Source organism: Brachionichthys hirsutus, unplaced genomic scaffold, assembly GCF_040956055.1.
Source record: "Brachionichthys hirsutus isolate HB-005 unplaced genomic scaffold, CSIRO-AGI_Bhir_v1 contig_809, whole genome shotgun sequence".
Taxonomy (NCBI): domain Eukaryota; kingdom Metazoa; phylum Chordata; class Actinopteri; order Lophiiformes; family Brachionichthyidae; genus Brachionichthys; species Brachionichthys hirsutus.
The window spans coordinates 1-71,604 of NW_027180564.1; the positions used below are offsets into that span (position 1 = coordinate 1).

Genomic DNA, 71,604 nt, shown 5'->3' on the forward strand with positions numbered 1-71,604 from the left:
GGGAAGTTACGACGCAGCAGCGAGCGAGTCGGCGAAGTTTCCACCAACTCAGCCGTCACGGTCCGAATCTTCTTTTTTCTTTTTTTGTAAGTTGGACTTGAACTCATCACGGGCGGTGCAGACGGGACCCGTGCGTGCGAAGGAAGCGATCGTGGTGCGTTTTAGGGAGGGGGGGGGGCTCGGACCGGCCCGATGCTCCACAGAAGCTGAATATGGGTCAGACGAACGTGTCTGCCGAATCTCAGACTGCGAACGGTGAGTGTGTGCGCGTTAGCTCGGGCTCATTTTCGCTTCTCTTATAATTAAATTTTTTTACGGGAATATTTCCAATACTTCTACACAGTTGCGCACAAAGAAACCGCAAAAAAAGGGAGTTCAGTATGCTAATAGGAAGTTAGCTAACTAAAGTAAGAAATTGTGTGTCAAATGAATTACTTTGCGTCTGCCTGTGCGTAAATGCGCCGCTGCGTGCGTTGCGTTGCGGCAGGGCGTGTTGCGCAACCGTTGGCACAGTTTGATGCGACTCTCGCGGCTCCAGCGGAGCTGCAAGGAGAGCAGCTCTGACTTGAACCGGTTTGTTGAGCAGAAGACTCAATATAGACGATTATTTCTCTATAATGTCCCGCACATGTCAACAAGTCGGCCTGTTATTGTTATTATCATCTGTCGCTGCGGGCATCGCAGGAAATCCCGCTGACAGGTCGAGAAGCGCAAAGTTTAAGTTCCCAATATTAAGAAGTGTTAGCTGCTGCAGATATTAATTGCTTGTTAAAGTATTATAACTTTTTTTAATTTAAAATAACTGGTAAAATATTAAATATCTGTTGACACTTTACGCTCATGGTTTCAGTTTAGGTTTAGTTTTCATACTCGTCGCCTTGTCCCGTGTGTGGAGAGGCGACCGCGCGCATGACGTCACAGCAGGCGGAAGTCACTGTGGTTACAAAAAGTGGAGTTTTCTCATTGCAGGCTGCAGAAAGCCAAAGAACAGAGCTGCCATTGGAAGACATCCGTTCCTCAATGTCTTGCGTTTTCTCTTGGCTATTTAATTGTTAGGAAAGCTCAGTTCCTGGTCACATGACGTTGTCAGGATAGCTTTTACAATTGTTTACCTCCTGATATAAATAAAGATTTTGCCAGCTTGGGAATTATTGAAGTATTTTCTTTCGATCCGTTTCATTGTCTTCCTCAGCAAAAGCGAGCCGTCCGGTTGTCACATCAATGATTCCGCCCGCTGAGTGTCATGCATGCTCGTCACACACAAGTCGTATCACGTGCATGTAGAGGTTGTGTACACATTCACGTTATGACACAATCACAACTGGCTATGTATAGCAATCTGTGACTGAAGCTACAAGCTGAGAATGACGTGTGTTCATGGCTGCATTATAAGCACTGTTTCTCACTAATGAAGCTACATAGAGTGACATAAAGCCTTGAAGAGGTGAAATCCCAGCCTAAAATACATAAACTTCACCAGCCTCTGCATTCGTAGTTACAGTGTGGGAACATATTCAAGACATCCTTATTTAAAAAATAAATATTTGTCACCTTCTTTGGTTCCCTGTATTCATGAGCCTTAAAACAATTTCTGCACAGTACTGAGCGCATAAGAGGGAAGCGAGTCTGTCAGAGTTTTATTAGAAGAACATTAACATAAAAGTGATGCCCCGTGAGCTTTATGAGTCGCCGCTGCATCAAAACTCCGTAAAGTGACAAGTACACATTTCATTTCTCAGCTTAATCCGAGCTGCAAAGTCCACGAGTTGAACAACGCTTTGCTTCTGTGGACTACATTTGAAAATGACTTGCAAGAAATGAGCCAAGTGTTAAAGCTGCAGCAAATGCCCAGTGCCCCCCCCCACGCCCCCGGCCAGCACTGCCTTGTTTTCTTATTTTTTTCCCTCCCCAGTTTCTGCCCTCCTCCGCTTCATCCTCCTGTTCCTCCTCCTCTCCAATCTAGATCTGCCACATTTTCATTTGCTCTGCCTCACTTTCCATTTCTCCCCTTCTTCCCCAAACTCCTCTCCTCTTTTTACTCCTGCTTCTCCTTTCTCTGCTCCGGCATCCCTTTCCTCTGTTACACGGTGTCCGATTCTTCCCTCTCTGACGGCTCACAGTGAAGGAAGGAAGCCTCTCCCTTTCCCCTCCTCCTGAACACATGTTCCTGCTACAACTTCTGGAAAAGAAATCACCCAAAAAAAATCACACCAGCTGTGTGAGAGTACGAATCGGCTTGAACCTTCTGTGTTAAACCGAACCGAACACGTTCCACCCAGGCTGAAGAAAATGTGTCAATGTCAATAATAGTCAGTGTCAATAATCTGTGTAGAATTACAATTGCAATTCCCTGAAAGAGTCCCGTGTTGTATCAGTGGGCAGAATAATACAAGAAGCGTTCCCTCGGAGAGTACAAGTACTTGTCTTTCTCAGGTTACATTGTGTCTTTTGCTGCCAGTTCTGTCTTTTGGACGGTCTATTTGTGTTTAATGTCTTACGGGATGGAGTGGATTCCTGATGCCTCAGGGAATGGCGTTGCGTCACTCAGGGAAATGTGAGTCTGCTTTATGGCGGCACAAAAAAGGAATCACAATAATTGTGTTGTCGAATGTTGACTATTTGCGTTTCAGAAGCAAGTTGTGTTCTAAATTCTGATGTTTCTGTTGACCCTCCATCACCCTTGGCCTCCTCTTCCTCCTCCTCCTCCTCATGTCAGCTGTGTTGCTTTGTAGCATCACCTGATTTCCTGTTTTGCTCCTTCAGCGTAAACACATTGTGGTTTCTGGACTGGATTGACTGATTGCTTGGTTTTTGATGTACCGGTATTTGAATTTGAAGTAGTTGTTATAAAAGCTTTGCTTTGTGTGCTATAGTGGACGCAGTAGTAAAAGGAACAGAATTGGAGCCATAAATTCTCATTAATATTTTATTATACATTTATATATTTTGTTGAAAGACAAAAAAACCCAAAAAGGCCTGGTTTGAAAGAGCCTTGAAAATGGGATGTTGGACCAGTCGGTGTAAACACTTTCAAACCAGATTGATATAGAATCTGACGCCTGATCAGACTGCTAAACTGTATTTTACCACTGGCTGCCCCTCATCAGCCTTCCTCTGAGTCCAGGAACAGGGAACCTAGAAGTCCTAGAGGTCGAGATACTGTCAGTGAAATAAGACATGTGGCAAAAGGCTTGCCACAGTCCAGGGAACCGAACAAGTAAACCTTACAACGGTGCAACTAACCAGCCGCTCTTAGGTGTAGCGGGGCTGCGACGTTTCAAAGTCAGTTGGATCATGAAATGCAAACAAAGAATCAATTGCATATTCAGACATTCCAAAGCAAGTTTACGTCTGAGTATTCAGAACTGAGAAAACAAATTGCACTTTCTGCAAAAGATCGAGATTGTGACATTTCCTGTATTACTACATGACTTGTATTAATCTGCAGTCATAGTGTCACACCAGACTGTTCCGTCTCTCCCTTTCCGTTCCTGTTCTCTAAAAACCAAACAGTAGTCTTTCTTTGGCTGCTCTTTCTTTGCCTTTCAAGCTTTAGCTTCATCCACCGTCCCCATTAGTTTCCCATGAGAGGCTAAATAGGTGGTTTAATGGTGGTTATTATCACTGTCACTGATTTTGCCATTATTTGCTGCGCCAGGCAGCTGCTGAAATCCACCTACTCTAGCGATTTGATATCAATGCAGGAACAGGACGTGTGTGTGTGTGTGTGTGTGTGTGCGTGTGTGTGCCTGAAATAAGGAACTAGATTGGTGTCTTGGGTCTAAACTGCACTTTCCCGTCTTTCTCTTCCCTTCTTCTTTTATACTTTTATACTACTTCACTTCTTTTAATCAGACTTTTCATTAGACGATCCCCACCGCTGAGATGGAACAGGGTTTTTGTCTTTTCTCTCTTACTGGAACAATACATAGATCTGTGATCCCCATCAAGCAGCAGTCAGAGGCAGATTATGCACATTAGCTTCACCTCATGTCCAACATTAGGACAAATTGAGCACCAGACGGTCAGCAGCGGGATCTGCACTGTGTTTTCAGTCGAGCTGACGGTAGAGATAGGGATTTATTCCAGCAGATAAGCACAGTGAGAAAATATTGTTGTTTCCCTTTCTTTCCAAGCAGTGGTTTTCAGGCTAGTTTTCTAGTCCTGCCTTGATAATTATTCCTTCCTTCTTCATCCTGCCAATTTTGCTGAGATTTCAACTTTGGTCCGTGTGAAATCTGAGATATATGTGTATATTTTTTTGCTGACTACAGCCTGTTACTTCATAAGCTTCTTAGAATAGAGAAAAGGCTGCATTGTTTCCTTAAAAAAAGGAAACAATGCACACACACACACACAAATTGAATATTCTGAATGGTATTTATCTCATATAACACCGCATATTAACAGATATAATTCATCGTGTGTTTTCCAGTCGACGGGCCGGAGAAATCCTCGCTGGCCAGCTGTGATGTCGTTGTGGACGGCGCCGCCGACACACAGAATTCCCACGCATCGCGGCAGCAGCGAGGGAAGCTGTCATCGCTCGGAAAACTCTTCAAACCCTGGAAGTGGAGGAAGAAGAAGACCAGTGACAAGTTCCAGGATCTGTCCAAAGGTTTGTGTGTGTGTGTATGAACAAGTCATCATCAGTGTGTGTGTGTGTGTGTGTGTGTGTGTGTAAAGCCCACAGCTGCCTTTTAACTTTCTCTGTTTAAGGAACATACATGGCAAAGAAAAGCACATCTTCACATTATAAAAGCTGAAATCTAAACGGTCGTTTATTGGATCAACTAATTGAGTGACTGATCTTTCCAGCCGCGTGAGCCGCATCGCGCGTGACTCGGATGCGTAACTATCTCATTGCGAGCAAAGCAGATCGATTCCCTCTCGAGCTGTTTTTCTCTAAACCCACCAAACGTACCACAACACGATTTTGCAAAAAAGCGCATTGGAACTGTTTTGCCACGCTTTTGTGGATTCTTGTGCCATTGAATGAGTGTCGGTAGAACACCGCACAAAGGAAGAGCTAGTAAAGTCCCTCCCTTCAATCACTCAATGACCGCCGTGTTCATCTTTCAGTTTTGGAAAGAAAAATCTCCACCAGACAAACGAGGGAGGAGCTCATCAAGAAAGGAGTTCTTATCTCTGACCAAGGTTTGTCTAATGGTTTATCCATTTCAGAAACTGCTCCAGAATGACACTGTTAACGTAGATGGAGCTGCTTTTTTTCTGACCGCATTTATTACCTTCAGGTATTTAAGTTCAATGCTGTCTTAAATGGTTACATTTTGATGATTGAAATCTATCCTTTTTAGATGAAACGATAAGCAGTGAAAATCTGAATGGCCATGCCACCTCCAGTGTGACATCAGAGGAGGTCAAAGTTCATATTGAGTCTCCGGAACCTCTGTTGGAGGAACAGGCCACTGGGACCGTCGTTACTCAGACCAAAACAGGTAATTTGTGAGTCAGGTCAGGCACACGCTTCTTAAGCCTGAGGGAAAAAGGCTAAAGAGGAGAGAACCCCTCGTCTCCAGTCTTAGCATAATGATTGTATGTCAGTAGCATCCTTCTGGTATCTGAATGTATTCTTGAACCACAGTAGTAATGTTGTGTCAACAAAGACAGTGTTCAAGTTACTTTTTGTGAACTGCAATTCTGGATTTAATCTTAGAAAGTACAGTGGAACCTCGGTTCTCCAACAAAACAACGGAGTTGAAAATGCGTTGGAAGTCGAACAGATTTTTTGGAGTCCGAACACACGAGTGAAGCCGAGGCGAACGAAGGCGGAGTCTACCCGGGTATAGGTTCAGTTTGAGTCGACCTTCCAGAGGAGAAAGACTGTGCTAATATGCGTGTTTTCTTTAGCTTTGTTCTCTTTAGCTCTTAGTCATGGATCCAAAGAAAGGCAGTTGTGATACTATTGGGGGGGGGGAGTTGGGGATCTAGTCTGATGGACGGCTGCTTTACTTGAGCTGCAGGCTGCAGCCACCCATCGTCTTTTCTTCTGGCTGTGGCACCACAAACCACTGAGGGATCTCTGACCGGGTCAAATGTGTTCAAATAGATATTTCCATTATATCCGCCTGCGGCCGCCATTCACGGTCTGATATGAGCAATAGCCATCGCCGGATGGCCCCTCTCCCCCAGGAGACAGGCGCTCGTTCACACATCTGATGCTGCTTTAGTGCAATTATTTATTTATTTTTACCTCTGCCCAAGGGGTTATGCTTTCTGTTTTTTTTTTACCAAAAGCTACACAGTGGATTTAATTCCTATATGATATTCCTACACTATACTGTATGTGTCATATGTCAAGCCTTCTATATTACTCTTTCAGTCTCTCCTTCTTTGCTTGCCTGTTATAGATCTCTTTGCACAGATGTATGTTAACCTCTAAATGCCATACCTTTCTCTCCCGATTCCTCTCATTTGCTCAGAAAAGCGTGATAATAAATCCCCCATCCCGGAAAACCAGGCGCGACCTCGAGATATTCAAACAAAAAAAACGCAAAGTGCCACTTTGCCCGCCTCTTCCAAACCTGCAGGTGGCGCTGCAGCCGCAACCAGACACAGAGATGCTGTGTCTGGGGCTAAAAAGGCCGCTAAAACTACAGGCAAGGCAAGCTCGTCCCCTCAAGCTAAAGCTAACGCGCGGGGCAGTAACAGCACTAGTCGTGGAATCGGTAAGTTTAGCTAGTTGGTGCTGTAGCCAGTTTTGCTTTTAGATCATGCATGTCTGCATGAAATTGCCCTGATATCACTGAGGCGAGAAGAGACTAAATATGCATCAAAGTCATCTGTAAACCCTGTGTGTGTGTGTGTGTGCATGTGCATGTGCACGTGTACTTCAGTAGCATACGACTCAGAGTGGTGCATGTGATTGTCATGCAGTCTTTTCTAAAGTTTGTTTTTTTTACTTTCTGCTGAGTTACTGTGGTTTAAAGAAGTTCAAGAGAGCTTTTACCCAACAACGCTGCACAGACTCTGGTTAACTGGAGCCGAAATCACATCTTCGCCTGTTGGGTGCGACACCGGCTTCTCTTTATGCTGTGGCCAAAGAAAGTAAAAAACAAAATCACCAATGGCCACGTATAATAAAGTTGTTGAACTTCTTTTCATGCAGCCAATCACATTGCTTCGCCTCGGCATTTAGACAAACTTTGAACAGCGTCCCACATTTATCTTCAAGCTGAAGGCTTGAACATGAGCACACATCTCGTCAACGGGGAACACGGAACATCATTCTGCAGGAAAGATAAATAATGATCATCTGAGCTCGAGCACAGAGAAAGGAATGTAAACTGTGTTTGCAAATGTCAGTTTGGCCTCTTTTGATGCCGGTGTGCTGCTCAGTCTTTGATATTTCTTTGACTTTTCACATTTCTAACTGTGGCTTCATTTGGCTTGAAAAACCTTTTCTTTTGTGGCCTGCATCATGTCCTCATATTGTGGAGGAAATCTAGAGCATCGTTCTAATGGTCTTCCCTTCTTTGTTTTTTTTTTTGCTATTACCTCTGTGCAGCTAAATCCTCCCATCCAAAGAAGACGGGTGGCACGACAAAAGCCACTCCTGCCTCAGCTTCCAACCTTCGTTCTCGTGCGAATAAGGAGTCTGGAGGAGCAGCGCAGAATGGCGGAACCGATGCAAAAAATAATTGGAAATCAGACACCCGCCTTTCTTCCGCCATTTCTCAAAAGACCACTACCGAGGCTCCTAGCCGGCCTGTGGACTTAAAATCCTCGCCCCTTTCCTCAGATACCAAGTCTCCCTCATCAAAGCAGGTAAAGGAACCTGGTCTCATTCCTAAATCTGCTCCCAAGGCCTCTGCTGCAGGTGAGGAGACAGACGAAGATGTGGCTCCTGAACTCAAACTCCTGTCTTCACGTTGTAAGACGGCTGTAGAGGACACTTCTTTCACAGAAGGAGACAAGGACAGCAGCTCAGAGGGGGCGAAGCAGGAGAGAACAGAAGGGCCTGGAGCAGCAGGAGAAACAAAGACAGGAGAAAAGGAATGTGCTGTGGAAAACAGCCTGAGGTAAAAATCCACTCAAAGCATTAGACTTTATGTGTTTTACAAGCGCTTATGTTTTATTTAGGTGTCTACACAGTCACACTGGAGTCCCGCGGTGAGAACTGAAACGCTTAAATATAGCAGCGATCTGATTCATTTTGTTTGTGGGCAGTATTGAAAAATATTGGTGGAAACAGCTATATAAATCTGATTTAAAAAAAAGAAAATCACAAATTCTGTCTTTGCTCTCTTTAGGTCAACAGAGGTCGAGGCTGAAAAGTCGCACGGCCTCAGTGTGAACACACATCAGGTCGAGGTGACGGTGATCCCCGATAGGCCGAGAGACAGCCAGACGAGTGACTCTGACTCTGACGGCCCGATCCTCTACCGTGACGAGGAAGAAGAAGAGGAGGAAGATGAATACACAACCAGTATGCATTAGTTTTGTACGCATCACACAGTAAGCGGCAAAGGCCCAGCATGCCTCAGAACTCACACTGACATTTTAGATGAGGTCCTCATGACCACACATCATCAGTTGTGGCGTGATGATGATGATGATGATGATGGTGGTGGTGATTCGGGCGTTCCAGTTTGGCAAAGCTCTGTGTCCAGTGACAAAAAAAAAATGAAAGAGAGTCTCATCTGCATGAAGGATGCTTTAAGGCCCGGTGACGTCTCTGAATGGTCCTCATTGTTGGGTCTCCAGGCTCTTTGGCGATGAAGATCCGCCGACGAGATACCCTGAACATCAAACTGAGGAATCGACCCAGCAAAAAAGAGCTGGAGGAGAAAAACATTCTGCCAAGAAGCTCCGAGACGGAGAGACTCGAGCTCCGCCAGCAGATAGGCTCCAAACTGGTCAGGTACACACTCTATATATAAACAGTACACACACAGTCCTGCAAAAGATATACAGCAGAAATCTGCGAAGGAGGTTAGTTTGGACTCTTATATCAAAAGAGGCAGAAAGTATTCACGCATTTGAATAAGCCTCTAGTCATCTCTTTTTGCAGACTTTGCCGTGGTAACTGGCGATGTTTTTCTGCAGCAGTCCGCTTAATGTTGAGACAACTTCCTGTTTGCAGAAAGGTGAACAAAGTTTGCTCTTTTCAGGCGCTTGAGTCAAAGACCAACCACAGAGGAGCTCGAGCAGAGAAACATCCTGAAGCGTAAGTCTGGCATTTGTTTTATGACCGGACAATTGTATTCAATTTAAATTTTATTTATAATAATTTTGGTTAACTTCTTACAAGCTTGAAATGCACAGTGTGCATAGCATTGGTTTCACCGCTTCATTGGACACATGGTGGGGGATGTGTGTAGATGGCAGTAAAAAGTGCGTTTCACCGCGTAGGTTACAGCAGGCTGTAGGAGGCGAATCACGTCTTGAGTTCGAAGCAGAGACGGGAGCTTTTTACAGACACGGAAAGTGTGATATGACCCAGTTTGTTCTCTGCTTGCAGAAAAAAATGAAGCAGAGGAGCAAAAAGCGATGCAAGAGATTAAAAGGAGACTCTCCAGAAAGGTAGTGTAAACATCAACTCCTTAAACCCCCCCCCCCCACACACACACACACTCGTCATGTATTTGGAGGTGGAGTCATTTTAGGTGCTGAGAAACGACTTCGCACGGAGAGATTAGCACCATCTACTGGAACTAGATGGACTTTTCTGTCAGTTGACAGACATTTCTGTCTCTTTTTCTTTGTCCTTTGTGATTAAAAGCAGCATTTGTATCATAGAAATATTTTAACATGGTTGTTAAAGGCTGCAATAATAAGCACGCATACACTGCGGTAGACAGTGAATTAATATTCTAAATGTTTGATGTGTGTCTCTTAATCTCTAATCTTAGTCTCTGTCGTCTTTTGTCTCCCACTCTTGTCACGCGTGTGTCTGCGTAGCTGAGCGTGAGGCCGACGGTGGCAGAGCTCGTCGCTCGCAGGATCCTGCGTTTCAATGAGTATGTGGAGGTGACTGATGCCAAGGATTATGACAGACGGGCGGACAAACCCTGGACTCGGCTCACTCCCGCTGACAAGGTGAGCTCGGTTTAATTACCCTCGCCGAAGGGGAGGCGAGGGTATTGCAATTGGGTCTGTTTGTCTGTTTGTCTGTTTGTTTCAGCTTGTTGATTTAGAGTTAGGGTTAGGATTTATATATATATATATATATACATTATAAACATATTTATCAGTGGCAACAGGTGGGTACTCGAGCATTATGCCCACATTTCATTGTTAAGTACTTCATTTCCAACTCTTGGATTTAATCTGATCCTATAATGGCCTCCATGTAAATTTTGGCTTTCGGGATTGGCTCCCGTTCAGTCCGTTCAGTCATTTACAAGAACATATGTCAGGCACAGTGATCTGTGGCAATCTAATCCTTTTTCATACCCAGTTGTTTCATGAATGTTTGCAACTAAAATTCTGAATACAATAATAATGTGCTATTATTATTACGTTTGCGAATCAAGTTTCGTAAAGAGTACAAACAGCTATGAATTGTGGGTAGTTCCCTGAGGGGACATCTTTTATGGAAAGGACACTCAAAGAGCCCAATAAATCCAAATGAGAGGCCATGGACCGGACGTGATTAGACCGGGTGATGCATGAGTTTTACAGGGAGGTGTGTGTGTGTTTAACAGCCTTGTCCTGATTTTATCATGGTGTTAACGCGCGTGTGTGTGCGTGTGTGTGTGCGTGCACGCGAATTGCCCCTCAGGCTGCCATTCGTAAGGAGCTGAATGAGTTTAAGAGCCAAGAGATGGAGGTTCATGAAGACAGCAAACATTTCACCAGGTACTCCAGCGGTCCATCACCACCATTTACCACCAACGCTGACCTCCAGTTATTCCTCATTAGTAATAACTATAACTCAACTCAACTTTATCCGGCTGTTGATTAACTCACAATGATTATTCTGGTTCGCCCCAACGCATTTCATCCACATTTAAGAGGCAAATTGCACCATTATCCTTTGACGCTGGGTCAGGTTCACTCGCTTTATATTCCATTAAATCTGTGCAACATGGTTTCCATGGCTACATTCCTCATGTCATATCCTGAAATGCATTGACAGCTATTTTCTTTTTTAAATGTTGCTTGATCAATTCTGCTGCTTGCATTGCGATTGTATTTTCATGAACGACAGCGGATGCGTTTGTGTTTGCAGGTTCCACCGACCCTGAGCGATCCCAACCGCTGGTTTGGAGCCGGAACCACGAGGTCTCTGGTCTGCAGCTCGCAGCGCTCGCTCGCTCTCTCTCTCTCTACAATCCATAACCTCCACACACTTAGCTCTGAGGTCCTCACACACCTGATGTATATCTGACCATAGAGCCACTTACAGGTGTATGTCAAGAACGCGACCCAGTGAAACATTTGCACGTATCTGTAGTTAGAACAGTTGTGTGTACAGGGTTCTAACTAGAACCATTTATTTATTGCAGATAGCCAGAACCTGCTGTGAGGCTCCGGGAAAGACAAAAATGGACAGATTTACCCTTGTATTAGTGGCTCAGTCGTACTTTGTGTGCTTACCTATATATGCCTTCTGATGAATTGCCTTAGGGCTGTATAAACGGGGCATCCTCCTAGGACTGGAAACAGGGCTGGTGCTGCCGGAGCCGATGTCAGCACCCGTGTGATGTGTCAGAGCAGTCATTTTCTGCTCCGATCTGCCTGTAAGAGTTGAATATGAATTCCATTTGCTTTATTTTTTTAGAGAATATTTCAAGTATGTTGCCACTAGATGGCATCGTAGCATAAGAGATATAGAACGTGAGGTCAAATATTTGTATGCAGATTTAGATTAACCTGCAAGTGTTATATTAGCAACATCTGAAGCAGATTTTTGGTGCAGACCTTACGCTCTAATAACGATGCCCGCAGGCCTCCTGATGCTCTCGTACCTTCATGTTTCCCGTGTTCACTTATTAAGCACAAACCTCTGATCAGGAAGTGCTGGATTTGCCATTTGGAGAGCTTGACTTTGTTTTATTCATTTTAAGATTTTTTTTTCTTTTTTCTTTTGTATGGTGTCCTTATTTGAAAGTTTACAATCCTGGTTTCTCTTGACTTCCTTTAAAGGCCTTATAAAAGAGAACAGGCATTGGGAGTGTCCCCCCCCCGTTGAAGCAATTGAATGAGCTGTCAAAGAAGAATTCCACTACTTCTGACATGCATTTACAATTTAATCTCTAAGCCTGTGATAAAAATGCTGACAAGTACAGCAGTGGTTTTTTAGCCCTCTTTCTAACGTGCATCTTGAATTTAGATCTGCGATATTCAACAGTTTTATTGGTTTTTATCCCCAAACTGTACATTTGTCATTAAGTTGATTGTGGAAAGGACTTTTTCAACTTTTTAGGAAATGAAATAAGAAAATGGATTTGGAATGCTGAGTGGATAAAACAAGCACATCCATTATACGCTGTCTTAAACTGCATTTCATTGCTTTTTTTGTTTTGTGTTCTAAATGAACCTGCTTTCTATGAGCTGAATATGAAGCTACAGCCAGCAAATGATTTTCCTTATCCTGGCATGGAGACTAGGATCGTAGGAAGCAGTTAGCCTTGCTCTTTACGTTTCAGTTTTTGCACACTTTGAACAAATAGGACGTTTATGAAGAGGCACTGGGAGGCGTTTCTTAAACCATTTGACTGAGATAGGCTAACTATTACAACTTATTCATTGTCTTTATGTCAAACAAAGCCATGGCTTCGGGGTTAAATTGTTTCAACTTTTACAAGTCAGGATTGATTTCACGACAACCTGACTGCACTCAGGAGGATTTGCTTTCAATCAAATGTACTGATACAGTTGAATTAAATGGTTTGTTAGCATGCTGGCGAAGGTTCAGTCGTTTGAATCACTATTTCATTTAGCATTTTCTAAATGAAATAGTGATTCAGAGATTGTTTTTTTTTTTATGAAAACCAGAATGTTTGGCTAAATTACCAGAATCTTAAAGTTTCTCTAAAGATATTTTAGTTTCTTACTTATTGCAATAGACAAACATTATTTGTATTTTTTTCTTTCCTCTATTTTTGATTGATAAACTGGATGAGCCAAGCTTTCTGAAATCAAAAGGCTTTGTTTTTCTCGTGATTGAACTCCAGCCTTCACAGAACTTCTTGTTCTTTCAAAATGTAACTGAAAAGAGCCGATTTGTTCTTTCTGCCGCTGAAGTGGGCTGGAAGGGCTACAGGGCTCCCAACTAAAGGATGTATATTATTAGAGAAGAACCAACAGTATTCAAAGATGTTAATGTATGTTGTTATATATTCCTTATTTTGTACAGACTGTATATCAAGCATGTGCATACAATGAAATCGGTTATACTACAGTATGATTTACACCAGAACTTTCATGTGAAGTTTTAAGTTCTGATTTCAGTTCTTTTTTATTATTATCTTCAGATAATTATATTGTTATTAGCTGTTCACATCAATTCAAGTGTTGTTGTTTTTTAGAAATATCAAGCACACTACATTAAATAACTGTCATGTCAAGTCTACCTTGTTTCTAGGTGTGGGTGACATATTATTATATCGGCAGATATAAATTGCTATGTGATTATTTCATTTTCTGTTCCACTGCCACGTATGCAGATATACAGCAGCAGACATTTCAGGGATAGTGACTAAGTTTAAATTCATATTACTTTCTGGACCAAAAAACAACTTGAACCATTATCATTTAGAAAAAATAAATCAAATGTTAATTTTAACTCCATTAGTTTGGCACAGTATAAGTGTGTGTAATCTCATAAAACTTTAAGTCAACATCTAGTGTCAAAGGTAGTTTCTATGAAGCAAGAATTACATTTTTTTTTATGAAATCCTATTGTAGATACAAAATTCTTACCTTGTTTACAGCTTTCATCCAAACATGAAACATGTGCCTCTTAAACAATATATTAAATTAATGCAGATACATTTCTAATATTTATTTCAACCCAGTCTATCTTAAATTATTCATTTGTTAGGAAGGTGGACAGAAACACAGCTCAAATTATTGTTGCTACAGAACAGCAGGCCAAAATGGCCAAATCAACTTCAAGGGTTCTGAATAGCGTTGAGTCCTCAATACGTTCATGTTGCCGCCTAGTGGCCCAAATGATTACTGCAGGTCTCATTGTTCATGATTTATGTGTAGCGTCCACAACTGCTGAATAAACATGAATGATTTGTAATACAGGGCGTTTGTCAGATGTAAATAAATAAATACGCTTTGAATATATTTACAAATGGTTTAAAGCTTTCTGCGAATCATCTGGTTAATAAATACCGTTTGGATGATGTGAGAACAGTGATGTCAGTCATTCATGAGCTGATTATACACCAGTTATGGATGCATCTAAATGTAAGTAGTTAGAATTGGTGTTAAAGTACATTAAGTGTCTTTATGTTGTCTTACAGCTTTATAAACTACACCAGACCTCATGAAAAGACAGAAATCTTGTCAGGAAGGACTGGGGTGTTTAAAAAAAATAAAATTGTGTTGACAGTGGGAGTGCAGGTCTGCACTACAACTGATTAATAAATACATGTTTTAATTCATAATTAAGTCGAATAAACAACTGGAGTGTGGAGGAGTCAGAGTTGTTGTTCAATCTACAAAAAAACTACACAACATGCACCTTAAATCTGCTGATAGCAAAATGTGAAGGGAAAAACACAACGTTTAAAGGGTGTGATAAAGCCTACATTTCATTTTTGACCAATATCTCAACTTCAAGTACCAATTTCAAAAGGTATTACTCCAAAATTACAGTTGTGTTTGAAACTTGATTCAAGCCTTTATCTTTAAACCATCTGGCTTTAATTTCTAGTCTGTCTTTATCTGGACATTTCATAGGGAACAACTTTCCTGTACATCTGACACAGGATTGATCTGTGTGGTCACAGGATGATGCCATAATCCCAGAAAACAGTTATAAAAGAGTCCAAATGATTTTGTTTTATATCCACTCTGTGGCTGATTTTCTTTCTTTAGTCATTTTAGTGAAAACATATGTACTGTATGAGCAAAACTGTGTGTAAAAAAAGAAAGCAAACAACAGATGCTCAGCGACAGTTGGACTAAAAATGGCTTCAATGCCTTTTCTTTATCAGTTTATTCTTGCTGGCCGTGAATCTCAGAGGCAACTTTAGGAAATTGATTTCAGACTCATCAAAAGCCACATGAACTTATTCATTATTCAAGGACATGAAACAAAAAGAGCAGAAAGAAGATTGGTTTCAGTCGTCTCTTATTTCTAAGTGCTTTACATTATTCCATGTAGATTTCCTGGACTAATAAAAGATGGCGCCAGATCTTCCGTAAATTTCCACGGATGTTACAAGGACAGTTAAGAAATGTAAAGACTATCAGGAAACGCAAACACGTAGTGATTAGCACCAATTATGCCTCTCTCTCTCTCTCTCTAAATTGGGGGTGGGAGCAGGGCAAATGAAGGAGAGCCGGAACAGAGGAAATCATTTACATAAGCTTTTCTCATCTTCTTCTTGGTACAGTATTTTAATTTGAAAAATTGTTGAGGATGACAGTGTAATTAATTTGATTAATGTGCCGTTGTCTTTTATGCAGTGAACAAAGGGTGTGTGTTGTATACATACCGGTAAGCATATGGAGCCAGACTTGCAGTGAATCAACAGAGTGTTTCCTCTTAGAGGTTTTCAGTACAGAAACGAAGAAACAGAATATTTGGGGAAAATTAGTAGGTTGTGAGATTTAGAGCAAGGGATTGGGTTTAGTGGTTGAGGTGGAGGAAAGGTTGTGGCAGAAGGATAAAACAAGTGGGTGACAGAGAAGGGTAAGGATAATTAGATTGTGTGCGCTCATATTCGAGGATGGAGAACGAGCTTCCTGGACCTCTTCATCATTGGGCTGAGCTCCTATGTAATCAGAGGAGAGAGAAGACACAAACTATTGGCCAAACAAGATGCTCGCATCGGCATGAACCAGAAAAATAAAGTGGCTATTAAGAGACACCATTCAAAGTGTCAGGCACCATTTAAAAACACAAATATACACTAATGCCTGTGCAGCTTCCATTTTATCTGGACTGCAGCTTTCATGGGCTCAAGTGAAGCAAAAATAATTGCCTCAACTATCTAAACGCTGCAGGATCCGGGATGGTCGAGGGTGTGAAGCGATAATGATGCTCCATGCGAGGTTTCATCGAGTCGATGGACGCTTCCTGTGCAATGTTCAGAAAAAACAGAGACGGGGCCTCGTCAAAAATCAAAAGGATCATTTATCTGTAATTTCTGTTTGGTTTCCTCTGGATATTATAAAAACAAAGTGAGGTGAGGGGAAAAAACAGTTCCGGATTGTTATTAATTACATTATAATAACTAAAACAAATTTAAGCCTTAGAAATACTCAATGGGAATGGTGTTATTGACTGAATATATATATATATAATTTAAAGTGTTGTTTTTATGAGTTAGTCATTGTTACCAGAGCCCGAATAAATGCTACAATGGAAACGTAAAACAAGAAATCAATCAAATGTCCTGACATTAAGCAAGGACAATGTTCAGCATCACAGTTCGTCATGTTATTGTAGTTCTAAACACAAAAGACAGATTCATTGTCTGCGGCACATCCAAACGGGTGTAGAGATATTTCACTCGAAACCAAAAGCAAAGCCGTCGTGGTGTCGCCATCGCCGGAGGAAAAGTCAGTGACAAAGAACGTCATCATGACAATTCATTCATGGAGATCCATCCAACAGCTAGATAAAATTCAGCTGAGATATTTCCCTCTGGCCCTAAATGATATTCTCTGACCTGCAGTGGTGTGACTGAAATGTTGATATATTTCACTGGTTCTATCCCAGCATGAGACAAGGGGTTACGGACTTTCTGCGTATGCATGTACAGATGAAATACTTTAATGCAGCAATATAAGGGCCTTTTCCTTGACTACGGGGGTCCTCATGGAAAATGAATATCTTTATTCTCCTTGTTTTATTCATGATGAAACATTTCCTGAACCTACGTAATTAGTTTTTACTGCAGATGCAGGAGGTGCAATGCATTTTTTATATCCCCGCATTGTAAACGTATTCATGGTGTGTGTGTGTGTGTGCGGGCAGGACGCAGTATTTACACCTATTATGAAAAGTGTTGTCTTTCTCTTTGTTCTGTCTGTTGGTTTAACGGTTTTAGTTTTTTTCCTATTTTCTCTCTCGGGAAAGAGAAAATGTACACTAAAGTGCTTCACCTGCAAAGTGAGTGTTCAAGTTGAAGACCTTTAATCAAAATAAACCCGCCTACAGGCCTGATTACCGTCACAAAAGGAGAGTGCCTCCACTCTGATGTTGCTGAAAACCGAGCAGCAGATGTCTGTTTATGTTTCCTGTCTCAGAGACAAGTCATACAATTTTTGCATGTGTGTGTGTGTGTGTGTAAGAGAGAGAACGTGAGAGAGCGATAGCACACCAACAGACCTCACGTTGCTGTCGCAGCTGACTAGGCAGCCCCATCAGCACGACTCTCACAGCGAGAACAGATGGCGAGGACTTACCCGCTAAGAAACCCTCAAGGCGTACACACCCAGAAGTGACACGGTGCAACACGAGAGCTTCCTTTTGAGCCCGCTGACTTCTCTGTCCATCCAAAAAATGAGTCATTAGTATCCTCCAACAAAATATTTATGCGAGTGATTCTGGCTGGCGGTATGCTTCAGCAAATCACCTGAGGTCATGAAATGGAAGCGCACATCTCTGTTCCTGAAGCACTTCAAACAGGAGCACTTCAGCTTGCACCTTTGTCAGTTTGTTCTACATATTTTTCATCTCAACTGGTATATTAAACTTCCACTCATCAAAGACACGCAAATCACCCCAGGAATGATTATTTTAATATTTATGGTAGATTTAAATTGCCGCTATTTCTAGAAGCTAGACTACTCTCTCAAATCAAGTGGACAAGTTGAAGCTGCACACCCAAAGAACAGAAATTTACAGGTGAAACTGTGCAATAATTATATTCATATAACTGAGTACCTTTATCTTTCCTTTGGAGGGTATTAATGTTCTGTTTTCTAGATTGAACTAAATGATTTGTGTCATTACTGCACATCATTGATAAAAACATGTGCCATGACCTTCAATGTAATCAATTAGGACCCATGTTTGCTCAGAAATTGTTTCTTACAAATGCTTATTTTGATTTTTTTATTTTATTTTTACTTTTCCAGTTTTTCCATTTTCTTCTGACCTCATGTTTGCATCAGAGATGCGCCGGCTTTAGAGGTTTCTAAGCAAAGACCATTAAAGTATCTGAGTTTAATCTGATCTACTCGGCCTCATCCAGATTGAGCCTGCACCCTTTTATAGAGGATGTGGGCGTAATGGATGTGTCCAAATATGTAAGGGTTGCTTTTTTCTCGGTCATTTTCTTTCCATTATATTTCATAAGCACAAAATATGTTTTGCTTTTAAACATAGCAAAGACCTTGAACTGTCTCACTGATGAAAACTAATGAGGGAAAAGTTGAGCATTAGCAAGACTGCTGGAAATCTCTCCTGTAGCATTAAAGAGGCCCAAGGCATCTGACCCACATGCTGAACTACTGTCTGCTCTTTGTATAGCCACTGCATCGGAATTTCATTTACGATGTGCACCGTATGGTGAATGTTTTAAATGACAGAATAAAAAAGTCTTAGCCTTAGTCTAAGTCTGAATTACCACCCATCTCTATGCAATCTGGGTACTGCCTCATTTTTTACAGTAAAACATTGATTAACTTGGAGCGGAATAAATATTACAAATCCGACCCATTAACCATCAATTAAAAAAATGGCAATGATGCAAAAGGTAAGATGACAACACTTTTTAATCAAAACAGAAAAAGAGAATTTAACAAAGAAGACAGAATGAATACAAACACATGACAGGCGATAGATACTACTGTGCTGCTTTCTATAATCTTCTGGATAATGTTCGGATCTTCTTGCGTAATCAGACAATCCATTAACTGTTGGAAGAGACACACAAAACCTTTCTAACTTTATTATAATAAAAAAAAGAGAATAACATTCAGTGTGTGGCAAAAAATTAAGCTGAATGTCAAAACGGTATCAAAAAACATCTTCTGCTCGGTCCAGTGTTGGCTAAGGATCATCAGGTTTGTCACCTGGCGGTCCGCATGGTTGAAGCATCTTCTCCATCAGGTTGAAGCGGACCCGTGCTTTGCTCTCGTTCTCGGAAACAGAGAAGTAATTGAGAAGGTCAAAATGTCCCATGTAGGAGCAGTAAGAGTCTCTGTGCTGGTTGACGAGCCATTCCCATTTGCTGGTGTCAGCATGTCCCGTGCCGATGTACTTGGACTGAAGATGCTCTAGTTGACTGTGGATGTTATATCTGTCCGTCATTCTTGCTTAGATGAGTCTGACAGCTTCTGAACAGGAGAGAGAAAAAAAGAGTCAGATATACTACAAATGCATACATTCACACAGAGACAGAGACAAATAGATGACTTACTAAAAGTAAAAAAAAAAAGTGATGCGGACTGTTCGTCAAATATTACTAGTACAGTATGCGTAGTACACGAGGAATATGTATGAATTTATCATTGTAAGAGTAATTCCTGTCTCTCTACTTGAACCGCTTACGTAATTGATATAGTCATAAAAGTAATAACTCGCGAGCTTCGAATTGCTTTCTAGCACTTTTATAAAACACGAATAGCTAATAACTAGCATGCTAACGTTCGTTGCTTTCAATAACTTTACGCATGCTAGCATGCTAGCGGGTGTTCACCCTCAAAAAGTCTTCTAACCGAAATTTAAGGCGCTGTTTGAATGAAATACTCGATGCGATAAAACAACGTCCAGAATAAAAAAGATACTCACTCGATGAAATGAAAACAGTTCAAAGATGACAAAAGCTAATATTACGGAGACGCGCTGGCGGCCCGCCGGAATGCAATGGAGCAATGACTTCCGGTTAGTTCCCGCTGTAAATGGAACCGTGGAGGAACAAGGGTTGGAATAAGTTCCCACCCCCAAATTAACACGCTTATTTGATACAGACGTAACAACAGTGCGAGATTTAATAGAAAAACAGACAAAACATTGATGGTGGAAGAGGGAAAAAAATATTATTGCACTCTTAAAGCTGTCTGTAGTTAAGATGCAAGTCAAGTGTGATTTTGTTCAAATATTACAGAGACACTTGACAGGTTTCATTGATTCCCATAAAGCAACTGACTTGATCCTCTCAAGGAGGATCTTCTTTGATTTTGTCTCCATGAAGATGATCACTTCTTCCCAAGAACCGTGCAGATGGAAGTTAGTCGCATTAATCAATTTTATGAGACTACTCCTCCAAATTAGAATTTGAATTGAAGAATAAGCTTTCATACCTATCAAAACACAAGGCCAAATTTGTGATCCTGCCTCTCCTTAAAACAAAGTCTAAGTTACCATTAAGAAACTGTTTTCACAAGCCAAGTCACGAACGGAATATTTAGTGATATTTTGGAAGAGCAGTCGTGCAGAATCATGCGAATTTACCGTATGTTCATGTCTGTCCGAGAGCAGGCCGGATATTCAGCAAACACACTTTTCCTGTCCTGTCTTTTCTTGTTTTTGCATGCTACCATCAAGCAGGTAGATGTAGATTTATTTATTTTTTAACAGCGCTATATACTAAAATAATGGGCACATGGGGGTAATAATCAAACTGATTGCCATTCTTCTAGCGAACAGACCTGAGAACTGCAAAGCAAAGCACTAGCTGGAGGAAAGGGTAATGAAATCAACTGGATGGATGGGATTATTGCCTGACTGGATGGCTCCTGTGCCTCATAGTCCTGCAGAGTGATAGCCTAGTAAAAAATGGAGTCAGCAATATTTTCAGTGATTTAGACTGGCTGCTTAAGACGGAGCCCATTGCCAACCGCCAAGTGTCTGAGGTAGATAGAGAGAAGAAGTAAAAACAAACTACACCCCGCAGACTTTTTACAGCGATGGTTGGTCGATCGACGGACCAAGGAGACAGGCCGTTATCCAGCTGTCAGGCTTGCCAGCTTTTGCTGAATGGCTGGTTCACTGGCAGGCAGAGTGTTAAAGTGGGCAGCAGCCGCTTTACTGGACTTGTTGGTTTGTTCCTCTTAGACTCTTACGCCCTCGCTTTTTGAATTAAAGTTTATTTCACTGCACTCTTGGCAATCCAATCCAATACTCTGAAAAATGATTAAATGGCAAGGGGAAAAAAATCATTTTGGTGTTCCGAGACATTCATTCATTCATTCATCTTCTACCACTTTTCTGCTTTGCGGCTCACGGGAGTTGCTGGAGACATGGCAAACATTAATCTTGTTAAACACTTGTTCCAGAGTCCTGATGTTGTGCATGCTGGTTCGATGGTTGGTTGCTGGGTGAGTGCAGTCACAATTTCTGCTCTGACATTTATTTCACAACTAAATAAAAATGGACTGCACACACTGAGCTGATTCAGCATCTTGTGATCGATAAATATTGAGGTCACTTCCGTCACAACAAGAAGCAGGTTTTACACTACTGCAATCATTTGGTAATAAGTTATAGTTCTAGGATGTAGTAAGTGACTGATGGTAATAAAAGCTCTTTCCTCATACTGCCAGTTGCTGGATTTCAGCCATGGCCTGTCTCCTTATGAGATACTTTTCCCTTCATAATTCATTTTTATTCCAGGTGATTTTTCCTCATCGCTCAGTGGAAATGGGAGATTTTGCATTTGTAGAAAAGACAATAACATTTAGGTTAAATTGTATTATTATTAAATAAAAATGAGGCATTCAGTGAGATTCAGAGGAACATTTTATTTCATTTGCACTGATTAGCAGTAAAATTATATACAGTATATCGTTACAGAGTCCTGCAGAAATCTTCATGTGTAAGTTAGGTTACAAGAAATGCCATTTCAAGAACAGAATAAAGCAGAAGCTAAAACATAATTGACTCCTAAGTTATGTAAGCAAGCAAACAATGGAGACAGGAGTTCAGGTCATCAAATTTATTTTACTTTAACCAGTATACCCTATGTCCTGTAGGATGGACCAGATGTCACCTACTGAAAACTCCATTACATCCATTACACACATTACATCTCCTCCTCTGTCACACAGTGTTTTATTTTATTGTGGAAAAAATAGCTTATGATCTCATTTAGCTGCTGAACTTCTTTTTTCTTGAATGTTGGATGATACATCTCAGAGAAAGTCTGAGTGCGGAGATCGTAATCCAGGAGTTTTATTGTTAGGTGATAATATTTATCCTACACACCTTTTTTCTCCTTTTTATTTTTTCTTGTGCAAAAAAATGCAATACACAGCATAAAAAAGTGACAATTTGATCACAGATTTTATTCTAGTATTTGTTCTAAATAGTGTAAGTAAACAATATTTTGTAAATAACAAATGTATGATAGACTATATTCTTTAATGAGTTAATGAAACCAGTGATTGCAAACATTCTGTTGTATGTACAGCATGACATTGAAATATATATATATATATATATGTTTTTAAGTCAAAATCACAGTTTATAAAGTTCTAAGGTAATAACTGGAGACATTTTGTACACAGTTTTATGATTATATATCTCTTCTGTTAACAACACAGATTCAAGATACAAAAGCTTTTGATTTAAAAAAAGAAAAAACAATACTTTACTTTGATAAATACAATCATGTTCGTATTTACAGCATGTTTGAAGCAAACACAAGCAGGTATAGCACAAAGAACAACACTTAAGCACAGTCAGTTCAGCAATAATGTAGATTCCTGCTTCACTCACAAGTAAATTTATTTAACGTCAATATGTGGAGCAAGTTATCTCACAGCGACCAGGTGATGTCACAAAAATGTCTGTGTGCTGCACAAACTGATCTTCTTTGCTGATTTAGAGAGTTCGCTTTTCAGCCCAAACCCCGGTAGGATAAAAAAAAAACTGGCCTTCCTTCTTTTTATTCAGAAGCAAGAGATGAGTAGTGGAGAGAAGAGGAGAGGAGAGGAATTGTTTTTCTTCACACATTCAAACACTTGAAAAACTAAGCATTAGAAGAAAAATATAAATCATGTCACAATAAATCTGCATACATAGAAGTATTTATTGATTGATTGATTTTTTAAATCTATACACAGTAAGGCAGATCAACCAGGCAGCCTCGTATCTTGCCTTGTTTAATTGCCATTCATAAATCCATCTAACTCTGTCCGTCTTTGTTGTACATACTCAAAACATCAATGGATTAATGACACTGGATCCAGTAGATCACAATTTGGTGAAGCTGCATGAATGGTTATTTAGTACTCTGTCTTCATGGTTTTGACGCTTGGTTTTCTTTTTAGTTTACTCAGACTCATTACTGTGTGCCATTTGGGATGAGAAAGAAGTCCCGACCATGCAAATAGTAACGGGCCCGCCCTGATGAAATGCTGCAGTGAAGCATCATTGAAGTGGACTGTACCACTGCAGCTCAGTCCAGGTTCGGGTTCGGTTGCATGGGAGCGGTCAAAGTCCCGTGGTGACCTGCGTGATCTCTGAGTTGGGATCCTCGTTGGCAACGCTGCCACAACAGCGAGAGTCCACCGATGACCCCTCCAAGGCTAGTCATACCTGCAGACGTAAAGTATGTTACTGTAGATCAGGCTGCATGCAGTTTTTAAACCTTACATGTGATTACACTTAAAATGAAAGTTAGAATTTGATCAGAGAGCTTGCTGAGAGATCAGTGAGAATACTGATAATACTCAGAAGGGGATTTTTGCCAAGTACACTTATACCTGCAAGGAATTTGTCTTGGTATCCTGGTGCAAGTGTGAAAGAGTGATATCTTCAATATACAAAAAAAACATGCTTCTCATTATTTTACATCTTATTTCTTCAAATTTCGATTGCGTGCTGCAATGATTTCCAACCGACGACATGTACCTGTTGATTGGACCTTCCCCTTGTGTTTGGGCTGTTGTGTTCGCGCTGTGGGAGCTTGCGGCTAGTAGCTCCGGTTCGGGACGAGTTCTGCATCTCCAAAACCGAGGGACTCGTGCTACAGAACTCACGGAAACAACGTTTGAAGTTCTCATCCAGGTAGCCATAAAGAACCGGGTTCAGACTACTGCAAAGGGCAAAAAAAAAAAAAAGGTCACAGTTTATCAAATTGACGTAATCAATAACAACACGATATCTCAGTCTTTCCTGTTAAACGCATATTTTTTCTTATGATAAGATTCATGTTATCTACGGCAGGTCATCCACTTGTGCGACGGCCGAAGCGTACCTGTTGGTGTAGCCCAGGGCGATGCAGAAGTGCCAGGTGATAGTCTGAATTGTGGAGCTGGGAAGATCAATCAGCGCTGTGATGATGACAAAGATGTGGATGGGTGTCCAGCATACGATGAAGACGGCAACCACTACCAGGACCATACGGGTGATCCGACGCAGGTTCCTGTCCTTCTCCTGTATATGTGTGTGTGTTGGGATAAAAGGAGTACAGGGTGAGTTTCGGGGAAGACCACACAAATAGGACAGCAGGTGAAGGTGAGGTGGGGAAGATAATGATGATGGATGAAGGACAGATGGATGGATGGATAAATAAAGAGGACATAAGGATAGGTTCAAGGAAAAACTTGACGATAAAAGAAAGCATAAGGATGGATAAGGCAGGGCGCGTAGAGGGAGGGACATTAAAAGGAATGGAATAGGAACAATTCATCTTTCACTAATTTTCCTATTTCATCCTCGGTAACTCTGCCCTCTCCAGAATGTGTCCAAGCCCTGCAGCCAGTGTTTAGTGTTCTCTAATACTAACTCAATAAATACTATTGTCAAAGTGGCGTCTGAATCATTTCACCATCTAGAGCAATTCATGGAAACTGAACCACAGCATCATTTTTTTATTGTTTACTGTTGAGAAAATTTGATACTTTGCACTTTGCTTCATTGCTCTGAACAAAAAAACAATCAGTAAATCTTTTAATTAACAGCCACACAGTCGATAACAGATTTCACAAAAGCACCTGATTATTTCTCACCTTGGTTCATGTTTTATAAACAAACAAACAAACAAACAGATTTGTCGTCACCTGGGAGCCTGACAGCATGCGCACACTCTTCAGCCTCAGGATCATGAGGCCATAGCAGACGGTGATGATGAGGACGGGCATGATGAAGGCAAAGATGAACACGCAGATCTTCAGAAGGGTGTCCCAGTACCAGGATGGGTGGGGGAAAATCAGCTTGCAGTCAATGTTGCTGTTGGCTATGCAGAATGAGGACACACACACACACACGTGTTCACACAAACATTCACTATTCTAAAAAAAGCTAATCTTTATCTGTTAATGTTAATGTTGTCCTTAATTCTAAAGGTCAGACACAAACACACTTCCTGCACACATAGCAAAAGCATCTGTAGGAATGACGTTACGCCTGTGTGAGCGTGCATACGTGTAACGGTGGTGGAGGCCATGAACATGACGGGGAGGCCGATGGCGGATGAGAGTATCCAGTTGCAGACGTTGACTATCTTGGCATTGTGCGGCGTCCTGAAGTCCAGAGCTTTGACTGGGTGGCACACGGCAACGTAGCGGTCAACGCTCATGGTCGTGAGCGTGAAGATGGAGGTGAACATGTTGTAGTAGTCGATGGACATCGCCATCTTGCACAGCACCTCCCCAAAGGGCCAGGTCCCCATAAGGTAGTTGACGCTCTGGAAGGGTAGCGTGCTGGTGACCAGAGCGTCAGCCAAAGCCAAGTTGAAGATGTAGATGTTTGTGGCCGTCTTCATTTTAGTGTATCTGCACAGAAAGCAAGGATTTTTGGAATTGTATATTATATATTATTATTATTATTTTTATTTCCCCTTAGGAGAAGATACATGGATGTAGTGAGGGAGGACATGAGAGTGGGTGGTGCTGGGGAGGATGATGCAAAGGACAGGGTGAAGTGGAGAAGGTTGATTTGCAGTGGCGGCCCCTGATGGGACAAGCCAAAAGAAGAAGATGATTATTTCCCCTGATAAAGACCAGACCCCTCAGTGTTATTATACAGTAGAAAGAACCCAAGAACAACCACATTCAGGGGCGCTAACCCGTTTTAAGGGGGTCGTTGACTTACGACCTATGCGACTTACGACCACATTGGTCTGTTGTTTTTTTGTCTGTTTAAGTCGCGTTTTTACGACATACCGGAAAGCGAGCGAATCGAGTGTTCGACAGTTTCTGCGGTCTCACCCACGATGTCTGCCGAGAGGAAATTGTGTCTTCTTTGTCTCTCTAGTCTCCTCATTTACAGTATCATGACACAGCATAATATCTTTAGGGTAATTTAACATGGCCGGATTTGCGACCAAATTGAACTATGACCAATCCATCGGAACCAATTGTGGTTGTAGTCAACGACTACCTGTACAATAGTTTTGTCACTCTTTGCAGTTGTCCTGTACTCTTTTTTTTTTAAAGTCTATAGCTACAAGATTTGAATCCTCTATCTTGTTGAGGTCATTTCTCCTTGTAGTCTTTTTGTAATTGTGTACCGGTAAGTCATATTAGTAGTCCGTTTAATGGCTCTTCTCAGGCTGTGTGTCTTTGTGGCCACGCTCTGATTCTACAGTTCGGAGAAGGGTCGCGCCATTCCCACTGAAACTGTAAACTTCATCATAAAAACATCAGTCTCGCTCTCTCACCACATAATGGAATTGTAATTTCGTTAGTTGCTGAATATTTTAGATTGACGATCCGGTTAATTGGTTTTTCAATTATGGGTTGAGAAAGCTCTTCTATTTATGAAGGTGAATTAACATCTTAAAAAACCCCCACTGACTTTACAAAGCAGAAAACAGGGCTGTATTTTGGTTATGAGGTATGAAAGACACTGATATGCAAATGTGGCACAATTACATTCTCACAGTTACTTTTTTGGCTTAAGTGTGTTACGAGAAACAACGTGACAAAAAAATAAAAAAGAATTCAGATTTTCTTCTTTTGTGTCAATGCAATGTGACATCATCTCTGATTTAAAACTGTCTGTACATTCTTTTCTTTTTTTTGTAACACTCTTTAATATTCACCTGGGAGCTGGTCTGGAAATCTGAGTCAATAAGTCATCATGCTCATAAACAACAGTACAAGGTTTAAGTAAATGAACATTGTCCTCTTTGCTCCTGGACCGCTGGGACAGCACAAGGACAGAAGCAGAGTGCCAAGAAAATATTTATAGTCTAAACGTGTTGGGTAGAAGCGCTGCTGCCGACGTGGAAACAGAAAGGCTCATCAAATTGCATGCAGCAAAATGCATTTCTGAAAACTCTCATTATAAGCAGCAGAATAAGCAGAATAGAAAATATAGATGACAGCAAAACTGATTCCCAGTCTGTTGTAGTTCTGAAAGGTGATCAAGCGAGGATCAAGGACTGTCCCTTTTATAGATATCACAAAATGTTCTCACAAGCAATATTTTTCAGTGTTAATGGGAAAGGATGTGGAGGACAGAGAAGTGTTGATAGAAAGCAGAAGAAAGCACATGGCTCCATTAGGACTGTAGTCAAAATATATTGTCAAGCATATTGCCTGTGGGTTATTCATCCCAACACAGGGACAAAATCCCAAATGAAATATAAATATAACAATCATTTACAGTCTTTTTTTGGGATTTAACACAAATTCATGGATAACATCTAATCTTCATGAGAAGAATTGTGATGATAATTCACATGGCACATGAGAAGATCTCCACATTCAAAGTGAATCACGTCACGTTAATCAAGCTGCCTTTGTTTTCTCATTGTGTTCAATGTAAGAAGCACTTCTACTGCTGATTGCTGCAATCAGGTCTATGTCTGAGGGTTATTATAAAATGGCACATAGTATAGAATTGATATGGAGCAAATGACCTCAGAAGCTAAAGCTATAATGAAGCAATTTGGGAGATGCTCGTGCGAAAGGCACTGGAATTCCACCGTGAACTGTTAATTTTAAGTCCTTTTCAATTTCGGGGATTTTCCATCAAGCTATACCAACAGCAGCTGTTGGCCTGCTCAAACTTCCAAAGGCATGGTGTGTCAGATTATTTCCTGCCACCGGGCAGCTGCAAGGCAATGAAAAACCTTTGGAAGTTTTATATAGGCTTAACGCCGAGGTGGCGTTGTGATGACATGAATTAGTCCGGTTTGAACAAAGCCGGGTCCTCGAGAAGGGAATTAATTTTGCTGCTGCTGTGTAACACCTGCTTGCAAGAGGTTAAAGTGACAGTGATACATCACATCTTCTGCTGTTCACCTTATTAAATCCCAACTGTTACTATGCCTGTGAGGTAATTTAGTTCGGTTTTGTTCTAGTCCCCTCCTCAATAATCCCTAATCCGCTTAACAACCAGAGATGACAGTTTGCCGATTAAATTCTGATTGAATTTAACACCGACGGCTTAAGTGTCTTTGTTATTTCAGACTTTATTTGCACGGGGACTGAAGTGCGCCCCGCGATGAAGTAAAAGCCGTCACCCTTTGCTGAGTCTTTGCTGTGGCGGAGCTGGAGGTAATCACCTGCAGCCCCTTATTGACTTTGTCAGTGTTGTTAACATGGCTGCAGACGACAGGCTTATTGATGAACAGCACGCTGCATGGAGTTAAGTGACCTCATCCCATCATGCATTACCAGAATGGAGGTATTTTATTCATATTTCTTTCTTTCTTATTGTCGGACTGTTTCTTTCAAAGGTCCTTATTGTTGGTTATCAGAACATCCACTTTGTAAATCTGTTCCCTGTCCAAATATCCATACTTGTTTTAACTGGCAAGAATTTACATGCGCTTAATAGAAAGCAAGTTACATGGATAATCGCTGTAGTAAATTGTCACTTGTAAATCCGTAAATGCATGAAACAGATCAGCAATGATACTAATCAAGTATCATTATGGAGAAAATGCACATTCGTTTTCATTATGAAAGAAACCTTTGACTAGAAATACAAAAAAAGAACAGAAAAAACGTGTTTGTTTTTTCCCCCATAAAGTGAATAACTGATAATTAAACAAGTCTCCAGCAGATATTCAACCTATAACTACCAGCAGAGAGACAGAAATAAACAGACAAAAGTAAACAATTTGTAATAGTCAATCTTCATTTTGCCGTTTCATGAATAGAAAAATGCTCAATAACGGTTATCCTTCAGTCTGCCTCTGAAATACTGTGGTCTTTTCATGGACCACTGAAGCACAGAGGCCGCAGATTGATGCACGCTAATGGATCTTCAAATTATCCAAAACAGCCATTTCAGAGAAATCATGTTTAATTCATATCCTTTCATCAACCCATTATCATGTTCCCCACCTGGGAAGTGAGGTCTCTTCCTTCCTGCTGTTTCATCTGTCTTTATTTCTCCTTAAACGAGCTAAATACTAATCTGGTAATGAAAGTAAATCAACCATGTGACAATACTGATGGGAAACAGATTTGTAAAAAAAGATTGTGAACGCACATGCTCTGAGTTGAAAGAGCAAGACACTTCAATGGGATCTCACAGGCTGTCCTCTCAGACACATTATTATAGTCGCTAGAACAACCAATTTTCTCATTTGATAGCCTTCATTTGCATAAAAATACTCTTACCCAGGTAGGATGTGTGAGGATTGGTTGTTTTAATATGCAAATATTCACTAGAGCTTAATGCAGTCCTTTGGGCAAATTTTTAATCATGATAAAATACAATGTTTGGGCTCCTTCTCCTACATTATATTAAAAATGTGTATGGCATCTATAGCCTGAACTCCTAATAAGTCTCATCTATTGCTGAAACTGCAGTAACACAAAAACGGACATACATTATTCACATACATGTTAAAACTCAAAAACTCTCCTCCGGTACCTGTAAATGTTGCATGTGCCGCTGCTGGGCTGAAGGAGGTCAGCCCCAGCCCTTCAGTGACAAAGGATGCCCTCATTATTCAAACCAGACGATAATTTCAGAGCCCAATTTCCTTCTTGTTCAATCAAACACACACGGGTGACGATGGGGAACAGTCACAAGAGAGAAAATGCATTTGGATGACAGAACATCAATAGTTCATAAATATGGAACATGGCATGCAGCGACTTAAACGTGTTTCACTGTTGAACCGTGAAGGAGCAGAAGAGAACTTTGTGACAGGTGCGATGATGTCGACACAACTTCATTATTATAATTTACATTTACAACAGTAGCGACCTTTTCTTTTGAGTAGCTGGCAGCAATAAGAGAAACCTTTGATTCCCTTTTTGCCAGACATTGCAGCATGTTGTCATGTAGAACGTGGAGTGTATGCGTTCTGTTGCTGTGGGGGTCGCACCAAACATTTAGACTGTTTTCCTGTGCTCACTTATTCCCTCACACCCTTGAGCTAATGCTGTCTGATGGGTTCAACATCGGCCACTGGATATATAATCCACTTATGTGTAATTCTGGGGCAACACTCCTCTCAAGAGGCGAACGTTGAATCTTTAGGGATAAATTAAAATGTTTTGCTGTTTTGCTGTTGTGTTTAATTTAGTTCACAGGATGATGCAAACACGCCAAAGCAAAGTGATTGAAAGAAAAGAGCTCTTAGAATATTCAGTGGAGTGAAATGAGAAGAAAGAACACAGTGGCTGTTGAAACTCACAGCGGGAACATCGGTCAAATAATTTTGATAAACAATTCTAAAAAGAAAATAACTTCACAATTAAAGCTGCTGTGAAAGCAAGAGGAATTTATGTGTGGATGTTTGAAGGGTGGGGGGGGGATTGCTGAATCAACATCATCAACAAAAATCGTCAGATTTCAACAAATAAAATGAATGGTCAACAGTTTAGACAAGACCAGAATGACTTTCGGAGCTGTTGCTAAACAGCAGACTAAACACAGGTCATCACAACCCGGAGAAGCTGGCCAGTGTGCATGCAGCTTCGTGCATGATTCATGTGCTGCTGCTGCTGCTGCAGATAAACTATTAAGTCCTGGCTGCAGAAAAGAGGCTGCTCTTGTGAACACACACTTGTGCCGGTGACTCTGAACAATGACATCGTCCATGCACAGCGTGACGAGCGTGACGGATTCGGGTGCGCTGGGCGTTACTGACCGCTGGAGATGTTTCCTTTGGTCATATAATAGTTCCTGACAGACTTCTTTCAGCAATAAGAGGAAAAGGCTTGAGCTATCAGAGACAATAAAAGAAATGATTTTCTGTCTACATGACGGAGGACACTTTCTGCTTTATTGGTGCAGATGTTTGCAAACCATATTTCTCCCTAATTATTGGTTTTAAACGCTTGTAAATCATTTCAGTAAATGGTAGTCATTAGATTGCCACTGCTAAGAATATGCTGCAGGAGGGGGGGGACCGATCTGACTGTACTGTAATCTGCAGTGATGGAGCAGACATGACAGGCTCTTAATCGAGCACTGAGACACTATAGGAGGGAACAAATATGATTACGGTATTCCACACTATATAATACAGGTGTTGCACAGGAATAATAAGGATTGGGAAGATTGCGAGGCGAATGGAGAGGCTTGAGCCATTTCACCAGTGCCCACCACCATCTGGAAAATTGTACTTGTTATACTTGTATTAACATCAATTTGAAGCTATTTGCAGCTTTCAGCTTTGGGTTATCCAAACTGAAAAAACTGAAGCTGGGTAATATGTCAGGAGGGATCAGTGCAGAAGCTAAGGCAAAATAAGACTTTCTCAATTTATATATATATACTGGTATATATATTTTCAGTCCAGTATGATGTATGATGATATTTGTGTACAGACATTCTCATGATTCAAATCAATAGTTTGGTTGTCAAGCCTTTTTCACACACAAAAAAAATCCATAAAAACAGAAAATGTCAGCCTCAAACCAGGATTGTGTTGATTTATTTTCAAATGCAGTACTTCATCCCTTCCCATGTCTCTCGCTTTCTCAGTTTAGATTTGGAAAAGAGACAGCGGCACAGATTGTAGTGATTTTCATGCTTTAATATGATAAGATAAGTTCAGAGCGGGATCAGGTCATCACAAATTGAGCTGGCTCTGCAAATCACTTTTTGTGTTGTGCTGAATGCACATTTTCTAACATTGTACTATCACAATATGCTGTTTAGGTAATTGTTGCCCAAGTTGCGCTGATAATACAAAGAAAGGATTCAAAGACGATGCATATTTGAACATGCCTTTTTAACATGTAAACTGTTGTCGCACCATTCAAAGCACGCACCCGGATGGTGAGAATTTCACTACTCTGACCTTTGCTGAAGGACATTGACAGTTATTTAATACGATAATCACTCAACAATGAGAGGTGAGATTGTGGAATGCTCCCGATTGGCCTGACTGGAATTGATGGAAGAATATCAATACCCAAATTGATGCCCAAAGGCGAACTCCACTGGGGTGGGAACTTCGTAGATTTACATATTGATCTACAGTCACTGATGAGGATGGAACTCAACCCTCTAATAACACCTGTGAGTCATGAAAAGGGAAAACATCCATCCATGGAATGTTTTTCTCAAATGTAGCCTTCAATGCGTCTGTGGTGTGATTCTTTTGTGACTTTCAGATTTTGCAGTGGACGTTTTTTTCTTCCTCAGACTTCAGTGCAGCAGCAAGTGATGGATTACCAGTTCCAAATTTCATGTCTCCAGAAGATGATTGCAACTGTGGGAAACCAGTTTAAAGCAAGGACCCTAGCTACGACATCCGAACAACTGCGTGTATATGGAGTGTATTTAACAGGATAAAAGATCTGAAACAAGTTATATTAAGATAGTTAGAAAAGTTACTATAAGATGAGACACACTAAGATAAGATGATAAAATAAGAATAAACATTAAATTCACTGTCTGATCTGTGCAATGTGGGATAAAAAAAATACTTGCATGCGCATTGCAAGTGTGCAATGCTATATTATTAACATGCACCTTATAACAGAGTGGTGTGTGGAGTCTTAATCAGAGTGGGAGGTGCTGTGCTGTGCATGAATGAGCCTCCCCGGCGCCTTGAGGCTTGTGGCTGGATGATTCTGCTTTTGAACCGGCTCCTGAGTCGTTTCAGCTCCACACAGACCGGATGGGAGGGACTGTACTCCAAAGCTTTCAGCTTTCCTCTCATCCTCTCGTTTGTTGCTGCCTCCACATCATCCACCTCCAGGTCCGTCATAGAACTGCATGGCCTACCTCGCTGGGATATTCAGTTTGTTTGTGCCACGGCTCCTGATCCCTCCTTCCCAACAAACCACAAAAATAAAAGACGACACCGGAAGGAAACCTTTAGCTTCACTACGCACGTATTCAAGGATATGATGAACAGCCTGCTCTGCCCTTTCCTGTCGGGGGGGGGTATCAATATTGTCAGTCCAGTCCAATTTATCATTTAGTTGCACCCCTAGGAACTTGTAAGTGTCTACAATCTCCGCCCCCTCCTTCTTTATGAAGGCTGGGGTGGGTGTGCTTCTCCTCCGCTGGCAGCGCTGTGCTGGAAATCACTTGATGAGGTATTGATGTCTTCGAGCCCGGATCCAGATGAATCTGAGACATCATGTTTCATTTGTCCCGCCAGATACGCCTTCTTCCTATTAAGAAAGATTCCATCCTCATTTGTGATGGGCCAGGCACAACCAGCTGGTATTATGCAGCTTGGACATTTGAACTTATAAGCAATCTATGTAGTAGTAGTGGGTGTCTACTGTCTGATTTTAATGTTAAGTCAAATATCACTGCTTTCAACATAGCGAGCGATTGAGAAACTAATGCAGTCACTTATTTAGGGTCTGCAAGGCTTTCAGAAGCAGATTAAAACACCACCAAAGCATCCAGCTGCAGGTTAATATCAGTAGCGGAGGTGCAGCGTCCCTTAGCATGATTCAATCTGGGCCATAAGGACATACAGTAAATGACCTCATGATCTATCATGCACTGCTCAAGGGTGTAAAATTCATTGTCATTCACTCCCGCAATTGGTTTTCCCATCTCAGGAAACATGAAAATTGGGAAAATCGAGACATACGGTGAGGCTGGTTTGGAAACAAGTTCGTCAGCTTGTTGTGCAGGAACACTGTCGTCGACGTCCTGCAGACGCTGCCTGCGGCCTCTGCGCCCTTAAATCCGCAGCTCATAAGTGTTGCATGCGGTTGCTGTCCGCTGAGCTCAACAGAACAACTCCCATTGAATACCGATGGCGCTCTTACTCTTCTGCTGTGTCCAGTGATGTTAAGGCGCTCATTAGTCACGGACGCACACAAACACTGCGCACACAATGGAACGACAGCCTAATTAACTCTCTTTAGTCGTATCTCGTAATTCTCTTCTTGAAAGGAACTTGGACTCAGTGCCACCGGTTTGTGTGCAGATACGCGACGTCGCAAGTTTTTGAAATTTAAATTTTTAAGGAGGTAAAAAAATGCACTAATAACAACAAGCAGCTTTATTAACCCGACTGACTGAGGCTGGGATTTGAATAGAGCTCCGTGACTCATGTTGTCCCGGGGCATATTTGTCAGTAATCTAAAGCAAACAAAGTGATTGCACTATGAAATTCACTCCCAAGTGCAATCATTGAGCGTTCAGTTTGTCGTTCAATCAAGTAATAGGCCGCTTTGTTTGGCGCTGTACAGCTGTTACAAAGGGTCAGGGAGCAAGGTCTCAAACGTTTGCAGGCGGCGAAGAGACTCGAGAATATTGAATCGCCACTGCGCCGTCGGAGTATGAATCTGAGGTTAGGGTTCACTGTTTAGATCGATAATATAATCATTTTAAACTCAAAGTGTCCACATGTTCTGCTAAACATTTAGGGACTTGGTTCCGTGTTGGTGCAGCTTAGCGAGAGCAACACAGTTTAGCTTGCACTCTGCACTGAAGCTGTGCCCGTGTAAATCTGAACAAATCGCTGCTCAGGTTCCTTCGTCTCTTTCTGCCCGGTCTCGTCGAGCGATTGCAGTGTTTTGCATAATGTGAAAAAATAAATTGCTTGGCATATTGTATGAATGCCATCATGAATGCAATGTTGTCTTGAAGCATAAAGAAACCACGAGGTAATATATAACATAAGGAAATCGTCTCAATCATGAAGCTTCGATATGTGATGTCGAATGGCGCTGCTGTCAGTCACTAAAAACAAAATAAACGACAAACAGCACCCAATGCCTCCAAGCCTTTACATAAAGGTTATGTCCCTGTTGATTTAAGACAGACTCTACATTCTCATCTTTTTTAGATCCTTTACAATCAACACAAGCACTATAATGGATTTTGTGTAAAGCTTTGTTGTCAAGCATTGACCTGGAGTTCAACAGTCTGGCCATTAGTTGCTTGAAGCACAGACCCGAGACTATTTGTCATGTCAGAGAGCCGCAGTTGTGAGGAACTCTTTAGAGAGACACATTAGTGAGGATCTACAACATTAGTCTTGTGAACCACATTGTGTTTACCACCACCATAACACCATACTTCATGTGACTGGCTTTCAGGCTTAAATATAAACAGCAAAGACGTGAGGTTTGGACGTTACACTGACATAAGAGAGAAAGGGTTGCGGATGTCTTGGCTCGAGTGAAGAAGCAACAGAATCAAGAGCGACTCCATGCCTCCAGTCCAGCAGAAGCAAAAGTCTCAAAGGAAAGCGTCCCACAATCTAGAAGGGCTTTGAGGAGACGTTGGAGTCATTTTGCACTCATAGAGCTCAAAACACCTCACAGTGTTTCCATGGTAACAGGAAGCACTCTCCGCTGATGGCATATTCCTCGTGGAACTCTGCAGTTTCTACACAACCGCAATTGATTTTTCTTCAATTGAGCGTGCAGACCTCTGGTTGTGTTTGCTTGCTCGAAAGAAGTTTGCGGATGTAAGTGGGGAGCAAACAGATGAGGGAAAGGACAGGGAGATAAAGAGTGAGAGAGAAACGTTTTATGGCATGAGGGCTATCATTACTCAGACAATGAGGGCAAACATTTCCTATCCGTCTCTGTCTCCATTTATGCTGAGAAAACTGCATTCGAGACCACAAATGCGAAATGGGGGTTGAAGTCAATGTAAACATACATTACAATACATTTGCCAGCAAAAAAAACACTCTGTGTCATTAGCCAGTTTATTGTGAAGCCACCAGAAGCGAAAGGAAAGGCCAGACCTCCAAGAGAAACAGAAAGATAGAGAAGAGGATGAATGTTACAGAATCCGGTGGACTGTGGTTCACAGTTACCTTCTTTTACCTCAAGCCTCATCTTTCAAGCTCAAAATGTTGAGGAGATCCATAAATCTCACAGCGATCCTCAACTCCGCACATCTCCATCCAAAAGCACGCTCCTTCACAACATCAGGATGAGGCCTAGTTCATTACCTCATCGAGAGAACGTGTTAAAGCCAAAGTCACGACCTTCGCACTTGCCATCCGTAGATAAGCTGCTATAGAAAACGTAATGCAGGCTTTCATGCCACCAACTGAAATATCACTACTTCTCTTGCATCCCTGGCAGAAAGCTGCAGAGGAAGAACCGGTCGTCAAAATGAAGGAAAAGAATGAAAACCAATTCAAAAACGCCTTTGCGTCCTTTTGTCTTTTCCATTCCCTTTGTTGCTATTGAAATGCCAGCGATACTGGTGGAGTAAATGCATTTTCACTGTTGCTGCAGTCGCAAAGTCGGCCTTTAGAGCATTTCATTAATTGGAAAACTGAAGTGATAAAGGGAAATGTGTTGGCGGGCAAGGGGGGTGGGGGGGGCTTGCAGCGTGATTGTGCCTGGTTTTAAATAAGTGCACGATACATAGCGTTTGGTCCACACTCTGCATCCATTCTGTGATCAATAACCCAATAACCCAATTGACTTCATCATTCTGGGTTATGGTGAACCCTGTCATGTTACATATACCTTACATATTAAGATGTAGTGCGGAACCAGCAGGCCATGCCGGGCTTGGGTTTGTACCTGAAATGCTTAAAATGGATGCCCCAAAAGTGAGTTCAACACTCACCGGGGTTCTTCATCCTCCAGAGAGGTGTGAGATTCCTATCGACTGTTTTTGACAATGATACTCATCACAGCCTTGGCCAATCAGCTTGAACTCATTTATAACTTGGACGAATACCTTGGGACGGAGCTAAGTGTGGAAGTACTGGCTGTGCTTAAGCCTCACAGGTGGATGTTAAGACAGGTGACTGCAGCAATAAACTTACAACCCACCCACCCCCACTAACATCTGGTGTTTGTCATCAGGAGGAAAGCGTACAATCAGCAGCTTGAGCACATTAAGCACACATTTATTGTAAGCAACTAGGAGGCACGGTGGCGTAGTGGTTGGTGCTGTTGCCTCACAGCAAGGAGGTCATGGGTTCACACCCATTTTCAACATGCACTTTCTGTGTAGAGTTTGCATACGCTCTCCATCTGAATGGTTTTTCTCTGGGTACTTTGCCCCCCCCCCCCCCCCCCCACCGCCACCCCCCACCTTTGGAAAAACATGTATTAGTATTATTAGGTTATGTTGGCCCATAGTGGCGGCGTGCTCAGGACTAACTTTCCATTCTAACCTTGTAATTTCATTGTACAAATTATATAATGACAATAAAAGCTTCTTCTCATCTTAATTATGAAATGCCTTTTCAATTGCAATCCTAAAACATGTCATGTCTGGCGTATTTATATATATGTGTGTGTGTGTGTGTGTAAAAAACAAACACATGATCCACTCGGAATGAAAAGGATTACAAGTGCTTTCCGGAAAGTGAGCATGTACTTCATGCTGCAGCTGCCTAGAAACAGAAGAAGAGGAAGGAGATTTGCAGGTGGTAGAAAATAACAATCACCTTTTTAAATCGGTCGTTAATGTCATTTCAATTGTAAAGCTATATTTAATCTGGCAAGTTAAGCAATTTAAATCCTCTGCTCAGCCACTCTTCAATCGTTCAAAAACAAGGTAATCACAACTCGGAAAAATGGAGGCGGATCCCCTTCAATTATATCTCCCTTCTTCTCAACTGCCTCTCCATCCATATTTCTCCTCTCAATTCTTTTTTCCTCCTCCAGACCTCCAGCCTGTCCACCGATCTAGGCACCTGTCTCACCTCAAAGAGGCTCATTCGGATCAGCCTGGGAGCGTTTAACAAGCATTGATGTGTAATTAAAGGCCACCAGTTAAATCCGGTGGGCTGATGTAATTAAAGCAACAGGTCATTTTAGATGTAATTATGCCCTAAATGAACACAAAGGGACATTTATATGATTTCCATGAATTCCTACAGTGAGTATATATTTGGATAAAATTAGCAATGTGTAAAAATGGGAAGCATTCAGCGTGTGCCATTTCAAATAGTAAGCCTAATCATGAATTCTTTCTCCCTAAATAAATTTTCGCATTATCGCTCTCTCAGCAATGAATTTTGTGTCAAATGCCTGTCAGAGCAAATAAATAACCATTTTCATGTGTGAACATTTCTTTATGTATGAATACCTTGTGACCGGCGATTGAAGAGAATAAAAGCTCTTCCTATTTGAAGTATTTGAAGTTGAGACGTTTGTTTGAAATGAAGTTTAATACCTTTATTAACAGGATGATTAAGAAGCAGGTGGCATGAAAGGCTCGGGTCTTCGAAGCGGTGGGAAAGATGGAAACATTCTTCAAGTCTCCAACGCGCTGGAGGGTCCTGAGAGGTCGAGGACCATCTTTACGCACGAACGGCCACAGACAGAGCTGGCAGACCTGTCAGCAGCGCACACGCATGGGCTCCCCCGCCCGCATAAACACTCACGCACACCCGCACACACATCCTGACCTGCAATGTGGTGTATACACACAGCAACAGGTTGCTTTTATCGTGGTCATGTTACATAATGACAGTATTAAAGCGCAAAAGGCCTGATTGTGAGGAAGCGCGCATCCACACCTGTGCGTGTTCCGTGGGGGGGGGGGGGGGGGGGGGGGGGCTTCTCATTGTCTTACCTGACGATGATGTACATGACCAGCACGTTTCCAACGAGCCCCACCACGCAGACTATGGAGTAGAGCGCGGTGATCACGATGGCGATGATCACGGGGTTGGTGTCGTCGTTGGGGCTGCGGGTCAGTCCGCGCTCCGCCGCGCAGCGCGTCTCCGCGAGGCTCGTTGTGTTGCTGCCGTCGGTGAAGTTCCGACAGAAGCTGCCGTTGCTGTAAAGCTCGGGGAGTTGGTTCTGATAAGTGGCGCCGGAGATGTTTCTTGCGCTCTCCATCGTCCTCGGTCGGTGCTGCGCGCGTTTCTCGCCTCGACTTGGTTGCCCTTCTGCGGACTCGATCTCGCTCCCGCCCCCCTGCCCCGCGCCGGGTGCTCGTCTGCCGCCGTGATCGGAGAAGTGCCGCGTTTCAGGCGCGGGACGGACCCGCAGGTGTCGTTAATTCTCACGGAGATGGAGAACGTAGCCACGCGTGGAGGAGCGGCCGGACTGACGGACCCCTCAAAGCGCACAGCGAGTCTGCACGGAGCAGAAGAGAAGGCGTGAAAAGGAATTAGTTGTCTCCCTCTCCTCCTTCCTCCACAGGTCCCTTTCTGTCTACTTTCCTTCGTGTCCTGTTTGCTATGGTTTTATACTTTACCTAACAAATGTTTATTCCTATTTCCCACATTTTTGTTTCCCGTTTTGGGCTTCCTTTATTCCTATATGCTTTTATTATCCTCTTGTGTCCTTTATTTCCAAAATTTCTCATCGTACTTCATTTTCTCCTTCCTTCCTTCCTTCGTTCCTTCCTTCGTTCCTTTCTTCCTTCCTTCCTTCCTTCCTTTCTTCCTTCCTTCCTTCCTTCCTTCCAATCTTATCTCATTTAATCATGTATCCCTTCTTCATATATTGATTAGAACCCTAAAGTTCTAATGTATACTCATCCGTTCACTCCTTCCTTCCTTCTTTCCTTGTAAATTTAACATTCCTTTATCCATTATCATTCCGAGCTCCATTCACCTCTGTCCTTGTCCTTTTCTTTCCTGACTTGTGCCCTTTAGTATTCCCTCAGCCCTCTGTCTTTCTTCATTTGTGCTGGAAGCAAGCCATACCTTGTAATTCTTTCAATGCATGCAGTGAAACAACCGAAAATACAGTAAAACATGAGAATGTAAATGTTGTTAGAATTTAAAAGACCATGACAACGGCAGGAAAATCTGATTACAGAAGTGTATGGCGCGACGGAGTCCAGGGATTATCTGTCAGGTTGCGTGTATACGTAGAGAATTTGTAATGAGACTCTCCACTTCTGATCTCTGTTTTCTGATCAGTGAAGCCAAACAGGGGAATGAAACATGATATAATCCAATTGGGATTCATTTTCATCAAGATAATGTCCTTGCTTGTCTCATTTCAGTGGCACGAAGTGGCCGAAGGTCTTCCACTAAACATTCTGGAGGCCCGTCTGTAGAAAAACTACACAATGTGAGTAGAACAGTTCTGAAATTTGTGTCACTTTAAATAAAAATATGTTGTTAGAATAAGGTGAACTTAGTTTTTCGCTCTGCGCTGATAGATAAATAAGTTATTGGTGTGAGACTGAGCATTTGTCTACAAGACAGTGGTGAGGCCAGCCATGATGGACGGCCTAGAGACAGTGGCTCTGAGGAAAAGACAGGTTCCAGTTCACCACACCCAGTGGACGCTGAACACACACGGCAGTCTACTTCTCACCCCATCCTGCCCCCCACCATCACCACTATCATATGCTCCACTGAGGGATTTCCTAGCATCTCCCACCTTCTTGAAATATGATGACATCACGGTGGGTCCTAATTGCCAAACAGTCATTTCCATCGTTATTGTGCCAGTGAAAATATCGTTCAGTCGCTCAGCGTGAGGTCTCGCTTGGATGAAATATTCTTGTTATTTCCTCTGTCACCACATTTGTGTATCTCAGTTGGGAGATATGAGCTTCCTGCTGTTGCCATGGTGAGGATGAACATTACAGCACAGAGGCAACTCTTCCACAGGCACGTGCACGTCTGTTAATGAGATGTTATCCCGCAGTCACACCACATTGGATGTGATACCTTTGGTGTTAGATTGTAAAATCCACAGTGAATAGGAATGAACCAGAAGATGAAGAGTCAAGTAAAATCTTTACTTCTTTACAAATAAGTCAAACCGCAATAAATGCACCTGAACATTTTTATTTCATATCAAAAAGAAAAAGTAATTTGCGTTTGTCACAGTTTTTTGGGTGAGGAAAATTGTGTGTCAGGCGCAGTGAGGGATGAATTTTATGATGTTCTCATCTCTCTTGTTCCTCATTTCCTGTTCCTGTGTATTTTTTAAAGACAGGGGGAAAAAGTAGAAGGTTTGCTAAAAATGAAAGCAATAACTGTTTGGTCTGGTTTGACACATTATATATACGCACCTGCACAGAGACGCGTGTGCTGCCATCTCACTTTAACAATTCACTGCAGGGCATTCAAAAAGAAGACTTCTGGCTGTTGTGTGTCCATCCAAATGAGGCCTAAAATTATAACTAAATACAGCAAACAAAAAAATGAAAAATAAATAAGATGATCATAGACAGAATCCTCTGTGTACCTTTGGGGACACCGTATCCTTTCACAAAATCAATGAATTATTTTAATCAAATTGTGCAAAATGTACTACAGCATTAATCAAGTATAATTTACGCATTGTGAAGCCGGAACAACCATTACTGCTTCTTATTATATTTTCTTTTCTATGAAGAAATTGTAATATCTCAGACTGACATATCTGCTGGAGCATGTTCATAGAAAACATAGAACACCTATCACCACATGTGTTCTCAAAGATACTCAGACCCATATATTTAATTGCAAATCATACCTCACATCATTATTTACTTGATCTGGGAATGAGTAAAGCAACCTTCTCCATGCATGTGAGTCCCACGCTGCATGCTTATCGTAATGATGTCTAAAGCATTTTCCACGCATGAAAAAAGTACAAATTGAAGCATGTTTTTTCTAAACTCAAAAAGGCACCATCATCAGGGTAGAAGAGCACAGAAAGGGTTGTTTGTAAAAAAAAAAAAAAAAAGCATCTAGCAGAGAGGAGAACATCTCCGTATGCAACTGGGAACAATGATTCATGCCGTGACGGATTCAGCCCATCTGCCATCTCCGCCCTGATGGGTACGTTGCGTTTCCTGAGCTGCTGGTATTGAAATGGCTGGTTGTTTCCATTACGCAAAAGGCACCGTGCTTCATGACGACACGCTGTCTCAATAAAGCAATTCATGCAGGAGGCAGGGTCATCCTGGGCTGCGATTGCATTGCTATTTGTCAAACAAGGCACACATTGATTTGGCCTGTTCTGTGTAGCATATGGATGCCAGAATTCAAATATGAGTGCACCTCTATCTGCACCCGTCTTCACCAAGATCTTTAATGGACCCCTGGAGCTGTGTCAGATGCCCTCCTGCTTCAAAGGCCCCATCATCATCCCGGTACCCAAGAAACCCGCCATCACAAGATCAAATGGCTACAAACCTGTTGTCCTGATATATGTGATCATGAAAGTATTTTGAGAGACTGATACTGAGCCACCTGAAGCTTATAAAACGTAAACATATACACAAGTATATCCTCTTTGTGGAGCTACATTCAAAACCATCATCCCCGAAGTCCTTCACCAGAGGCTCCCAGTGCCCGCCCACACCTGTCAGGGCATCAGCAACTTCCTGAAAAACACACAACAGCAGGTGAGCCAGGGATGCATCACATCCAGGATCCAGGCTACACCAGGTCAGTGTAAGGAGTCAGGCAGCTCACATCTCAGCTGTCCTCGCGTCTTCACCACAACCTCTTTAAATAGTTTCCCTTCTGGTCATTACAGAACCCTCTCAAGTAAAACCGCTGTCAGGCGATAAGGCTGTCGGTCTGATGAACTCAGAGAGTCGTGGGCTGCATCTTTATGACATAAACCGTACGATAGCTCTTGTTCTCTTCAGATACAACTTCCAGAATAACATCTACCTCACTGCAATACTGTTTTTTTTTTTCAAATGTACCATTTATTGCACTTCTTATCTTTATGAATTTCATTTTTTTGCTTCCTTAAAATTCTCAACACCATGTACTTTGCGAGCAACTTAAACCGGAGTCTATAATTCCTTGTTTGTGTGCCCAAACTTGCCCAATAAAGCTGATTGAGATTCTGGTTCTGATGTCAGTTCTGCTTTTCTTCATTAACAGCTAACCTTCTACATGTGAACATACTAATGGATGCCATGGCTTTCAGAAACAGCAAGACTCTTCGCCAGTCGCCACCTCTGCCAAATGTGCATTTAAAGCATTTATAAGGGGAAAAAAATAATGTCATGTCTCATCCAGCAAGCAGTGAATTAAAGTTCATGGTCAGTAGTCAAAGCGAGCACTAAAAGGAGACTAAGAGCATTGGCCTTTCCCACCGTCAGATATTATTATGTCATGTGTCACAATCCCATTTCGCCAATGCTTCCATTCAGTGTAAACAAGTGCAGGAACTTGTTGGTTCTCCGGAGTAGACCGGATACATCAGTCTGTGTAAAGTCTTGGTCTTTTTTGCTCTAAATGTTGTCAGATAATTTGAGAATTGCCAGAGGGGGGGTCACATATTGCTCTCCTTCTTGCCTTCACTGTAGAGCTTCCAGTAAAATGAAGTCACTTCTTTTCTCCAGGGTGATTTTGGTATGGAGAGATTCAACTGGATTCTCTCTTTAAAATAATGATTACACATGATTGATACACGAAGATGGGAAAAGCATGATGACTACTCACATCTGGTGATGCACATGGCAGCACATCATGAGTGGGGATACCTGGGGGGGCGGGGAAACAGGTGTTTTGGATCTATCAACTGCACCAAACAGTAGTGAGCAGTCCTATTTCATTGCGGTTTGCTGCTTTTGATGCTCTGATGGTTTTTCGTTTGCTTGCTCCAGTAATGCCCAGAAGGCATTATTACACGGGGCTTTGGGTTTTCCTCTCAAAGTACTCTGTAAACAACCCTCCACAGTCAAGTGGTGACATTGAACTTAAAGTTTTTCTTTCTCAATGTCAGTGTATCTGTATTGCAGATTTCCTGCCATTTATACCTGTTTTTTTTTTTATACCAAATTCATAGATTTTTTTTCTTTGAATCCACCTTCATCCTAATAAATCCACACGATTCTTTATGTGAACCCTGCTCAATGGCAATGTAATTATTTTTAATCAGCATGGGCCGTGCTGTGCTGGTAGCATCCCAGCAGCAAGCATGTACACACTTATTATTCCACAAATATGGTCATGTTTAACAAAGCAAATTGATTTTACCAGCAAATCAGCTGTACAGTGGCTTTAAGATAGACAGCATGATAAATATGATTCATCTTGTGAGTCCGTCTGGAATTGCTAAAGCAGATATTGACCTTGTGTTATTATGAGAACAATCATTTTTACTCTGAGGAGTATTAGTCATAAATTAAAGCTCAATATTAGACCAATGGAGCTTTTCTCAATATAACAGGTGATGATTTTGATAGGTCAATCAATGTCACCTTCAGCAATATAAGTGATTGATTTCTAAGCCCCGATGAGCATCCCCATTTCATCTGACAGTCAATCCAGCCACTGCTCCTCAGTTTATTGATTTAGCAATCAAGTCTGCTTTTAGCTCTTTTCTAACTGCACCAGCCATTTTGAATATTTTATGAACAGACTAAGCAGATGAGGTTATTCAAAAATAGGTTACAACCAATGGGAGTGATTGCTTTGGAACTAGGAAGAGACTAAAGAACCAGTCTGAGTAGTTTAGATTATATTTATAGCAAATCATGGAGCAAAATGTTTGCACTGGGAGTGTTGGGTGAGTGTGATTTGTGTTGTGTTTATGGTGAGTGTTAGTTTTCTATCTAAAAGCAAGGTTTAAGTTTGCTTTAATTTACCCACTAAGACTGTTACCTTCATTGATCCAAGCTGTCCCCTGCTAGAACCCACATACGCTCTGGAAGGAAGGAACTTGTTCCTCTTTTTCCTCCAGGGAGACAAAGAAAGAGAAATGATGCTATGTTGTGTTTACTTTAGCACTCAGACGGCTATTAAATCAACAATAAAGACTGATATTGTAGCAAAGTTGTGTTATAATAATTTATACAAGCTCTGAAAATTCCTAAATGAAACCAGAATTACCATCAGGATGTTAATTAAAGCACATAAAATAGCCCATTAATTCCACGGAGTAAATGCAAGATTCTCAGAGGTGGAGATCAGCAGCTGAGTGAGACAGGAAACTGGTTAAAAAGATCTCAGTTTGGAAAGACAACTGAATTAAGCAACAATTATTTTTTATTGCAGCAAATGAAGTATAAAAATCTGTGAAAGGCTTATTGTAGTAGTTATAAATTACAATATTTCTATTAATATAACTGTTGTATATGTCAGTGTTCCGAAATGCCCATCTCTCACTCTCTCTCCTCATGTAAAAAGGCCATTATTTCCATGTTCATGGACTTTCTTTATTTATCTGGAGCTACACAAATAAAACTGACTTTGCCAAACATCAGGGGTTCCGATAGTGATCTTGCTGCTGCACTGAGCAGCAACAGCATACAGTAAATGCCCCCCTATGACGGTGGTGGTGACTGATACCCTGTTGAGATTGATAAGGAAGGCAGCAGCAAGGCGGTAGGCCAACAATGAAGACAGTTCACCGAGCTGCTGGATAGGTGTGATCAGCTGTTTTATCCTGCAAGACCAAAAAAAAAAAAAAAAATTACTTGGCAAGTGGTCTGAGATGCAGTAAACAGAAACAAGCTGACTCAGCAGGAGGGGTAAAGAAGTGGTGTCGCCGTGACAACAATGCTCCTCTGGGACTCCTTGTGCAATAGGAATCCTAGCAGGGATGAATAAATCAGTCACAAAAGAATGCCTCATGATATTTTATGTGTAATGCCATTTTTTGAACGTAACATTTCAGACACACTTGAAGCTCTGATTGAGGCCACCTCGGCCCAGTGCTATAAAAAACACATTCTGTGTAATACCAGTCCCTATGACTTTAAATATACATGTAGTACACACTACCCGTGTAAAATTAAAGTGAAGTATGTTATGGATAAAATCATGCTACAAATCAGTGTTTAATTCATGATACATCAACCAATCACTTTGCATGTGCAGAAAAGAAAGCCATGCTTTTGGTGGTGGGCAGAAACCAGAGAACCCAGAGAGAACCCATGCAGACACGGGTAGAACATGCAAACTCCTCAGAGAAAGGCCCCAAGTTGAATTTGAACCTGCAACCTTCTTGCTGTGAGGCAGCAGCGCTGCACCACCGTGTTGCCCCGATGCAGATTGTGTTGGATTTATTACATTGAAGAACAACTAACTGAAGTTTTCCCGGCACACATTACTTCCTCTCAGTCATTTGATCCTTTTGCACCTGCCTTTGTTCCAGGCTACAAGCTGTCAAACGTTCACCGCTCCAATATGTCATCCCTTCTTTCATATTATTCTCGGATTCACTCAGCTTTTGCTGTCTCTTCGTTGAACCCAGCGTACCATTTGCCCAAAGCAACGCATCCGCCGGACAGGATTTACAGCCAGCTGCCGACTCGGACCTTATATAGTATTTTCATTTTACTATTCTTACAGACGTGTAATTATTGTCACTTCATTGCTGTTGTATAACATTTCTTTTGTTGCCTTTGAATGGAAAATCTCTGTTTAGCATCACACTCACTAACCAAAATGATCCTTGATCATTTTGTCCCACTTATCTCTTGACAGTTCTTAATATACCATCTGACAGTTTCTACACACACACACACACACATCTAAACTGTGCTCAACATGCATCCTGTGTCTCATCCGATTTAACAGCTTGATGGAACAATAATTAATAACCTCTAAAAGAGTTTGTGTCCGGACATGAAGATGGGCTGCTGCAGAGCAGGAAGGGCATTAATTAAAATGAACTCGACATTTCATTATATAATTCAGTTTAACGTTTTGGTTGACAACAACAACCAGTGATCTCACCGTTCCAGAGGGAGTTTTGTATACCCAGGGTTACATTTGGAAAATGTTCTCCTAAATGGTTTCAGACGACCAGAACCCTCGATAAACCTTTTAGCCAAGGACAGGTGCAATCTTTATATTTGTATTCTGGTGCATAACAAATTGTTCTAATGTATTTTTTAATCTACTTTTTCAGGAAAAGAAAAGAAATTCATGCCAATTAAATGCACTAACCCCCCTGGCAAAAATACTGCTCATCTACTAGTCCTCATTAGGCTGGAACCTTGGGAACTTTGCAGCAACTAAAACATTTGGTTTAGAATGTTTATCAAGAAAAAAGTTTGCAAAGACTTGAGCAGTGGACACTTGTCTTCATAACAACTTTTTTTTTTTGGTCATGGTTTAAACAAGGTCTTTCCTTCCATTTAGTGGAAGATTTAAAGGAATAGCTCTAGAGATGAGAAGATTGATATCACTTTCATTCATTAAAGTGATATTGATCTTCTCATCCCACACCTGGCAGGAAAGTGATTACGCCTATTTCCTACAAGGTCAAACTATTCCTGCCAGTATGCTGTGATATTTCAAATAAAAATAAATAAAGTTTGTGCCCCAGTCCACAAAGGAAAGTTTGAAAGACTGGCAGGCAAAGCCTGAACTGGATGGAACGACTTGACCTTTTGGGATGTCAGCAGCGACGTGTCACCAAGTACCCAACCTCAGCAATGCAGCAGAATATTATACATTCAGCAGAGTATTCTGGCCATGTGATCCTGCTATGGTAGAAAATATAAAATCAACAGGCTGCATTTACTCCACTGAAGGTTAATCAGGGTTTTTTTTCCAAGCTGTTGCTTTTCTGTTGCCATATATTGAACATTCAAGCTCATTTACTTAAATGTCCTCCAGTTACTACTTTGATTTCATTTGCATTTACAAATTGCATTTTCTCCTGAGCCTTGCCACTGACTCCTTTCTATTTACCAAAGTTAAAGAATGATACTCAGCCACCCCCTCCTTTCGGGAGGGGTTGGTAAATATCACCTCCGAAGCCTGATGTAGCCTTGTTGAATGATATGTGTTAAAATTGCCGCCACGCATTGCTCCCTTTTAGAAATTGACAAGCATCTCTGCAGAGCTGAAACACAAATAACCTTCAGTGATGGACGACTTTGCGGAGTGGATAAACTGAGGAATTTGGCAGTTGGGACGCATAATCAATTCAGATGATGTAGCTAATGGTCTAAATTGTCTTAAACATCTCTCATTCACATACTTATAGCACTGAAGTGTTAATTTCACTTAATCTATGGTCCCACGATGTTGCTATAATTAAGATTTAAGTGCAATTTACACCCCTGTTATGGTGCTAATGGTACTGTTGCTTCAGGCAGAAAATTTAAACAAATGGCAAATGTATCCTTTGCACAAGAAAATCCACATCTGTCTCCCGTTTTTAGACTGATCGAAATCCCACGGTTGACAAATCCGTGGCTAGTCTAAAGGTCTTACTATGTTTCTGGAAACTCCAAGGGTGAGGACACAATAATGAAGCACATGTGCAATGCCACGCCTAAAATATAGCCCTTATACTGCAGCAACTTAAGAAGGATTTTGATTAAAAATAGTGCAGGACGCTGCGGTGACTAAACCTACGAATTTTTTTTAATCAATCCTGCATTGTTTCCCTGCGTTATCACTCCCTGGGAATCGGTCACAAGTCTGCGCTGCCTTGGCCTTTGCATTTACAGAAAAATGATGAATTTCCTTTGCCTTATTATTCAGGTTAATTGGCTGGTTTGACAGGGTTAGCGTTTAGTTAATGGGGACGGTGCACATCAAACTCAATTTACAGTCCTCCAGAGGGGTTGTAATGAGAAGTCTCCTTTTTCCTTTATTTCACAACCATCTACTGGCCACAATTATGATGGAATAAATCAGACAGAAATGAGTCCTGTGTGAGCTACTGGTTCAGGCTACAACGATGAGCAGCACTATTGTCCACTTCATATGAATCACTTTAAGTAGTTGGACCAAGGCAAATAATGGACAGCAACTGCAGCAATAAAACTGCTTTGTTTCCAGAAATGTGGCAAAATGGGGGGAAAAATCTAGTTCCCACACTGGAATATTAACATTTGATTCCATGGTTTAGTCTTGGTTGAGTTTGACATTTAGTGTTATACTCGTTACAACCAGCGTATTTTGGCTGAAATGTATGTAATCATTACATTCCTCTTGAGAGCAAGAGAAAGACAAAAAATAATTAGTGTAAAATGGGGAAAAACTACCCAATCTATTCTGTAGTTTCCCAATAAAAAAAATGTAGCAAAAATTTTATTTCTGTTTAAATTCATGCAACATAATTTGTTTCAGAAAGCAATGCTTGAAATGAAAAAGATATCCACACCAGTATAGAAAGTTAGTCTGGAGCCAGGATTGTCAACGTCATTCTGTTAGATTTCACAGCTAGCCGCGTTATTAGTCTGATAATATTAAGAAAAGTCCCCCAAAAGTCACAAACACCAAAACCTGGCTATAGAAATCCAGGTTGCACAAAGCAGACGGCCATCATCTAACTGCGACTTAGATTAAAATACCAATGAGCTGTGACAGCTGGTGCCACGGAGAAGCAGCTGCTCTGAATTTAGCACACCTTGCAGTTATTTTGCAAATAAAATGTGTCACTACACCTGGATTCCTCAAAAAGATCTCCAAATTAGAAACAAATACATCAGTTTAAGATTAGAATTTCAGTTTTCCCAACAAGACATTTTAATTCTATTTAGCAAAAAAAAAAAAAAAACATGTCACCAAGCTGTAAAAGGTGCTCAACCCCCCTGAGCTATTCCTTATTGAAGTTTTTGATCTGTCAGAAGAAAAAAAACTCATCCTGATCATTTCTCAGCTTGCCTTGCTGTTTAGTGTTTGTTCTTGTGCTGGATGCAATTAAGGACATGTAATCTAATCAAGCCTGAGTAATCAATCAGCTACTAGAATGGAAGATGTTTTTTTTGTGTTTTTTTTTTTGAAGGAGCACAAACTTAAATATGAAATAAGTAAGAGGGGTTGAGCAGGTGGAGGAGTTCAGTAGTGAAGAGATAAAGGAAAATGAGTCCATCACATCTTAAGAGTCAAGGATCTGCTCCCGCATGACATAGAAGTTGGAAAACATCCAGCAGCTGAGCTATCAGGAGATGAACAAGAGGGCAGAATCAGTTTAAAGTTTCAATCAAAAGCTTTTTTTTTTGCTGCAGAATGTTGTGCACCCAGCGGTTCAATCATAGGGACAAATAAATCACGAGGAAGGAGGATGATGGACACTCTCATGGGATTGTTGTGACCAGAAGTTTTCCTCTACAAAAATTGTTCTTTGTTGCAAATAAAGTAAAAATAAAAAGGGCTGAATCATGGGAATGAATCAGATAGGAGATTGCAAAGATGTGGAAATGAGAGCCAAGAAAAGAAAGTGGAGAAAAGGATTGAAGGAAAAAACAGAATGAATTGAAAATAATCGCAGAAACAAATGTTTCTGCAAAACACACTGCTCCTCATAAAATATAAAATAAATAATACATTTTATTATTATTATTATAGCAATAATCAAGTCGTTAGCAAAGGACAGCTACCAGCAATGAAATCAAGTGTATTCTATGATGAAGTGGTTGCTAACACCAAGAAGAAGAAGAAGAAGAAGAAGAATTTAAATTACATTACAAGGTTAGTCTGGAGAGTTAGTCCTGACCCGCTGTGACCTGAACGGGAGCCACTATGGACCAACATATCCTTTTCCTATGATGCATATTTTTATGAAACAAATGTCTAGCTCTCCTCCCTTGTGCGTGATCCTTGGCTTCAGCATTTCCTCCAGAGTTTAAAAAAAAAACAAAAGAAGAATTTAAAGTTCATCAGTTCTGGATTATTACAGTCCCTGCTTCTGGTATCAAATGCGCTTGGCTGTACATTATTTGTGCTGAATAAGAGAAATTGTCTTTACAGCTTTGTGGTATTTTGGTCAGGTTATAGGCTGAAGCCACCAGGGACAGTTATTTTAAAAGCATTGCATTAAATTACAAGGATGCTAAAACAAAGTGAGAAGATGAGCACACCATAGGCAGCATTCTAGAACTCTAGTTCAGTGACCTTTGGCATTTCTGGCAGCCAAAACAAAGTAATGGCTATGTGGAAAAAAAACAACTCCTCACAGTACATTTGTGTCCACACACACACACACACAGAGAGAGAGAGAGAGAGAGAGAGAGAGAGAGAGAGAGAGAGAGATACGAACACAGGCTGTGAAAGCTTTATTCCAGGAATAAAGCTTCAGGGAAACTCCCCTAATCCCCTACACAACTACCATCATAAACATGATGGTAATGAACCCCAAATGATGCTTAATCACTTTATTGACTAACAGACACCTAGACACACACACATATATGAGCTGTTCTTTTTGGTTTTGACCTGCTCATTCAGAGGATATACGTAAAGGTGTGCAGTACTCAAGCCATTATCCACAATCCCATCTATACAATAAGTAGTTTCATCTCAGGAAATATTTCACATTTCAATTATGACATTTCTGCTAATCAAAGGTTGTGAAAACAACATTTTCAGTTCATGAATTAGCCACTCATATTTTTCAGAAAGACAAATAAAACCATTTAAGTGAGCCGGGTGAAGGCATCCAGGCGTGACAGTCTGTGTGACTAATCACAATGTTGTTAAGCGTCATGGGGCTCGTTTTCTGTCTGATGCAGGTTCCTATTGCAATTCATTCACTAGTTTTGACAGCATCGATGTTCCATGCCTTCTGTAGATGACTGACAGCCTTCAAATGCACTTTGACGGTCCTGTGAGACAGTCTTGACGCTTGCCTGATTGGGCCACTCCGGGTTCCTGTTTCAAGGGTTTGTATCTGGCTTCTCTGAATGATTTGTCATTTTCCAACTTATTTTGCAGAAGTTATTTCCCTAATGAAGTCCAGCCATAGTAAATTAGTTTGTTCTGATATAAAGAGGATATTTTAATGAAAACTGCGGCAGCCATGGCGGTTAAAACCTCAGCTCAGACTCCCAGTGGAACTTCAGGCTGTTGTGCTGCCAGCAGCCTCTTCACAAAACACTTTTCACAACTGCCTCTCCTTCCTCTCCCTCTGCTCTGAGTGGGCAGAAGAGGAATCAGAGTCAGATCATCCCTCTGGTTTTAATTAGGCTTTTTAATTTTAGTGGAAGTGATTTAAGCAAAGCTTCAACGGAAGAATAACGGAGCTCCTAACTTGTTCCATTTGGTGAAAACACCGGAGGAGGAGAAAAGTTAAATTTCCTCATTGGATGATTGAAAAGGTTTAAATGCTTTTTTCCCCCAGCCAAATCAGTATTTATATCTTTGCATACTAAATTAAACCAAAGTGTACTAAATTAAATGTATATTATATTATATATTGTAATAAGAATTGGCAAAGCTGCAATTTTATCAAGTGACAATTACATTTTCTCTATCTTTGTATCAAAATTTACAATAATGGTGAGAAATAAAACATTTACTGGGAACAAAAAACAAAAAATACAAATAAAGAGCTAAAATAAAGAAAAACTCAAAAAAACAACATGCATAGTTTTATATACTCGTATAACTCCCTCTATCCCGCATTTGGCTACAAGTTAATATCAGCGTCACATCTTATGTCTCAATGCATCATGGGAAGAGTCTTAAAATGTTTGATCTAACTCTGACAGGTTTCAGGAGGAATATCTCTACGCCCTGCATTCATCAAGAAGAAGAACAACAACAACAACAACTCGAACAAGACCCCATATGGGGGATAGTGTGTACCTCCAGATATGTTTTCATTGAACCTTCTGTCCATATTTTTCTTTGAGCAATCATTTTCAGAGATATGTTCTATTGTCAGAGGTTCCAAGTCCGGATGAAAGGACCTGCAATGAGGAAAGGGGAGATATGAGAGAGAGAAGAGTGTGGAAATATAATAGACAGGAAGAGAAGAGAAGGTAGAGAGGAAGGTTTATATATACACACAAACACACACACACGCACACGTGTTGCCAAGGAAACCTGAAAGCGTATGAGTCATGGATAAGAGCAATCAGAGGGGAACAGAGATTGAATGAGAATCAAATTAATATCAAAGATACAATGAAATGAGCCAGAGGGCAACCACAGTCATTTTTCTTTGGCAATATTTTGTCAACTGATATTTATTAGATAAATATATCAAATAGAATTCTCATATAATTTGCCTTTTATTGGAAGACAACAGATTGTCATGGCCCTGGGTTTCGACTTTCGAGTTCAATTATTTTGTGTTTTATTTTGTTATTTTGGGGCCATTTCTTGTAGTTTTATTTGTGTTATCCAATTGGTGGATCCCTTGTCGTATAGTTGATGTTCACGGTTCAGATAATTCTCCCTCTGCCTGTGGTCATTTATTTCCAGTTTGGTAGTTTACTGCTGGGTGGCACAGTGGAACAGTGGGTAGCACTGTTGCCTCACAGCGAGAAGGTTCTGGGTTCAGCTTATGTGAACTGGCCACACCAAATTGTGTGTGTGTGTTTGTTGTCTTTCATGTGACGCTGAGATGAGCTGGGGTCCTGTCCGGGGTGTAGCCCGCCTCTCGCCCGTAGTCCGCTGGTATAAGCTCCAGCAGACCCGTGACCAAGAAGGCGGATAAGCGACTATAGAAGTGGCGAATGCATTCTTCTAGTCTACAAGAAGATGAATGGATGGGTTTCCCTGGCCTCCCCCCTCATATGGTCTGCAAGTCTTTTATAATAAAATACACTTTTAAAATGTATTTTATTTTAAAATGTAAAATGTTATATATCACATTCACTGTACTTATAGGAGTCATTCCTTAAAAATGTGACATTTATAAAGTCGATTTTTCATCATATTCTGATATGCTGCAGAGAAGGTGTCACTTAATTTCTCATATCTCTTCAATTATCGACAAGCTTTCAGCACCTTTTGTACTGCAGAGCGCGGTTTTTGCGCTGCAGCTCCAACCAGATGTGTGCATAAGCTCAAGCATTTCCACTTGAGCTTTTTTTTTGACACGCCATCTCTCATTTAGGCTCCCAGTCAAGCCTCCTTCAAACTACATTGCATTATTCATTCTCACTGCTGAAAATTCATTATTCATTGGATCTGCCAAAAGATAATATGCGCTAGCAGTTTTCCAAGTCAATGAGGCTGTCCATCTGCTCATGGCTAATTTCCCACTTCGGATGACGACCATTTGAGATAAACATCTCCAGTTGCTCTACTAATTAAAACCCTGATTTCCAGATGCAAATCGTTGCATCATGGTTATAATGATTTCTGGCAAATTCAGTAAACTTGTTTTATTGTGACTCTAGAATCATCCAAAAATATTCATAGATTACAATTTCTGTCTGTTGTAGTCTATGTCAGGTTTTACAGATCAGTCCTAATAAAAAATGCTTATTTCACCTCTTACAATACCAGTAATTGTATATTTAACAGGATATTTCCCCTGTTTTTTGCAGAAAATGTTTTATTTTTTCATTTAATATATCCAAGTCATCGAAAAAGAAAGAAAGAAGTCATGTAAGGAAGAAGGGAAGCTAAGCTCCTTCACCTTGGAGTCCAAGGACTTTTGAGGATGTGAAGGCAGAGGTTTATACTCGGCTGAAACGGAGGCTAATAACTTCCCAACGCTAGGGGAGGTCAGAGCATCAGTTGTTGACTGGAGATGTCCAAGCTCCCTCGTCCACAGATGTCAGGGATCCTCAGTGCTGCACCTCGTGTTTGTTATCACATTTTAAGTTTTTCCTGTGTCACTTAACAGCCTTGATATTTGTTTTGGACACGCAGAGAAAGTTACTTTGCTCATAAAATATTTGGTCATGTCACTAATGGCATTTCATGATTTTGGTTTATCACCTGATTATCTCTGCGACTGTTGAGTCCTTTTTATTTCTTTATTTTATGTTTCTGATTAGAGGGTGGCACATTGTGCTCCGTATTTTTGCCTGAGGCACAGGTTTAAACCTGATGCCCTTCCAGACCCGACCCTCATGCTTCTGGGCTTGGAACACTTGGGTCCGTTTCTGACATTCGTGCTCTAAATTATGGGTTAGGCCAAAATACAGATCAAAGCTGGACTTTGAAAATGAACTCAAAACTGCAACCCAGATTTTAGTATGTCCTCTATTTCCATATTGTAGTGTGGAGAATTCATTGCAACTTTTATCCCAGTTCTCATCTATTGCTTGAGAAATAATTCTCAGCTACTGTCCAGTTTGTTTTGTTCTAAAACATCCTAAAATGCTCAAGTTTTACTAATTAAGATAATACTCTTTTGTCAGGGTGAGGAAGGCAGGCATGACTCCCGCAGATAAGAGCTCTGTAAGCGATGCATAAGGTCCTGCTTTTAGATATTCAGCTTATTCTTTTCCTAAACGCTGCTTGCTTGAGGAGCCACAATTGGTCAGAGTGATTGTGCATTTCTTGACCTTTTCACATGAAAATCAAGGAGACACTTTGATGTGTTGAAAAAAAAACAGAGAGGATCTGTGGCATTTCATATTCCCTTTAATGAGCGAACAGCAACAGGAATCATACACTTGGTTTCATCCATATTTCCCCAGCAGCACTTCCTCATGCAGCTCGATTTGATTGCTAGTTCAAGTATGAAGCTGCTGAACATTTACATTTTTTGTCTGATGCATGAAGTTAGGAATTTAAATGCATTAGGACATTGTCCTTTTTTTCTTCCCTCTCTTTAGGATTGAAATACCGGTAGTACAGAAGGAAAAAACTTCCTCTATATTTTGCAAAATGAAATTCAAACAAAGTGTTGCTTTTTATATATTTTTGTCTTTCCTGAATTTGGTGGCCTCTTACTTCCATCATTTGGCATGAAAATATATATTTGCTTCACAATAGAAATGATAATGAATGGACTAATTAACTTGCTAATAAAATGATCAAACGGCTAGATTGAGGAACAACTCTCTCTTCCACGACAAGTTCCATGTAAATGCATTAGCAGCTGTTTTAGGCAGATATTTGAAAAGCACCAATCCAGGAGGTAACCATCTAAATCCATCCTATCTGTTATTTGTGAACTCAAAATGTGTCATTTCAGAGGATGCTTGCGGAAATCTTTATCGTGCAAGCTTCGGTAGATTTAAAAGCATTCTGATTTGTCATTATGCCATTAGACCTGTGTGTGCATGTGTGCGTGCGTGTGTGGAGAGAGAGAGAGAGTGAGAACGAGAGAGAGAGAGAGCAGAGTTTGGGTGCCCCCCTGTGTAGGAAATATAGTTTGAACAGCCATTATACCAAGGCTCTCTGGTATACAGTAATGAGTCATGCTGCAGATACAAACTGAGTGAATCTTTGATTTTTAAAACTGAGACACTCAAATGCAAAACTAAATTATTCTTGAGAAGAAAACTGGTCATCCTCACACATTGTACATACAGATCTCCAGTAAAGTATAGCATGGGTGGATGGATGGATGGATGGATGGATGGATGGAAAGTGTATGACTCAGAATTTAAGTGTTTCGTGTCATTACTGTTATAATTTCTTTGTGAATTCTGAAAATCTTAGAGTAAATCAAACACCCAGTTGTGTTCTGAACTTCTGACTGCTTGATCAAGAAGAAACTGATGAGTTGCTATGAACAATCCAGACCCCTCAGGTCAAGGGGTGAATTCTCAGGTCAAAAATTAACCTGAAAATTGTGTGTGCTCTTAGTGATGGAAGGAAGTTTTTTGCTAAGCACAATTAATTATTTGGTCTACAAATAATATTCTAACGCTCATCGATGGGCAAGAAAATAAATGACACCCCCCAAAAAAATTAAAATAGTGCATTCTATTCAGTTTTACATTGAATGAATTTGCTGCTGTATCAATAGATTACAACCACAGTTAATTTATTTAATGTTGAAGAAAGAAAAGTCCAGATATTCTGGACAGGTTTTGGCAAGTTGTATTTTTTCATTCATACATTTATGTACGAAGGACTTTCAACGGAAACAAGCCCGCAAGGGCTTTTTTGAAATGCTCCTCTTAGACAGGATGTTTGACGTTATTTGTACTGTAATACATGCTACTGTGTGACTGTACTTGTACTCTAACATTCTATCTAATAAATATATTCATCATCATCATCACATTTATCATATTCTTTGTCAGATTAGAAACGTGTTACGACTCGAGAGACCACTGAGTCCTTAACAAACCTATAGTAGTAAAAGAATAGCTTAAAGCAAGGTAGTGTAAAGATTTTTTTAAAGTGGCCTGATATGATTCTGAATTAATTATTCAGGAAAAAATACTCACATAAGTTATTAACTGACTTTGGGGATAAACAATGGAAATCTAAAAAATCAATTTCTACAATTAAGACATTTTATATGAAGCAGATTCGTATCCTCGTACAGTTCATAGCAGTATAATCTGCATTTCAATTAAAGTGCGCGCGTCGTCTCGCCAACCGCAGCCGGGGAGCAGCAGCGGCAGCGCGCATGCGCAGTGCGTCCAGGGGCTCGGCGGCGGCGTTCGGTGCTGAAGTGGGGCGGATGGCTGAGAAACAGCGCCGATGGACGTTTCACCGCGGGGAGCCCATTAACGATGCCGTGAGACGCGTTCCGGGGCGTTGCATGTTCACACCTATCATCATAGGAGACTGACAAACCAACAGAAAGGGGTAAGTCGCTCATTTATTCCCCGCATATGCTTCACACAGTCCGGCTAACACAGTTAGCAACGACGCTAGCTGCTTTCTCAGCTGACACCTAGCTGGGAGAGGTAACCGGTTCCGGGCTAGCGGCTAACGCTAGCAAGCAAAAACAAAAGTGGGTGGTATTTGAATTGTGTAAAAATGTCTCCTGCGACAGTCGGGAGCTCCGCGACTCTTACTCCGGTGGCTTTATCGCGCTGTGGTGGAGCTAGCAGCGGGAACTCCTCTCCGCCTCTGCCTGGCCGGGTCTGCAGCTGCCCGGCTCGGAGGTCTCGGAACAGCAGCTAGCCCGCGGAGCTAACGCCGTACAGGGAGGAGGCTCCTGCGTTTTAGATGATAATGTGAGCAGGCCTTCAAGCAGATGCAGCAAACCCACTGATCTGACTCCATGCATGATCTTTTGATCTTTCAACAGTGTGAAGTTTGATCTTGCAGCAGCTGTGAAAGGTCGCGCTGCTATTGGAGCCTAACTGAGAGCATCCACGCTGCAGCCTTTCTGGTTCACCTCATTCATTTTAGTTTTTCACTCATAAAAGGTATATTTAAGTAAAGTGAAGCTCCCGTCTCAACAGTCCAGAGCCAAACCAGCATAAAGATGATTTCTAGGTCTGAGCAGGCTGTTATTTCAGAAACTGCAGTGCTGTTGTGTCTAAAAGTTTTATTTTTGTAGTAGCTGGAGACTCTGATTGTTGATAAGGTGATTTTAATTATTAGATATATTATTAGACATCGTCCTTGTTGATTTATTTATTTTTGTTTCCGTCTGAGGATAAAAACTACAAAGTCAATCAATCAAAGAATTTGACTGAAATTAAAAGTAACACAGCATCATGGCGTGGAAGTGACTCGCTCAGAATAGATCAGATTTACAACAAAGCACAATACTGGATTATATCAGAAGACCAACAGCAGAATGGGGCGATAACATCAATGCAGAATTACCCAGTTTAGGTCAAGCGTCAAGGGATTTCGTCTGTGAGATCCTCAAGTGTTTCACGACTGAACAAAATTACAAAGCCAACTGTTTGTGGAGATATAAATGTAGAATGAAAGCTTTCACCAGGAGAACTGTAACATTTTTATTTCTGGGAAAAATGACTTGTACTGTTCATTATCATACGTTTGTGTCCTCCGTGTGACCATCTGGCTCCTCGTTGAATTTCAAGCTTTATCTTTGCACACCGCTTTGAAAAGTCATTCATTACAGATGTAAGATATACAAGGAACGCTTTTGTTTTCAAGCCAGTTTAAACGGGCGTGGGCAGATATCGAACCGTCTCTCAGGAAGGGAATGGTTTCACAGCAGGGCAGTAAGGGACAGATAGTAAATCCATGCCAGGTCTTGTTTTGATGTTCGTCACAATTTCTCTCCCTTGGGGGGGGGGGGAGGAGAAATACTACATTAAATTCAATGAGTGCATCAAGGAAATATAACACTACACTTTTAAATCCAAAGCGTGAGACTGTTACATGTGAATAAACGTCTGCCAAAGGAGTTCACACTGCGCTGACCGAGCCTCTCGCCACCAGAGAAGTCCATCTGTATTTCAGAGAAAACCAGAGATCTGAAATCTGGTTTGCTGGTTTTTTTAAAGCAAATAGAGCAAAACCAAATAGCTAAGAGAAGAAATGCTTGAATTTGAATACATTTCTTGACTCGTGGATGTGTTGATACCAGCGAAAAAGACGGGTGGAGGTGCGTGGACATTGATGTTGGAGCAGACGTGTATATTTTTTTACATGTTTGCCTTAACATAGTTGGTGTCACTCAGAGAAGATGCGTGGACGTAGAGAGGGAGGACATGAGAGTGGCTGGTGATGGGGAGGACGATGCAAAGGACGGGGTGAAGTGGAGAAGGTTGATTTGCTGTGACGGGACAAGCCCAAAGTACAGTAGCAGGAGAAGATGGCGGCGTCAGTCCGTTGTGTAATTGGTTGATTCAAACAGTGCTTTTATAAATGACAAAATAAAATGTCCAAAAACATTATTAGAGACGCACCAATAGCAATACCAGTACCGAGTATTGGTCCGAGAACGATCTCGATATGTGAAGATATTTATGGAGTAATTGAAATGAAACAATAGTTGCAGCTTAAAGGCCTGATGTTTCTCAGCCTCTCATCTGTAGCCTATCCCAGCTTGCTACTATTGCCACCAAATTGTCCGTATAGTGCATGAGTGTGTCTCTGGGTTGGCCCTGGGATGCGCTGGCGACACATCCGGGGTGTATCTCACCTATAGCAAGCCGGGATAGGCTGCAGCAACTCCCGTGACACGCAAAGCGGATGAAGCGGTCGAAAGTGAATGAATGATCAATTCCAGCCAATTGCAGATCGGCCTGCGTGTGTGTGACCAAAATGGCATGCGCTGTTGCTCCGTGTAGTTCCTCTCTCTTCCACAAGGGGGAGACAGAGTTCCAAATCAACTGTTGAGCGGGATGAATCACACGAGCCTGTGATGGACCCGTTGGCCGACTTCTGATTTTGACTTGAGATGTTTTGTCTTTTGGCTTTTTAGATGCTGTACTCCGGCCGCTCCCTGTCCTCACCAGCCCACGAATGACCCCTTCACTGACATCCTAGGAGACGAAGAAGAAGAAACAAAGGACAGGCGGTAGTAACGTTCCTCCTCAGCCTTCAACTCGCTTTGTGTCCGTCGGTCAGGGATGGTGAAACCAGAAACATCGCTTCCCTGTGGTGAAAAGAACATCCTGCAGCCTCGCCCTGCGCCTCTTGTGAGCCGAACAGACGCTCAGACAGTCGTCCCATCAACCAGCCTGCTATCATCCAGCAACCAATTACCTCATGCCGTGACTGCGCATCTGACCGCTTTTTAGGATCCCACTAATTCACGGTAAGTTTTGCTTACATGCGTCAAAGCTCATTGAAGGTCAAAGCAGCGTTCAAAGCTCCGATAAGCCCTAATGATGCAGCGTCTGACAATGGGGTACGCATAAATTAATTTGCTCCACCTGTCCACGGACAACAAGGATGTCTGTCGGTGTCTGCTTGTGTAACTTCACCGTGGAAACTCGCCTTGAAATGGGACCATTTTAAATCAGACCCATATATCTGTATACAGTAATACCTTGACATACGAGTATAATTTGTTTCAGGACCGAGCTCGTAACTCAAATCGCTCGTATGGCAAATCAGTTTTTCCCCATATAAAATAACTGCAAACAATTTAATCCTTTCCGGTCTAAAAACACTCAAATCGAATCAAATCAGCCAGGGGGGGGGAGAGTTGGACGGTACGGAGACACTTTATACAGTAATTTTATAAAATTTGCTCGTGTCTTGGAACACTCGTATGTCGAAGTATTACTGTGTATTCATATATGTGCCACTGCTGAGTTTTACTGCTGATCATCTCTGCATGGCTGAAGCAGAAAGGTGTCATTCTAAAGAAAGAGAAAAATAAAAAAAAGGACGAAATGTGTAAACACAAAAAAAAAAGAATGGAAGCCGTCACAAATTAACTTTTTGACTGGCCATGAATGGTCAGACACTTTTCTGTCCAAGGCAGGAAGCGCCTCACTTTACAAAGATTTACGTGCAAAAGCCTAAAGCGATAAAAGCAGGCTGCATAAATATCAATATTGAGGTGCTCCAAGCGCAGTTCTCGACTCTGATTGGGCTGTTTATCTCACATGTTGGAGCACAGCCGCCGCTGTGCCATGGTTTACGGTGAACACCATAATTAGATTTTTAGCCTTCGTGTAGTTACTGTTCGACGGATGCTTGAAATTATTCACGGCTAATAAAGCGATGGCGAAGCCAGGTGGGTTCAGGTTTAGAGCAGATACGTGATTGGATGACTAGATCGCCCTTTCATCTGCTTTAATAAATTGATCACTTTGGGGAAAAGTGGAAGGACATCATTTTTGAACTGTTTATTTCATTATCTTCATGTATTTGTCTTTCCACTCCATATTTGCATGTTGTGTCAGTGCGGCCTTCTCCTCCGGGTTTAGAACAAAGCCGTATCCTCCCTGGTCGTTCCGCGGTAGCTGAATAACTGATGGCCACTCCGCTGGCCGGGCAACATCATTTGCATATCGGGCAGGTCGTCTCAGCCTTGCTGGATGCCCATCATCATTGTGGTGAACGTGTATGCGGCGTAGAGGGAACCTGAAAGAAGAGAGAAGGCTCATCTGTTGGTACCCAGTTATTTTGTTTTATTTGGCGTTTCAAATATTTATTGAGTTAATTTTAAACCACTGCTCTAGAGCGGTAAGAGTTCTGCTTCATTTATTCCTTTTGATTACCAGACTGGATGTTTTAACTTTATGTTCCGGTGTGCTCCTGTGTGAGATTAGGCGTCACCGTGCCGTTAATCACTATTAGCTCCAGCTTCTTCTTTCTCTGTGTACGTAGTGGATGCAGCTCCTTTCACAGAGCTCTTACGGTGGCAGAAGGGCTGCCCGAGTCCATTTAGCTCACGATGAGCCTGCCAAGTGCCTTCTATTTTGAGAAAGACGAAAATCGCATTAGCGGACCGTCTCTGAGAAGTGCCATATCGGGCTGTTGTAACCTGCGAGGCCGAAGGCCTTGGCGTACAAAGCCTCTCTAAAAGCTGTGCCGAACCGAGACGGTCGCCGCTGCAGGAGCGCCAGTCAGGGTGCGACAATGATGGAAAGGACTGTGGAGCCTCTGCTCTTTTGCCATCTTGTAAATATCTACAGTATTTGTTGGCGGCAGCAGCATAGAAAGCTTTGAATGTAATGGATTCTTGTATGTAATGTCTGGCCTTGGATTAAATAGTAAACTATGGCAACGACTGCATTCACTGGAAAGTTTATGTTCATTTAGCTCTATTTAAATTAAATTACTCTTTTCTTTTTTTTTTTTTTATCTCCATGTGTCCGTTGTGAAGCCCTGAAGTGTGAGTGGAGTGGAGATGAGAAAAAGGCAGGCGGCACATATCGAGGCCCCCCCCCAGGCCCCCGGACAGCCCCGACCCAACACCTGCTGCCTCTGCTGGTGCGGCTGCTGCAAGTGTCTTTGGTAAGAAACTGTACTTTTTAAAATAAATGCTCAGTAGTACGCAGAGACAGATATCACCCGGGGGGGGGGGGGTCAGGTCAGGTGGACTGTGGCTAAAGCCGCCGATGTATGATAGTTCTTTTTATTTCTAACAATCAGCCTGCAGAGGTCTGATCTAGACCAGCTCTAAACGATTATCACCAAACTCCAGCTGCCGTTCCAACCAGCTGGAGGAAGTTATGGGGGGAAATCACATGTTTCATGGCCTCGCAGCTATTTCCGAGGAGCAGAACCTCTTTACTGTACACGTAAAAGACAAAACAATAAATCAGGGCCGTTCATTTATCGGTACGCGATGCGCTAACCTGCGCAGCCAGCACCGCATAGGTCAGAAAACACGACTTTCGACTTAGTGAGGCACCAAAACCAATCATGGCTGCGTCGACGCTCTGTGTGTGTGTGGGGGGGGGGGGGGGGGGGGCTCAGTGAATGGATCATTGTGTTCAGGCAGTGAATGGTGAATGCGCCGCTTCTCTCGCCGCTCCATCTGAAGTGGCGGCAGCTTGTGGACTTGGCCTGCGCTGAGTGGCCTGTGTGTGTCTTTCATTCAGATCTCCAGAATGAGCTGCCTCCAGTCTGCGTGTTTGTTTATTTTAGTGTCCGGGGCGGGGCGGGGCTGGGGGGGGGGGGGGGGTTGTCTTTTCAGCACAGGTTACACGGTATAGGTGGGGTTTTATGAACCCAGACCGGCTGCTTTCGTTCTCCTTTGACAGAGACGACTTGAAGCAAAGATCCACAGTGGAATATTAGTACACTGCTCAGAGCGGGTGACATCGCAGACACACCCAGCTTGACTGGGTTTCACTAAACAGAGAATTGACATTCTGTGAAATACTAGTGAAGTTAGGCGCTGCTGTGGGACGGCGGGGACTGTGGAAATGTTAATTAACCCAAGCGGGTTCCTTGATAACAGGGACTGGTGCTTTTAGACTGATGCGTCTGGGAAACGACAAACAAACTCGGCTCTGCTCACCCTCCACTTAATCTGGTTGTAGTCAAACTATATTCATTTTAAGTACCAGAAATGTCACGTTTTTGACACTAATTGTTTATTCTTCCTCCTCTCCAATCAAGGACTGAAGACAGGCTGGAGAGGAGTGAACGACAGGCCTGCACCAAGATGGACAGTATTGAAGACGCAGATGAACAGTACGCTCATTTGTGTCGTTTATGTCTCATCCTCAGTCATGTGTATATCTTCCCTTTTTTTCTTTTTTTCTTTTAGACCCCCCAGTCTGGAAGATGTTCTGTCGTGGTCACGGAGCTTTGAGTTTATGCTGCGCTCACTGGAGGGCCGGGAGGTCTTCAGAGACTTCTTGCGCTCAGAGTACAGTGAGGACAACCTCCTCTTCTGGTTGGCCTGTGAAGATCTGAAAACGGAGACTAGTTGTGCAGTGGTGGATGAGAAAGCCAGGATCATATACGAAGACTATGTGTCCATATTATCGCCCAAAGAGGTACCCAGAATTCCTTTTTTTACTTGGAGTCTGTGGGCGGAATCCGCTGGTGAATTAGCAGCCGGAGTTCTGCCACGCAGAGTTCTACGAGCCCGCTGTGGTTTATAACTCCCGTTTGATTCCCTTACCCAGGTGAGTCTGGACTCTCGGGTGAGAGAAGGAATAAACCAGACTATAGCCGAGCCCAGCAGCCTGATGTACGAGGAGGCGCAGTTCCAGATCTACACCCTGATGCACCGCGACTCCTTCCCCCGTTTCCTCAACTCCTCTGTTTACAGAGACCTCCTGGCCAACAGGAGGCGCGCCTGCCTCGACACCTAGTCCCTCCGCCCGCCGTCGTCGCCATCGTACGCCAACAAGACTACGACTTAAGCTTCAAATACTTCTATGGTGCCAGAAGTCGGGTTTGGTAAATCCATTTTGATAGAAAAAGACTAAATGACATCCAAGATAGCTGGTTGGTTTGTTTTTTTTCTTATTTATATTTCTTAAGAAATTTATATCCAGTTCACCACTGGAGCCAGGTCGGCCTTTGCTGGTTGGTTATTGGTCGATTGAAGACCAATCAATGCTGGCCAGCAATAGCAATTAGTGCTCTTGGTTACAGCTGACTGGTCGGCCGTTGGCAGCCGGCCTCATGGCCAGCTGTTGGGTAACTATGGTCAAGGACTTCTCAGGCAGTGGAGACAGAAACCGAGAGAGACAGAAAAGGATGAGCAAATAGTTCATGTACTGTAATATTTAGACCTCTACCTTAACTTTAATTTCTGCTGATGTTACTCATGTTCTCATCTGTTTCGCCATTCCACAGATGTGTTTAATGATGTTTCCTTTGTAGTTTCTTTGCTGCGCAAACACAACGCCAAGCTGGTCGCCCTTCTAACTAGTTGGAGAACGGGCTCTGCACGGAAACTCGTTTCTCTACAGTAGCCGGGCGTCGGCTGGAGACTGCGACCGCTCTGAACATTGAGATGCATCAAGGCAGGGAAACTGTCTCTCTATCGTATTGTCCATGTTCAGAGAAGGGAAAATGTGCTGACTGCGGTTTTTATATTCTGGCTTCTGCAGCAAAGGCAGAAGCAGCTACCCATCCATCCACCTGTCCGTCTGTCTCTCCGTCCCGTTCAAGCGCGTTCCTTCTTATGGTTTCTCTAAGTGGGACAAGTAAGGGCTAGAATTGTGGTTGGGCAGCTACATGTATTATTATTATTATTATTAACTTTAACAGTCTCTCCACTGAGAAAATCACAATGCCTTTACATGTAAGAAAAGGCAGCACAAGTGCTGTTTTTTTGGAAAGCAGCCAGTTTGTCCAACAATCCCCTCATCCCATCTTTTTCACAGCCTGACAAGTACATGTGCCCAGTGTGTGTGTGTGTGTGTGTGTGTGCGTGTGTGTGTGCGCGCGCGCGCGCGTGTGGGTGAGAGAGAGAGAGAGAGAGTGCAAAAATATTCACTCAAAAGAATCATCTGCATTTTTGTGCAGAAATGGAGAGTAAGCCTGCTCGTGTTGGACAATGAATTGAGGGTAGAGCGGGCATCAACATCATTGAGTTATGTCGCTCCTTTTTCTGTGTGGCTGTAGCTTAGATACTATCATTTACCGTGTAAGACAGTTCCTGGTGCAGATCCAGACCGGGGTGCCAAATTCAACGTGAAGAGATGACGGTCGCGCCTCGTCCACCAGGCTGTCGTTTCGGTGCATGTCTGTCTTCTGCAGCAGATGAGGTGTTTGGTCGTCCTTCAGTCTGTTTCCACCCGTTCAAAAGGTTGCATTAAAAGAAATAATATTTTGTTTACAGTGAAAAGGGTTGGTTGGATAATGCTAAAAAGCTAATGTGATGGGCTAGCAAGGAACTTCGTATTCCTTCATGCCACAAGCTAGCGTCACCTCTGTCACAGCATGCTATAAGGCGAGTGGCTTGCATGCGTGTGCTAGCGTGATGCTAATCTGCCAGCCCTGACACAGCAGTTGGTTTTTCAAATCTGACTTTTGACAGCATGCGCTGATGACGGCTACGTGTGTACATGTTTAGCACTTTTACACACTTCACCGGGGGGGGGGGGGGATCTAAGGTGTCTTGACGAATGTCCCACTAACATTTTTAGCATATAGACGGACATTGTTTTGACAATGTCCAACATTAGAACGTGAGCTTTGTTCTTGGCCCCTGGACGTGCAGTTTTGCCACCTCCAATTTTGAACCAGAATTGTGCCAAGTTGGATTCAGATTAGAAGTATTCAGAATGTCTTGTAGAGTCGTCATTGATTATCGATCCCACTATGCTGGGTTCTTATTTTTATTTTCCTGAAGGTTATGTCCTGAATTACCAGACATGACACTTTTGGAGATGTTTCAATTCATTTTTTCTTTATTTTTTTTACAGATTTATTTTCACTTGGGACAGTAAAAGCTAGCTGAGGCTACCGGTTCAAACCCATTAACTCATCGATAGTTTTGAGTATGTTTTCTTTGTTGAAAATGTTCTATATTAAACCTTTTGGCAATACAGTGCTCTTCTATAAGGACCTAATTGTTATTGACTGCTTTAATGAAGAGCTGCGCACGCATGCAGTCAGTTGATCAGAAGCCGAGGAAGACAGGCCGATTATCCCAATCTGATACTGAATGATTAATTATTTCACGCTCGCTGAAATGGAGCCGTTTCAATTTCCATTCTAGATGCTGTATTTGGATAACTGTTTGTTTGTTTTTGCCTGCCCTTCACAAAGCTCTCTTGCAGACAAAATCCATTTTCTGCACAGTACTATTGTCCCCTGGTTACTGAGTCTGTACAGTAATTAACACGAATGTTTCACCAAGAACCAGAAGTCGTGGTGCATTGAAACAAAGTTTACATGTATTAATAGTGAGACGTGTTTTACCATATTAAATACTTGTAACAGTGGGGCACTAGCTGTCCACAGCATGAGCAGAGATGCCAGCAGGTTTTTGAGGCTTGCACGAAACTCTGTCGGCACAGGGTTAAGAGGACAGATCCAGAAACCCAGGTAACAGCGTTTTACAGGGAGGACAGAAATTGCAGAAAGTTTCCCGCTTGCTTTCTTTCCTCTCAATTTATAGTGATTTTCACACAGAGTGGTGGGGGGGGGGGGAGTACACGTTTGTTTAATTACTGCACTTCAATTGTGGGTTTTACAAGTGACGATGATGTGAAGTGATGCCGTGCCATCGCTGGGTTTAGATTTTTGTCTTCACATTTCCATAGGTACCAAGAGAGTTTGCCGTAGACGATGGCTGTGGATTTGTTGTCTGAAAACAAGGTTGAGGGCTGAAGCATCTGGAGGAGAGGAGATTTGCAAAAGCTCTGGCCTTACTGATGCGTTTTGTTATTTTTATTCTTTATATGCGTGCATATGTAATATCAACAACAAACGTCGCCGTAGGCTTTTCACTACCTCTCATTTTGGTTAATTTATTTCACATCTTAGTTGTCAATGTTTAAGGGGTTTTGTTTTGTGTTTTTAGCTGTACTTGAAGCCCTAACACTGTAAACGAAAATGTGCACAGAAATATGACTATGTGTATGACCGGAGGAGGCGTTAAAGAGAGCTCTGCTTAGTCAACGTTATTTTTTTTGTTTGTGTGCGTTTGTTTCTAATTGTGTTCAGATGAACTAGATTTTGCATCTCTGTAAAGAATTCAGGAATCCACTGTCTAAGGGCTAATCCCATATTTGCCTATGCAAATCTGTTACTGTGGGTGAGCTGGGAAAGGGCGAGCTACCGCACCTTTCATCTACTTTGGATGGACTATGGTTTACATTGCCCCTTGCTGATATTCTTCAATCTTATTCAGCAAAAATGTACACTTATTTTTGTTTCCATGGAATATATAGATATAATATATATATATACACACACATAGAAAAGAAAATAGCATATGCCTTCATGATGATAAAGAAACATTGCTGAAAACAAATAAATGTTATTTGACTTTACGTGGCTGTGTGCTGGAGTCTTGCTGAGGTGATACAGATGACTGGAATTGACGACCACTAATCGCGCGAGAACACCAGTAGCTCAGTTTGTGCAGTATTTCCTAACTGAGGGGATTAAAACTTTATTTATGGTGCAACCACTTTACGATGTTTCACTACACTTATTGTTTTCCAGTCCCAGCCTGTGAGTTAAAGGAGGTATTTGGACCGCACAGGGCTCCGTCTGTCATCTTTCATTTTATTGTTCAATCATTTTTATTTTATTTTTTTGCAACAAGACAATGTATCTTCAGTCAAACAAGGATCCGCATGTGACAATTAAGGGATAAGGGCAAATGAGAGAACATGTAAGAGTAGCACAAGTAGCGAAGAAATTTAGCTTCACAGCAAGACGTTTGTAAAAGTAGCTGCAGAAATCGAGCGCTCAGACCGTCCCAAGTGAAGCAGCACTGATCAAATCTGAGAGTAGATACTGAATTTATCAAACTCACATTTTACTCGCATTCAAACTCACCGTCTCACTTTGATGGGCTGACTTGTAGACCTGGAAACAAACTCAATCACTTCTCCAAGCAGGAATTAAAAGGTACACTTTCCATGGAATAGTCAACGTGGTGATTCTGTTTCTGTGATACTTGCGAGTGGGCTTTGCACAGCTATTGTGAATTTGTAAGCACATTAGTGCAGGGGCATGTAACCGGCATACAGTAGCAACTTCACTTTCTTGTCTCCGACTTCTTGTCAAACATCGAGTCAAGTTATGGCCGTGTAGCGACGCAGAACGCATCGGACGAGGGCGGGTTCTTAAAACACGCTACCCTAATGCAGGTCGTAACGCCAGCCAGTAATGAGTTAACAGCATAAGACCATTCTTGCTCAAGTTTTGTTTTTGTACAAAGGAATGAGAAGAGGAGGGTTGATTTTTCGGACAGTTCCTCTTCGTGCATCGTGGTGAAAGAGACGAGGTTATTGACGGATGATGTTTTCAAATCTGCTTTGTGTTCTCCCTCAAGTTTATTCGGTGCCTCAAGATCACTTTGTCGTTCTCGGGCTCTCACTCCCTCCATAACATTGTTAATAGCTGTTTTAAAAAAATAAAAAAACTCCCACTGATGTTCCTTCTACATGGACACGGTCACTTTATCATCTCTTCTGAACCACTTTCAGAAGTTTTTGTGCTACTTGAGGAAACGGCCTGTGCTCGTGCAGGCGCTGGTCAAATGTTGGCTTTCAACAATTTTAGGCAATCACTTTTCTCTTTATTGATTTCGATGCCTAAGCCTCTTGGTTTTTGTCATGCCTTTTGTAGACAGAACACAGGCATGGGAAGATGAGCCACAGGTGAAAATAATGCATTTTACTGTCACGTTAGGTGACAAAGAAAATGTCATGTTTCTTTTTCTATTGAGCATGCTTTTTGCTAAGTAAACTAAATAATTCAGTTATTTGCTATACACAATACTGTATGAGTATGTATTCGAGTACTGCAGTATGCAGACAATTAAAAATGTTAGAAACTCTTTTGAGAGGTTCATTTTTTTTCTCCTAGTACACGTTTCACTAATATCGACAGATATTATTTCTTACTTGTTTTGGGTGTCTTATTAATTGCCAGAATGACTAAATGAGCCTGTCTGTGTTATTAAATACAGACTCTAGTTGGTTATTTCTACGTGCATGAATTCAGAGCAATTTTACCAGATCACTAGTTGTGCAATGATCCTTTATATTCCAGATTTGTCATTTGGGCTCGAACTTTTCAATATTGTTTCCTGGTTGCTCGACAGCTTGTGATGTGAGATCATTCCTGTTTTTTTAAGGACACAGAAACAGGTCAAATTTGAGCTCTTTTTGCTCATGGGTAAGCAGGGCTGAGGGGCCTTACCTTGCCGCTAAACAAATGTAACGAGAAAAGACCTCCAATATATAGCTGAGCTTCAAACACTGAGCTGATGAGTTCAATCAATTGTGCAACTTCCTCCAATATCTTGGCGCACTCCTGCCTGCCCAAGGATCAGATTGCGATTCCCGATGACTTTGATTATTGTGCAGGTGGATATTTAATCGTTTATCCGTGGGCGCTTTTCTCAAGTGTCCTGAGATGTAGGAATCCTTGATGCGTAGCGCTGAAAAGACTATTAGTCTTGACGAAACACTGTCCACCGTAGAACAGCACAGCAACTCCTCATCTAGCCTCATTTTATGGGGATGTGAATCTCCAATTACAGGCAAAACCGGAACAAATGTAACATTATATAATACATACTGCCAGAAATGATATTAATGTTGGGGTTTCTTTGCATGAGGGCACAGTAACTAGTTTTCACCAAGAAGAAAATTAAGCAAAAGCAATATAATTATAAAATGTTTGGTTAACAAGTTGACAGTGCAACGTGGTTGGGAGTTGTTAAATAATATAACATTTTAGGAAAATGATTTATACACATTCTTGCTCAGTTTTAGAATTACAGTGAAAACACTCGAATCTGTTTTTTTTTCCAAAGGCAATTAATAGAAACAGAAAATAGCGTAAAGCTGATCGGATGTTGACTCGGGCGTTGGCTTCAGCTAATTCTCAGCAAATGACTTAACGGATTTCACAAATGTCAAGTGTCCTTTTTGAAAGAATAATGACAAATTGTTTTTGTTATAGAAAGAAGTAAACGCAATGCTGAATGAATTAGCTTGACACAGTGACCAATGCTAATGGCTAAGAACAGGGCTTATTTATAAGATGGCAGGTGCCAAAATGAGCGGTCCTACCCTCTGTTTCAATATAATGGAAGGGGTTAAAAGATTGATTGCAATTTAAAGTCACCTGTTCTGTTGAACCTTTTGTTTGCTGTCTTTTTATATTGCTGTCATTGGTTTGTGCCATTTCTCTGAATTGTCCATAAAGGATTTTATGAACATGTAACCAACAGACCTGAAGACCTTGTAAGGCGGGCACTGAACATTTCTGTCTCACTGATGTGGATCACACATTATCAGATCAGATCCAACTGAAATTGTAAATTGTGTTTAAAGAAAAAAAAGAAATTGTTCACCTTTTCTACTGTGATGGAAAATCTACTTGAGTCATTTTTTTATTTTTTAAAGCTCAAAGCCTTTGATCTATCAGCATCGGATTCCGTTGTATGTTTTGATCTACAGTTCCGTCTCTGTCCTTGTTTACACGATGGCATCGTGCATTGAGCTAACACTCCAATCTGTGTTTATTGCCCTTGAATATCTGTAATTTAAATAGTGCTGCTAGAGAACGAAATCTAAATGTAACAACTTACAATAAATTCTTAATAGATTCTTGCCAGGTGTGACTGTTTTTATTTTTCTCATCCCGCAGATACACGGTGTAAATGCACTTGCAATCCAAGAGATAATGTTCTGTTTTTTTTAGAAACCAGAACATACAGTGAAAT

General features: G+C 41.6%; 4 protein-coding genes across 4 annotated transcripts; 2 read left to right on the plus strand and 2 right to left on the minus strand.

Moving 5' to 3' along the window:
- The first annotated feature begins 212 nt into the window (after positions 1–212).
- On the plus strand, positions 213–11,307 carry LOC137915973 (phosphatase and actin regulator 2-like). The gene is made up of 13 exons (XM_068759095.1): positions 213–255; positions 4,436–4,618; positions 5,083–5,157; positions 5,319–5,459; positions 6,444–6,689; positions 7,529–8,042; positions 8,274–8,449; positions 8,728–8,884; positions 9,135–9,190; positions 9,485–9,546; positions 9,925–10,062; positions 10,748–10,886; positions 11,198–11,307. The coding sequence occupies exons 1-13, from the start codon at positions 213–215 to the stop codon at positions 11,305–11,307; spliced, it is 2,040 nt and encodes a 679-aa protein (XP_068615196.1).
- A 7,554-nt stretch (positions 11,308–18,861) lies between these two features.
- On the minus strand, positions 18,862–19,971 carry LOC137915975 (splicing factor 3B subunit 5). Its single transcript, XM_068759098.1, has 2 exons — positions 19,898–19,971; positions 18,862–19,443 (listed from the first exon to the last, which is right to left on the minus strand). Exon 2 carries the CDS (start codon positions 19,415–19,417, stop codon positions 19,157–19,159), a length of 261 nt encoding a protein of 86 aa, XP_068615199.1. The 5' UTR covers positions 19,418–19,443; positions 19,898–19,971; the 3' UTR covers positions 18,862–19,156.
- Positions 19,972–23,507: 3,536 nt separating this feature from the next.
- On the minus strand, positions 23,508–39,231 carry LOC137915976 (mu-type opioid receptor-like). The gene is made up of 6 exons (XM_068759099.1): positions 38,963–39,231; positions 25,478–25,827; positions 25,114–25,289; positions 24,309–24,487; positions 23,950–24,146; positions 23,508–23,647 (listed from the first exon to the last, which is right to left on the minus strand). The coding sequence occupies exons 1-6, from the start codon at positions 39,229–39,231 to the stop codon at positions 23,508–23,510; spliced, it is 1,311 nt and encodes a 436-aa protein (XP_068615200.1).
- A 23,364-nt stretch (positions 39,232–62,595) lies between these two features.
- Positions 62,596–64,543, plus strand: LOC137915974 (regulator of G-protein signaling 17-like). Its single transcript, XM_068759097.1, has 4 exons — positions 62,596–62,726; positions 63,840–63,914; positions 63,991–64,222; positions 64,355–64,543. Exons 1-4 carry the CDS (start codon positions 62,620–62,622, stop codon positions 64,541–64,543), a joined length of 603 nt encoding a protein of 200 aa, XP_068615198.1. The 5' UTR covers positions 62,596–62,619.
- Positions 64,544–71,604: the final 7,061 nt, after the last annotated feature.

Excerpts from the sequence above, each read along its gene's own strand:
- LOC137915974 (XM_068759097.1), top strand. The coding sequence starts at position 62,620 with ATGAGAAAAAGGCAGGCGGCACATATCGAGGCCCCCCCCCAGGCCCCC. Across the intron at positions 62,727-63,839 it reads GGCTGCTGCAAGTGTCTTTG|GACTGAAGACAGGCTGGAGA; the intron begins GTAAGAAACTGT and ends TCTCCAATCAAG. Across the intron at positions 64,223-64,354 it reads CCATATTATCGCCCAAAGAG|GTGAGTCTGGACTCTCGGGT; the intron begins GTACCCAGAATT and ends TCCCTTACCCAG.
- LOC137915976 (XM_068759099.1), bottom strand. The coding sequence starts at position 39,231 with ATGGAGAGCGCAAGAAACATCTCCGGCGCCACTTATCAGAACCAACTC. Across the intron at positions 24,147-24,308 it reads GCCCTGGGCTACACCAACAG|TAGTCTGAACCCGGTTCTTT; the intron begins GTACGCTTCGGC and ends TGCCCTTTGCAG. Across the intron at positions 23,648-23,949 it reads TCAACAGGTACATGTCGTCG|GTATGACTAGCCTTGGAGGG; the intron begins GTTGGAAATCAT and ends TTACGTCTGCAG.
- LOC137915973 (XM_068759095.1), top strand. The coding sequence starts at position 213 with ATGGGTCAGACGAACGTGTCTGCCGAATCTCAGACTGCGAACG. Across the intron at positions 5,460-6,443 it reads CGTTACTCAGACCAAAACAG|AAAAGCGTGATAATAAATCC; the intron begins GTAATTTGTGAG and ends TCATTTGCTCAG. Across the intron at positions 9,191-9,484 it reads GCAGAGAAACATCCTGAAGC|AAAAAAATGAAGCAGAGGAG; the intron begins GTAAGTCTGGCA and ends CTCTGCTTGCAG.
- LOC137915975 (XM_068759098.1), bottom strand. The coding sequence starts at position 19,417 with ATGACGGACAGATATAACATCCACAGTCAACTAGAGCATCTTCAGTCC.